This window comes from Babylonia areolata, chromosome 19 (assembly GCF_041734735.1).
Source record: "Babylonia areolata isolate BAREFJ2019XMU chromosome 19, ASM4173473v1, whole genome shotgun sequence".
NCBI classification, from domain to species: Eukaryota; Metazoa; Mollusca; class Gastropoda; order Neogastropoda; family Buccinidae; genus Babylonia; species Babylonia areolata.
The window spans coordinates 24399662-24462564 of NC_134894.1; the positions used below are offsets into that span (position 1 = coordinate 24399662).

Here is a 62903-nt window from a genome sequence, read left to right on the forward strand (position 1 = left end):
AATGAACATGTTTTCAGGCATTTTATTTTTCGGCTTAGTGAATACATGTATTTTGGACCCTGACAAACTGAATGCTTTTAGCTCAATGATGTAATGTATGAACTGCATGCAGAATTGCTATATATAGATATACAGAATAATGGACAAGTGTGTCTGTGTGTGTCCATAGGCCCTGGACAAGAAAAACGAGAACCTGAAGTTAAGATATGCTGATGAGTCTATACCTGTCCCCAGGCCACACTGGTAAGCACTTATCATTCTGCACCAATAACCTATTTCACTGTATGGGACATAATGTATCAAAGACCAGTCATTGGGATGAGTTGATTAACCAAGTTCCCATGTCTAGCTTGCACTTTGCACATGTAAAAGAACCTTCAGCAACAAAAGGGTTGTCCCTGGCAAATTCTGTAGAAAAACCCTATTTGATAGGAAAACAAGTACACTAGCAGGCAGAAAAAAAAGACAAAAAAAAAAAAAAGGGATGATGCTGTGCTGTTGTGATGTGCTCTCGCTGTTGAGAGCAGGCCAAATTACACATCTGTTGAGACAGAGTAAAACAAAACAATACAATACAATACAGTACAAACAATACAATAAAATACAATACAGTCCTATCCAGTCCAGTGCTATGTAATGCAATACAATATTTGTACAATAATTACATAGTCGCAAAGACATATTGAATGATCATCCCCATTGGAGAGGTTACCGCCACCATCACATTCTTTCTGCAACAGACTGCTTAAACCTGCTGATTCCAGGGACTTTGATGCTAACTAACCATAGGGATGGAGGCAAGAAGAAAAAAACAAGTAGAACTGTATTGTATTGTATTGTATTGTATTGCTCGTCAGAACAGATTTCTGTGTGTGTAATTCCAGCTGTTAAAGAGTGCGTTGTTCCAGTTAAGAGCACCCTTTTTTTCTTGTCTTCCTTCATGTGCATTTGCTTTTCTAACCCTATGGAAAGTGGAATTTTCTTCAGAATTTGGTCAGTGACAAATCTTTTGTCGCTGTGGGTTGTTTCACATTCGCTAAGTGCATGCTACACATTGGACCTCGGTTTATTATTTCATCCAAATTACTGATGTCCAGAACACCACTCAAGTTCTAGGGGAGGGGGAGAAAATACTGTGAAGTGTGGGATTTAATCCTGTACGCTCAGATTCTCTTGCTTCCTAGGTGGATGTGTTACCACTCGGCCACCACTCCACCATGAGAGCAGAGCTTGTAGGGCCACGGAATTTTAGATAGTTTTTCCTGTATTTATGGTGATGGATGAATTAAAATGAGGATGCTGCTGCTGATGTGGAGATCCAGTTACATGTTTTGGACTACATGAGTGGGCTGTAGTACCTTTCTACCTACCTTCCTTTTGTAATATATTCCGACATCAGCCAGGCCTGAGAGATATAGAGCAGACATGTGCAGTGTTGGTCAGGAGATTTGAGAACACCGTCAGACACATCATTCAAGTGGATGGCACACAACCATGTGTTTCCAGTCTTCCCATTTGAACCCATACAAAACACAGCTCTGGGGCTGAAAAAATCATACAGTGATAAGCTTCTGATGGGGTTCAAACCCATTTACACCCAGCTGACAGCTGTTTACCACTTCACCATGACAGCTAATTAATTGGTAATTATATAATTTCAGAAAATGAAACAAAGTGAACTTAAAAACAATAACAATAAAACAAACAAACAAAGAATAAAATGAAGTAAGATCAGAACATATTAAATTTACCAAAGTTTTATAGTTGAGATAAAACCAGCAAATGGAAACACTTAACTCACTCCATGCCAAGAGTTTTTGCCCTTGCCAATCCCTGAAAACCCAGGGTTTGTATAGGATGGGGAAAAAATTGTAAAAAAAACAAATAAACACCCAGACAATTGATATTTAGTATATGTATGCAAGGAATGTTGTTCCATATGTGTGCAAAAAATCAAAGTATTTACTCACCATCTTGATGTTGATCGCGGTATCCATATTTTGTGTATTTTTTAGCATTTTTGCACCCATCAGAAAGGTACACCAACATGTTCCACATCACATTCTAACACTATTTGAGGAACTGAAGACCTAGTGCATGCAATGAAGTATGAACAGGTGGTGAAAAAAGTTGAAATTCACACATACAAAAAAAAATATTGTCTCTACATAATGAAAATCAAAGAACAAAGAAAAAAACTCAACCGGCTGGGTGTTGACTGGCCAGTCAGCTGACAAACCTGGTATGCCAGTGAAGGGATGTGCAAGAGGGAAAAAGGAAAAATTGTCAGTCCAATCACTGGTGAAAACACTTGCAAAATCGTCCGTTTCCTCAGTGGTTTCGTCGTCTGTGTCTGTCTCATCTGCTGGCACATGTTCCTCACTTTCCTCTCCATTGTAAACACTCTCTTCAGTGGCTGAATCTATTTCTAGTTCATCGGGATCTGGTTCAAATTCACTGTCCGAAGAATCAACATTATCTCCTTCGACATCAGAGCCTTCAGTTTGGATCATTTCCAAAGCATCTTCGACGCTGAGTAACATTTCACCTCTCCGACCGTGTCGAACACTTCGCCGTGACGCCATCTTGTCAAACAACTTACAAAGCTGACAGGGGGCACGCTTTGTTATCAACTGCGGTTGAGCTTATCGCGACACACACGCAGCGTGTGTGAATGAAAAGCTGACCAGAGGTGACGTAAGATATCACATCTGCTTTTGATTTTCGCATCCGACGCGTCACTCCGACAGCACGACTTTTTAAAATCCAAGTCCGCATATGCGGACATTGGCATCCAACGCTTTCTCCGACGATGTCCGCATATGCGGACAATGGCAGCGAGTGAGTTAAAATGATTGATAACTGACGCACACAAAAAGAAATTCAATCAAATAAAATAAAACCGTAACATACTAATATACACACAGTGTTGCCGTCAGGAAAAGAACACACACAAAAAAAAAAAAAGAGAAAAGAAAATTTAGCAATGTAGCAAAAAAAGTTATACAGTTTCTCTTGCATCTGTGCAGGGGAGGCTATCGCATGATTCCAGATTCCTTTGAGTTTTGGTACGGGCATCGGAACAGACTGCATGATCGTCTGAGGTTCCGGAGACCCCAGAAGGGAGAGGTCATCAACAGGGACCTTACAATGGAGGCAGAGGATGGCTGGCTTCTGGAAAGACTTGCACCTTGAGTTATGTAAAAAAACAACAAGATAAACTCTTTGGTTTACACAAAGGATACGCAAACATAACTCAGTTTTTGTTTTTTTGCAGCATGTTTCTCTGGTAATGTTTTCTTTTTTCCAATATTGTCTGGTAGCTTTGAGTTGTGATCGAACTAGGACTTTTTGTCGTGCTTATAGGAGGTACCACTACTTCATGATAATAGAACAAAAGACTTTGTCATGCTGGTAGGAAACAATACTACAACATTTTTTTCAAAGTGTAACTTTATATCACGCTCACAGAAAATGCCACCACTGCATTATAAGCAGTCTCTCTTTCAGCTATGAAAATGTGTTTTTAAAAATGTATTTATTATCTTGGATGTGGTCAGTATTTCTCTGTCCTTCCACGTCATCCCCGTCTCAGAAAAAAAGTTTCTGCGAAGTACCAATCTTTGCCAAATGTTTCTGATTTTGACAGAAGATTTAATTTGCTTCTGTATATTTGTTGAAGAGAATCACACTCAGTATTAGATATAAGTGGACTGGGTTAGCAGCTGAATCTGAAAAGAACAAAAATGCAATTTCATAAAGACCAACTTACTATTATTCATGCTGTACAATACAGTACAGCACAGTACAAAAGAGTATCTTGCAATACAATACAATTAGAATACAACACAATACAAGACACAGGATATTGTTTGGTGTTGTTCCGTGAGGTGTGTTGATGTTGTCCCACAGTTTCAACAGACCCAGAAATATCAGTTTACCTTGGAAGGTAGGAATCAGCTTGTTAGATGCTGTAACAATAAGCTTTTGCACAGAGCCAATGTACTGCTTGTAATGCAACACCATTTGTGATGAGTCCCAAATCATCTTGCAGTCTGGTGGCATTGCAAACAACTGTTTGAGATAATAATTATGAGACTAGGTTATTCTTTTCCTTATTGTTTATTTCCATTATAACTGGCAAGACTTTGTCTGAGATTCCATTTGCTTCTGGAGTATGTAATGAACCGTACTGCACCCACATATGTTTGTGGTTTACTTTCTATCTATACCCCTAGACCTTTATGCAACAATTCCTTGAAGAAAGAAAAGGTCAGGTCAGAGCTCTTTCTCCTATCTTGGTCTGGTAGTATGGAACAACTGCCTTTCTCAGGTCTGGTAGTATGGAACAGCTGCCTTTCTCAGGCCTGGTAGTGTGGAACAGCTGCCTTTCTCAGGTCTGGTAGTATGGAACAGCTGCCTTTCTCAGGTCTGGTAGTATAGAACAGCTGCCTTTCTCAGGTCTGGTAGTATAGAACAGCTGCCTTTCTCAGGTCTGGTAGTATAGAACAGCTGCCTTTCTCAGGCCTGGTAGTGTGGAACAGCTGCCTTTCTCAGGTCTGGTAGTATAGAACAGCTGCCTTTCTCAGGTCTGGTAGTGTGGAACAGCTGCCTTTCTCAGGTCTGGTAGTATAGAACAACTGCCTTTCTCAGGTCTGGTAGTATGGAACAGCTGCCTTTCTCAGGTCTGGTAGTATAGAACAGCTGCCTTTCTCAGGTCTGGTAGTATAGAACAGCTGCCTTTCTCAGGCCTGGTAGTATAGAACAGCTGCCTTTCTCAGGTCTGGTAGTATAGAACAGCTGCCTTTCTCAGGTCTGGTAGTATGGAACAGCTGCCTTTCTAAGGCCTGGTAGTATAGAACAGCTGCCTTTCTCAGGTCTGGTAGTATAGAACAGCTGCCTTTCTCAGGTCTGGTAGTGTGGAACAGCTGCCTTTCTCAGGTCTGGTAGTGTGGAGCAGCTGCCTTTCTCAGGTCTGGTAGTGTGGATCAGCTGCCTTTCTCAGGTCTGGTAGTGTGGAACAGCTGCCTTTCTCAGGTCTGGTAGTATGGAACAGCTGCCTTTCTCAGGTCTGGTAGTGTGGAACAACTGCCTTTCTCAGGTCTGGTAGTATGGAACAGCTGCCTTTCTCAGGTCTGGTAGTATGGAACAGCTGCCTTTCTCAGGTCTGGTAGTGTGGAACAACTGCCTTTCTCAGGTCTGGTAGTGTGGAACAGCTGCCTTTCTCAGGTCTGGTAGTATAGAACAGCTGCCTTTCTCAGGTCTGGTAGTATAGAACAACTGCCTTTCTCAGGTCTGGTAGTATGGAACAGCTGCCTTTCTCAGGCCTGGTAGTATAGAACAACTGCCTTTCTCAGGTCTGGTAGTATAGAACAGCTGCCTTTCTCAGGTCTGGTAGTATGGAACAGCTGCCTTTCTCAGGTCTGGTAGTATAGAACAGCTGCCTTTCTCAGGTCTGGTAGTATGGAACAGCTGCCTTTCTCAGGTCTGGTAGTATAGAACAGCTGCCTTTCTCAGGTCTGGTAGTATAGAACAACTGCCTTTCTCAGGTCTGGTAGTATGGAACAGCTGCCTTTCTCAGGTCTGGTAGTGTGGAACAGCTGCCTTTCTCAGGTCTGGTAGTGTGGAACAGCTGCCTTTCTCAGGTCTGGTAGTGTGGAACAGCTGCCTTTCTCAGGTCTGGTAGTATAGAACAGCTGCCTTTCTCAGGTCTGGTAGTATGGAACAGCTGCCTTTCTCAGGTCTGGTAGTGTGGAGTAGTGTGGAACAGCTGCCTTTCTCAGGTCTGGTAGTATAGAACAGCTGCCTTTCTCAGGTCTGGTAGTGTGGAACAGCTGCCTTTCTCAGGTCTGGTAGTATGGAACAGCTGCCTTTCTCAGGTCTGGTAGTATAGAACAGCTGCCTTTCTCAGGTCTGGTAGTATGGAACAGCTGCCTTTCTCAGGTCTGGTAGTATAGAACAGCTGCCTTTCCCAGGTCTGGTAGTATAGAACAGCTGCCTTTCTCAGTTTGTCTTGGAGTGTTCTCCAGCTGACCCTAAAAAGTCTCTCAAAACATTCCTCTCCATTCTGCCTGCAATCTTATTGACTAATGTGCTTCCTGAACTGCGTGTGTGTGTTTGCATGTTTGTTTGTGCACACACTTTTGTGTGTGTGTTTGATCACACAGGAGGAAGGTGACAGAAAGGCTAAGACTCTCGTCTGCCAATACAGACCAAATGTGTTTGTGGGGGTGTGGGTTTGAATCCCACTCTTGCCCTTTCTCCCAAGTTTGACTGAAAAATCAGACTATGTGTACAGTCATTCGGATGAGGTGATAAACCAAGTGCAGAACGCTCTTGGCACGCTGAAAAAAGAGCCCATAGCAAAAAAAAAAAGTGTTGTGTACTGTCAAAATTTTGTTAAAGAAGTCCACTTTGATAGTTACACATATACATACGCATGCACACAAAGCCTGACCAAGTGTGTTGGGTTATGCTGCTGTCAGGTGTCTGCTGTGCAGATGTGGTGTAGCGTATGTGGATTTGTCTGAACACAGTGATGCCACCTTGATGAACTTAAAACAGCACACACTTGCTGGTTTATGGTGTACTTGATAAATGTGTATTTATGTATGGATAACTTTTTTTTTGGTTATTGTCAGTGCCTCAAGCTTCCTGTGTGGGGACTGTGAAGTGCAGTCTGCATTATTATTGTTATTATATTGGTCAAGATTGTGCTGCAGACTTGATCAAAGTTGATGATGATAAATTGGTTGAAATGCATCAGCGACAACATCATGAAGACCAGTATTCAGGTAGATAAATCAGGGTGGGTCAGCCCAGTGACTAGTGTCTAAATCATTAAGCAGCATTCCACCACTCTGAACCATTATTGTATTGTGTTGTGTTGTGTTGTATTATTGTATAACTCTTTTTTGTCATAGCAGATTTCTCTGTTAGAAATTTGAGCTGCTCTCACTGAGAGTACCACCCATTTTTGGTTATTTTTTCCTGCCTGCAATTTTTATTTGTTTTTCCTATCGAAGTGGATTTTCCTACAGAATTTTGTCAGGGACAACCCTTTTGTTGCCGTGGATTCTTTTACGTGCGCTTAGTGCATGTTGCACATGGGATCTCAGTTTATCATCTCATCCAAGTGACTAGCGTTCAGACCACCACTCAAGGTCTAGTAGAGGGGGAGAAAATACTGGCGACTATGGGATTCAAAACAGTGCCCTCAGATTCTCTCACTTCCTATGCAGACGCGTTACCTCCAGGCCAACACTCCACTCCACCAAAGCTGAGGCTGGACATGTGTACATTATTGGATATAAAAAACTGTTTTGTATTATCAATAATGGATTTTTAATGATGCTTTCCTGGAATGCTTGTGATAACGTTACTTACCAGTTGGTGGTGAGCATGATTCTTGAAGCATCTTGTTCATCTCCCTGGGATTCATCAGACGTTAAATGAAATTGTTATATATGGCCTGTTAGATTTTATTTATGGCAAATGATGGTGCATACTGATGCTGTGGCATAGACTTCAAGTGTGCTCAATAAGGTTTACAGTTATATCTTGTGTTGTTACTGTTTTGATACATTACAAAAAAAATCTGATGTCTCTTGTGTCACTTGTTAAAATGATACATGACCTTTGTGAAGGTCATTTATTCTTAGTGCCTTAATCACCTTCCAAAATACCCAGTTATCACAAAGACTTACTTTGTGTGTATAACTAGGTGCCATGTGATTTAGAGGTCAGTATCTTATGTTTTTCCAGGATTGTTGCTGCAAGTAAAAGGCAGTTTTTGGATTGTTGCTGTGTATGAAAAAGTTTCAGGGTTGTTGCTGAAAGTGAAATGCATATTCTTGATTCTTGCCATATTTGAAAGACAGCTGAAAGTGAAAGGCCGTTAATGGATTGTAGCTGTGCATGAAAGGCAGTTAATGGATTGTTGCTTGCAGTGAAAGGCAGTTTATGGATTGTTGCTTACTGTGAAAAACTGGATTTGTTGCTATATATGAAAGAGTAAATGGCTTGTTGGTGAAAATAAAAGGCAGTTTATGGAATGTTACTGAAAGTGAAAGGCTGTTTCTTAATTGCTGCTCAAAGTGAAAGGCAGTTTTTGTATTGCTGTTTATGAAAGAACTTATGAAAGGCAGTTATAGATTGTTGCTGTTTATGAAAGACAGTTCTGGATTGTTGCTGTATATCTTTCAACAGTCAGTTAGCAAGCTGGTGGAAAGCATTGAGTTTATTTTTAATTTTTATTTTTTTGTATTTTTATTTCTTTTTATCACAACAGATTTTTCTGTATGAAATTCGGGCTGCTCTCCCCAGGGAGAGCATGTCGCTATACTACAGCGCCACCCTTTTTTTTTCTTTTTTTTTCCCCTGTGTGCAGTATTTTTTATTTGTTTTTCCTATCGAAATGGATTTTTCTACAGAATTTTGCCAGGAACAACCCTTTTGTTGCCGTGGGTTCTTTTACATGCGCTAAGTGCATGCTGCACACAGGACATCGGTTTATTGTCTCATCCGAATGACTAGCGTCCAGACCACCACTCAAGGTCTATTGGAGGGGGAGAAAATATCAGCGGCTGAGCCGTGATTCGAACCAGCGCGCTCAGATTCTCTCGCTTCCTAGGCGGACGCGTTACCTCTAGGCCATCACTCCATGTGGCCTTAGATATTTGACTGCTAGTTCACAATCTGTGAAAGCTGCTGTGGGAGAGTCAGTTTGGTGTTGGTCTTCTGATTCAGTGTTCACCAGTGATCAGGATTCAAAGTCCCATTTCAGCATGGTGGTGTGTACTTCAGAAAGATGCTTTATTATTTTCCCTCACTCCATGCAGGTGTCAATGAGTACCATACATCAGTTGGGGGAAGGTTCAAACAGCAGAAGGAAAGGACTGGGCCCCACCTTCCTATGCTGAGCTGTAGACGGTGGATGTGAATTCACTGCCCTGATGGCTGTAAAAGGATGTGGGATCTTTAACTCAACACCATTTTTTACTTGACTGTTGATACATCATTTATTATGTCTGTCCCATCCTCACAGTTCAGTATATGAACTAAGGGGAGATCTGAGCATAATGTGGTGATATTCAGGGAGATTTGTATGGTAACCAGCAGTCTGTATAATCATTTGTGGAAGTTATATACCATTCTGCAGTGGGAAAATTATTCTCTTTTTTTTTGGTAATATGACATTCCTCCTCTGCTGTACATGCCATTACACAAACACCAACTTCTTTCTTTCTTCTCTGTCAGTCCCCCTTCCACACTTTATGTATACATGCAAGTGTAATGTACTGAGTGTGCTGAATGAGTGAATACATTCTTCAAATCACAGTGAACTGACAATGAATGAGAAGATGACGTGAGCCATTGTCATGTAAGAGTGTTTCCAGAACTGTTTATTGCAAGCTAATGGAAATTGTTTAGCTGTATTGTGCCATAAGTCTTTTTTGGGGAATTTTATTTATATGGTTATTGCTGTATTTCACTTAATTTTGAATATTTGGAATTTAACAGACTGTATGTGTGCAAGTATCAGACTTAATGTATCTCAGAAATGGGAAATTGTGGACTGGACATTTCTGGTTTTGTTCAGGTGTATATTGTGCCATAAGTCTTGTTTGAGAATTTCATTTATATGGTTATTGCAGTATTTCATTTGATTTTGAATATTTTGAATTTAACAGATTGTATGTGTGCAAGTATCAGACATGTATCCTGGGAACAGGAAATTGTGGACTGGACATTTCTGGCTTCATGTGCTGGATTTTTTTGCATGTTCAGCCTTTTTTGTTGTGCAACTTGCTTGACAGTCTTTTCAGAGCTACACAGACTAGCAATGTTTTATGTACCGTAAGTAGTTTCAGACATTCTTTACTGCTGAATAGTCAGGTGTTTTGGGTTTGTTTGTTTTTTTTCCAGTTGATTCATTGTTTGAAGTTTTTTTGCTTGCTTATTTTTTGTAACCCAGTAAAGTTTACTAATTACACATGTCTGAGTGTTTATTTACATATATGTGGTGTATGTGAGAGATAGAGTAAGCAAGTGAAAGAATAATGTTTATGATAATAAACAAAATCCCATAAGAAACAAAACATGCAAAATTAATAGCAATGAAACAAAAGGATTTATACCATGTCCACACGTGTGTGTGTGTGTGTGTGTGTGTGTGTGTGTGTGTGCATGCATGTGTGATTGTGCAGAAGTTCTTGTGTTGATATGCACATATATGTATTCTAAATTCTACTGTATTTGTGTGTGATTTTCGATTATGTTTGTACCTTTTTATGTACTATCCCCCCCCCCAGCCCCCCAATATTCCTTTTATGACCCCTGTACACTTAGTAATAAAATATATATTCTATTCTATGATCATGGTAAATTAATGGTGATTAACGAAGGAAATTATTACCATGTCTGCATGATCATGTAAAACAAATATAATAACAAGAACAGCATCAACCATGTCCACATGATCATGGTATATCAATGGCAATTAAACAGCATTTATTACCATGTCTGCATGATCATGGCTACTCATTATAAAAAACAAGAACAACATCTACTATGTCCACATGATCACAGCAAAACAATAGAAAAGCAAGAAACAGCATCAACCATGTCCACATGATCATGGTCAGTGAAATTTGAAGCAAAACTTCTTCTTCGTTCATGGGCTGCAACTCCCACGTTCACTCGTATGTACACGAGTGGGCTTTTACGTGCATGACTGTTTTTACCCCGCCATGTAGGCAGCCATACTCCGTTTTCGGGGGTAATGAAGCAAAACAACATCTGCTTTATTTTTAGTACAAGACATTCATTGTAATGTTATTGTACAGCAGGTGGACATGCTTGATGAAAAGGTGGAGACAGTATCTTCAGCACATAGGATTAAAGAAACAAGTATGTATACAATATTTTGTGCGCTTTTGTGCTTCTGAGTTTCAAATGTTTGCAGTTACTTGAATGAGGAGAGTGAAAAAGAAAGAAAAGCAACACTACCATGTGTATTTTGGATGCTGCATTGTAAGACTGGTATTTCCTTTCAACCTTTTCATACTTCAGCACTGATACGGACCATGCATAACTTCAGCTTGATGTTTGTACTTTAGAACTGGTATGATCAGCTCAGCTGTACTGATTAATAGTCAACATTTTAAGGAAGTGCAAACAAGAAAATATCACATAAAGTGATGCATACGTAATGATTTTTACCTTATGTCGGAAAAAAACCACATTGAAAATATCTAAAAGGATGATAATTTTTTTAACATTAATGGAGCACATTATCCCCAGTCATCTTGAATCAAGCCTATGTTTTTGATAACCATTTGCTGTCTTGTAAGTCTACAGTCTTTCCTGAACATGAAAATATCCCAAATGTTTATGTAGATGCAATACTTCTTGAGTTTAGTCATTTTAGTAACGCTACTGTCAAAACTGCAGAATCGGACATGCAGAAATCAGGCATTTTCCGAGAATTTATGACACAGGCATTCAGCCAATAATGTCAACAGCCGACAGAAAAAAAAACTGCGGTTTTCTGTGTACTATGCAGATCATGTATATGAAAAGTTTTGACTATGATGCCACTATTAGTGGCAATTCTACACAGGTTCCAAAATGTCATTTTTTCGGATTCGTTATTTCGACTTCGACTTTTTTTTTGGTTATTGTTGTTGTTGTTGTTGCTGTTGTTGGTGACAATTCAAAACTCAATGTCTCAAAAACTATTTGAGATATTGCTTCGAAATCTGGTGTGACTTATTAGTTTATTGCACTCTTTCAGGCATGCAAATACGAGGCTTCTGCTATTGAATTTGAAAATTTGGCCGGGCCTATACCTATCAAGTTATATATACTGCCTGTGCCAACTAGGTCACTGTTAGTATTAACCCCTTTCATATTGTTTGAAAGTGATCTTGAAGTGAGTGGACGGGGCACACGCAGGCATGATAGTTGAAGGACGTGTGTTTCAGCTTTTGTGTTGACAAGTTTTCAGCTTAATAATTACCCCATGTCGCTTTTTTAAGCCTTTACTCTGCCCTCTGTTTACCATGAAGAAGCTCTTACAGCAAAAATTTGGTACAAATGAAACTTTTTTACACAAACTGTCACTCTGTCTCTCTCTGCACACACACACACACACACACACACACACACACACACACTGTAACACACACTAATGATATATCTCTGTGTTTATATATATATATATATATATATATATATCATAGATTGTATTCTCTGTCTCTCTCTAAGAGAGAGAGAGACAAGACAAGACAAGACAAATTCTTTATTTTCGAGGACAATAGATAAGCACTGGCGCACTTTTCTGATCCAGTCCCTGCCCTGAAACAGGGTCTACACTACACAATACTACAGTATATAATTATGTCATTGCATGCACTACACAATGCTACTTAAAGCCATAGAATGCAAATACTATACTACATAAAGGCATAAGCATGGTAAAAATAACACACACGCACACACACACACACACACTCACACAGAGGCACAAGCATGGTATTAATAATGGACATAGGAAAACCCCAAAAACAAACAAATAAAAATAACAACTACAACAACAACAACATGTTGTTATGCTTCCTTTGGCAATTTTCAAAGCCCGCGTTAAATTTAAATGTTCGAGAGAGAGAGAGAGAGAGTTGGTAGGCCTGAATGATCCAGTCGAAGCGACCAGCTCAACGTGTGCATTATACTGATAATAATTATGTTGTACAATCGTCAAATGTAGCTCTTCGTCTGTTTTTGAACCCCGAAGCTTTCTCCGCCTGGTTGCACCAGGAAAAGTTCGACGACTCCTTCTTTCCAACGTTTATATTATCATCTTTTTTCCACCAAAGGTTGAAATAGCACGGGTGCCTGAGGGTAAATGAAAACGGGAAAGTCAAATTGCGAACGATGGGTCTGTATGGGTAGGCCAACACATGGACAATTAAAAGAGAATGAGGTCTTTAAGTCCTTTGACATAACATGTTTTTGGAAGATCCCACCTGACCATACAGACTGTTGCATTGTTGGTTTTGATCACACACGCGTGCTCACACGCGGCACTGTACGCGCGCGCGCGCGCACACACACACACACACACACCCTACATTACACAGAAACACACCCTTTTGAGAGCACTCAGTAATTATGTAGCATTGTTCGCAAATAGACTCACGTCAGTTTCCTATGGTCTGAATTGCAAACTGGCGAAAATTTTGGAAGTTCCTGTCAAAACTGACGTTCTGATCTGTCACCAACATGCTTTCGTAAATTCTCCCAGCACTGGAAATGCACAATTCATTCAGCGTGTCAAAGTCCTACTATGCTTCCTACCCTATTTTAGGATTTTGAGAGTACGTTTGTGAACCTGGTCGGCAGCGGTGCACGAAGAGAAGAAAGAGCGCGGAAATAGACGGAAATAGCTGATGTTTGACTGGTTCTTGGAAATGGATTTTCATTTGAGGTGTCAGAACGAGGTTGAAGCAAACGTTGAATTGTGAAATGTGTGTGGTGACGAGAGAGTTTTGAGTGTGACTCTCTCTCTCTCTCTCTCTCTCTGTGACTGTGTGTGTGTGTGTGTGTGTGTGTGTGTGTGTGTGACTGTGTGGTGTGTATGTGTGTGTGCGCGCGCGCGCGTGTGTGTGTGTGTGTGTGTGTGTGTGTGTGAGAGAGAGAGAGAGAGAGTGTGTACTGATGTGTGTGTCAGTGTGTGTGTGTGTGAAACAGAATAACAAAGACACGCGAAAGGTAAATGATTCTCTCTCTCTCTCTCTCTCTCTCTCTCTCTCTGTGTGTGTGTGTGTGTGTGTGTCTCTCTCTCTCTCTCTCACAGAGAGAGAGAGAGAGAGAGAGAGAGAGAGAATCATTTACCTTTCGCGTGCCTTTGTTATTCTGTTTCATTTTATGTTAACCCAAAGCGCTCAGAGCCCTGTTTAGAGAATAGGAGCTATATAAGTTCACATTAAAACAACACACACACACACACACACACGCACGCACACACACACACACACACACACACACACACACACACACACGCGCGCGCGCGCGCATACAATCGAGCCATTGGACTTTGTTACGGGGCCATACCAACATAGTTTTCAAGTCTTAACTGATGGCAGCAGATCGTTATGTGGCTCACTATGCTGCTTGGCGCACTTCATTATTTATGATAGTCAAGTACAAACGCAAACGACATATTTCCTCCCACAAAAATAATGATAAAACTGGGCCTTCTTACTTTTACTTTCGGTTTCACCAAGTGTCATGGGGGGGATGTCCCATCACTGGCCTTAACTCTGAGGGTAAAGGAAGGCGGGCAAGTCTTCACCAATGAGAGTTTAGCGTCTTGGTTCTCAGTTGTAAACAACTATCTACCCAACTACGAGTTCTCTGCAAAAAGTGACAGATTGCTGCAAAGATTTAGTGAAAGACAACATTTGCATTGTGTCTAGCCGTGGAGCGTGCTTGTGCAGTGTGTATGACACGGTGCTAGTATCTGTTGAAGTTTGCTAGAAGTACGGCATAGGTTAATTTAGCAAATATGGAGGTTGGCAGCGAAAACCCGATTCAAGATGGCGAGATGGCTGAAGATATGAATGGGGACGATTCGGTGGGTGATGTTGACGGCGGCACTGGCACGGACAGTGTGGGTGACAGACCAATGCGAAAAGCAAAGCGACTTTTGACGAGGCAGTCTTCAGGAGGCGACGGTTCCAACACTAGTAGCGCTCAACTGAACAAAAAGATTCCTTTTAACAAAAACAGTCGCAAATCACGGGATGGGAGAGGAAGAGGGTTGCCAAAGAAAGGTCAGCACACTAATTATATTGTAAATATTCGTGGTTTTATATGCTTGAAAGGTATTTAATACTCTCCTAAATTGCATTGCACAATACATTGTCTGATTTTGCAGGGAACATTTAATGCGTTGGATGCATTGTTACAATATGTGCAACGTTATCTCATTCGCGCTCCGGGGACCACGTGTCCATGTTACCGCCATATTGATGTTCCTCTGCTTTCATTTTCAGTGCAATCGAAAAATGCAAAAATTTAATTAAAAAAAATTCTGTCACAGAACTTTATTAAGGTTTTGATATGTGAATATGTGTGTTGAGGTACATCAAAGACAAATTGTAAAATGTACATGGTGTTAAAAACGGGGAGTCGAGAGCAGTCACGCATGTGCACGAATAGAAACACAATTTGCCAAACACCAAAACAAAATGCTGGAGTCATAGCACAGACTCGTACTGGAGGCTTTTTAACCAGAAGTGATCAGTTGATTCCCTTTAATTGGAATATTTGATAAATAGAACTTTCAAGTGATCGTGTCATGCTCATTACAAAGGAAAGCTGGTATATATATATATTTTATGGTGGAAAGACAAAAAGTGGGTAAAGCACTGGACATGTATTTAAAAACAGAGAGTACTGGGTTCAGTTTTGGTGTCAGAGCCTTGCCGGTTAAGGGTGATTTTTCAGGTTTCATGGCTCAACAGAAAAGTCAATCTGCTGGTGCCTGAACCCCCTTTGAGAATTTACACATGCAGAAAAAAGTATCATGCATATTGAAGATTATCATATCTACATCAGTTCAGATATGATGGGTTAAGCCTAAGGAAACACAGAACTTTATTTATACCCAGCATGCACCAGCCACTGTAAGAATCAGCAGCATGTTGTTGGCGGTGGTAATGTGAAGAAAAAAAGATTCCTTCACACTTTGACATCAATTCAGAATTAAATTATAACATTTAACATATAAACAGGCTTCTGTATTAGTACATATTTTTCCGCAGTGGTTGATACATCCTCTATGTATATCATTGCATGGAAAAAAAAAAAGACAAAAAACTTCAAAAATGAAACTATTCAGTATTATTTATTTGGAAGAAAATCTACTGCAGAGGATGCCCCCCAAAGTCTCATCACTCAGCTGTTACCTTCATGACATCTCAGAGTGAACATTTCCCTGTGTAGACTGAGCTGCGAGCAGGTGGCTGGGCTTATGTCCCCCAAAGTCTCATCACTCAGCTGTCAGTTTCATCTTAGAGTTAACATTTCCCAGTATAGACTGTGCAGTTGGCTGGGCTGTTTTTAAGCAATGATAATAATGATAATAATAATAGTATCTGCTTCAGAGTCCAGTTGCTGGAAAAAGTGTTGTGTTAATTCTCACCAGCTGTCAACTTATTTGAAAATATGAAGACTGCTAGTCTGCTAATCTTGCATTGACTAGAAATGTTGTCATTTTCATTTGCTGCATTGGCCACTGTCAGTGTTTTCCCTCATTTCCTGCTATTCAGTCAGTGATACACAACTGGCCAAAACATACACAATTTATGTATGTGCATGTAAATTGTAATTATAAATAATTCAGAAGGGGGAAAATAAAACCGATCAGTTTCTTATTCTCAAGCACATCAAAGGAGAGCTGTAACAAAAGCATTTGACATTGTAGACTAAGTCCAAAAGTAGAGCAGCTAATACTCGCTTGTCAGTTTTAAAATCTAGTTTGTCATCATGGATTTATTATTTTTGTTTGTTTCAAACTGAATTAATCAGAGAATTTTGATAGCCACATCATCCCCCCATCCCTCACACACACACACACACACACACACACACACACACACACACACACACACACACACACACACACACACACACACACACACACACACACACACACACACACAGAGGAAACACACACACACACAGAGGAAACACACACACACACACACACACACACACACACACACACACACACTCTCACACACTGGAGACTTACAGCAGCACAAGTGCAGTGGTATGTATAAATTTAACTGTAATTTTTGATCACACACACACACACACACACACACAGATATGTTGTGTTGATGGAGAGCTGGGGGTGGCCCAGGTGGTGGTGGTGGAAAAGGAACGTGGGGAAAACCAGGAGAAGAGCTGGATGCAGATGGAAATGCCATGGATTCACATGATCCCAACTATGACTCCGATTCACAGGTTAGTAGACTGGTGAGATGTCTTGGGCATGCCTCACTTTGGTCATTTGTTAATGCTACAATGTTAGTTCATTAGAACATATTGAGCTCCAAACTTTACAATATGGATATATATATATATATATATATATATATATATATATATATATATATATATATATATATATATGATCATTTTTTTCACTTGCTAGCATGATAACTATTCCATAAAATATAGACATGTCTCTGTAATCACCAGTATCATTCTAAAATCAAAATCATATGGTCCTTCGGTTATTTTGGAAGACCTTAAAGTAAACAAAGTCAGAAATTGTTCAGAGATACTTAATACAATTTTTGAATTTGAATGAGCCAAGACAGTTTCATTTTTACTGCTATTTTGATAAGTGATGGACTTTTTATCTAAGTTAAGTATTGTCTGCATGGATTAATTAGCATCAAAGCATATCTCCCTTTTGATGCTTACCCTCTGTTGTTGGTTTTTTTGTTGTGATAAAAAAGTAAATGATATTCAAAGGTTTGTTTTGGACATTTTTACAGTGCTGTGAATAGTGATCTTCATTGTAAGAAATTGCACAGGAGAAATAATTTAGTTTGGTTTTGATTTTTGTATTAAAAACTTTTTTTTACACCCTTTTTAATGAAAAAACCCCAACATCTTTCTATCATCTGTGTTGTTTCCAGTCCATTCACCTCAAATTTTCATTGATATTCTCTCCATGTGTGTCTCTCTGTTACGGTTTTTAATTACACATATATCACCGATTTTGGGGCGATGAAATAGGTTATACTAAGTAATTAACTTATGATTTAAACCAAATTCTTAAAGTTACTGATCAGATTGGAATGGTGAATACTAGTCATGTCTCGAATTGTGGTAATAAATGATGGAGATGAATGCTTGCTTTAATTTTAGTTTACTTATCTCTGTTCCGGAGTTCAAGACTACAGACTGTGTATTTTGTGATGTTTTGTCTTCATTATAGTTTCTGAGACGTGCTAGTGCCATGTGTGTTTCAGGATGAAAACATCGCCTTTGAACAGATCTGTCCTGAGATGACAACGGAGGACTTTGAGAAGTTCTTTGAACCTATGATAATGGAGTACTTTGAGCATGGCGACACTAAAGATGTCCTTGTGAGTTGGTAATTGTGTGTGTGTGTGTGTGTGTGTGTGTGTGCAGGTGTGTGTGGCTTTGCACTCTGAAGCTTTATTATTCAGGCTTCTTGTCAGCTGAATATGTAGATTTTTGATTCCCTGTTGGTTGAGATATTTGATTGACTAATGCCTGTCCACACACAAACACAGACTGTACATAACAAACATAGAGAATGTACACATAGATCCACCATAGGCATGCGTATGCACACACACAAACATGCATGCATGCATGTACACACAATTTTAGTCATGTTACAACTTTTTCTAGGAGGAGTAGAAAACAGATATTTTTATTTTATGTTTCAGCCATGTGAATGCACATTCGTTTGTGAATGTATGAATGTATCCATATGTATGTGGATATGCACAAGTTTACGGAATGTGGCCCATTTTTATACTTATTTTATTTAATCCATTTGCCATCTTTCAGTTTTGTTATATATGTTGATATGCATATTGCTGTGTTTTGTTATTTATGTCATTGCATTTTACTGTATAACTTTATACATATACCTATGGCAGGCTTTCAAAGCCTGACAGGGTCTATCTGCTCACCCTTACATTAAAATTTTTTTAAATTCAGTTTTAAGCAGATGTGTAGAATATACTTGGATCATTCCACACGCTTTAGCGCCTCATTGAAACTGTGCAGGAGGAGCTGAGTGACGTGAACATTGAGCACCTGAAGCGCAGGATGGTGGAGTTTCTTATCAGCAAGGCTCTGGACCACAAGGACCACCACCGGGAGCTGACGTCTGTGCTGATCTCTGACCTGTATGGCAAGGTGCTCAACACCGATCACCTGATGGAGGGCTTTGATGACGTCCTCACACGCCTGTCAGACCTGGTCATTGATACCCCTGATGCATCCACGGTAAGAAACAGATGAGAGTTCAGTTTAGTTCAGTTACTCTAAGAGGCGTCACTGCTTTCAGACAAATCCATGTATGCTACACAACATCTGCTAAGCAGATGTCTGACCAGCAGTGTAACCAATGTGCTAAGACAGGGACCAAGATGAAACAAAGTTTTTTAAAAAAGGAATTTTTCATGAGAGTAGTGGAGTGAACACAACTGGGTTTTTAAAAAAATATCCAGCCAGACAAAAGAAAAACACACAACAAACAAACAGTAACATGAACATAAACAAAATGAGAGTAGTGTGCGTGTGCACGTCTGTACAGGTGTAACTACAGGTTCTTGCATAATTTGAAGAAAATGTCGGAAGATATTTCAAAATGCAGTTTATTCATATGGATAAACCAAAGAAATCTGTTGAGTCAGCTTCACCTGCAGGAATTTTGGTGTGAAGTTACCTTCACTTACTGAAAACGAATAAAATATTCATATCACAAAATAATATGATTGTGCATGTTGTTGCACATGCGTTGTGTGTAATTAGAGGAGATTTTCAGGTGATTAGCAGTGTACAATATATTTTTGTCACTAGATCATAACTATTTCAAAAACAAAAACGTTAAAGATAAACTCATGCTTCTATTTATTTTGATAGTTTTTTTTCTTTAGATTGCTAAATGACATAATTTCTGATGAAAAACGCTATCAAGTTAAAGTTTATTCATTTCTGGACTAAAAAAAACCCAACCCATTTATTTTCATGGTTAGTGCTTGATTTTACCACAGACATGGTTAATTTGAGAACTGGCATGTTTCAGTGTTCAACGCTGTTTCCAAATTTGGATCATATGTCATGTATTATGTTTTTGGTGGCATTATTTAACATTTTGAATTGTGGATTTGTGTTCCGTTTTGTTTGTATTCTTTTTTTAAAAAGTGTTTTTAGTTCTCTGTTTTAATTTAGATTGTTTATGGATGCATGTCTATATTTCTAACAGGTGGTTGGGAAGTTCATTGCTAGAGCTGTTGCTGATGACTGCTTGCCACCCAAGTATGTTGTGAGGCACAAAGCTGAAGACGTCAGTTGTCCTCACACCAAGTGAGTGTTTCTGCTACAGCTCATATCATTAGTAGTTTGGTTAGAGATTGGAGTACCGTAAAGTTCGGTCTATTGAGGGCACTGGTATGTAAGCCGCACCCACTAAATTTTGGAAAAAATTGAACTTTATACATACATAAGCCGCACTGGCTTATAAGCCACACTTATTTCTGGTACTGGAACACATACTGATACTACAGAAAAGCTGTCAATACTGTAGGTTATGAAATAAACACAAGCGGGAACAACACAAAGAAAAGCAAGTGAAAATACTGCTAGTGCCACAAAAAAACAAAACAAAACAAAACAAAAAAAACCACAACGAAAATAAGATCCATAATTTAGGGATAGTCACATTTATTCAACGTCATCCTGCTCACTGAATCCACTGAAATCTTCGTCTTCAGTGTCCGAGTTGAAGAGAACCAGCACAGCTCCCTCCGCCATCTTGTCACTGACTTCAGCCTCGCTTTCACTTCATGAACATGAAGGTGGAGGTCACTGCTGGTTCGTGGCTTGCACTATTGACTGCTAGGTCGATCACCTTCAATTTGAAGGCTGCATCATAGGCATAACATCACGTTTTCGGCATGATGAGGGTGTACACTTGAGCAGAGTAGAACTGAATGCTGATCTGAAGGCTTTAATGTGTGTGGATTTGATTTATAAAACGTGAACAGTTAGCACACTATCCTGAAGCTCATCCAAAAATTCATGGACAGAAATCATGATTTTTGGTGAGTTGAAGGGCAGTTAAGAATAGACGAGAACGTGACACTCTTGGGATCGTTAAAATCCTCAAATTAGCCACATAGGTTGAAGCTGGAGTAAAACGTCGCGACTTATGGACCGAATTTTACAGTAATATAATCCTGTCTTCATCGAAGTCAGATACCTTTTAATGTTTGTCTTCATGTGCTTGCGAGTATACAGGGGGCACTCTCATTTTTTGTCACCCACCTCTTTCTCATCACACACACACAGATGCATGGACACACACATGCAGAGGCTGGATGGAGGGACAGACTGACTGACACATACACACCCTACATACATGAGTGCACAATGAAATAGACAAAACACACCAGCATATTTTTTATTTTATTTTATCCCCCTGTCTTTTACTCTTATTTGTTCTGTTTGTAGCAAGTAGTACTTTTACAGGTAACTTTCAATAACACTGCATCTTTTACTCGCATATTGATTATTCATTTTCTATTTTCAGTATAGGTAAGATCAAGTCTACATCATAGTATCAGTGGGTTGGCAAATAAAAAGTAAAAGCGTTAAAAGAAAATAGTTAAGAAAGAGGATGATATCATTATATGTAAGTGTTGAAAGTTGCACACCCAGAACCCCAGTATTGACAAGCTGCGTTGGAATGGTGTGTGCAGAAAAGCAGCAGAGCAGGCGGATGTATTGCTGAACCAGAAGCACGGCATTGTCAGACTGGACAATATCTGGGGCACTGGGGGCGGCATCCGTCCCGTCAAACAGCTCATTAAAAAGGTGAGAGTAACACAGTTTTTCAGGTTGTATGGTAACTTAACACTTTGTACCCCCCGTTCTGATTTATCCAAAAGACATGAATGCTATAGCAAGATGTCTTTATATATGCTTCCCTTGGAAAGAGTATGGATATTGCTGTACTGCAGTAGCCATGTTCAGTTTCGCTTTCTCAGTCAGCTATATGATCAGTCGTTGCTCTCAGCTTATTGGCTTTAGCCTCCATGTTTTGGCTGTATCTTTTCAGTGGGACTGAACATGTTTTCAATGACATTGTGTGTGTTTTGTGTATGAAGTAAGGCTTCAACATGTCACTCAGCTGTTGTAGGACTGGTCCACAGAAACTATGATGCAGCTGCACTGATGTGATACAAAGTGTTAAATTACAGTAGTGAGTATGCGCCCTCATGTTTTTGACTCACTTGTGTACACTTGTGCTGGATTCTCACCCGAGTTTCCTGAGTTCCATCCCCAGTTCCGATGAAATGATCATTAGATGGGAGAGAGGTGAGTACTGGGTGGGGTGGGGAGTGGTGCGTCTGGGTGATTATTCATTCTTTTTGTTGTTTGTGTGCTGTTTGTATTTGTTCTTAATCTGCATGCCTTAACATATGGTTGTGCATGTATTTAATTATGTATATATGTTTGTGTGTGTGTGTGTGTGTGTGTGTGTGTGTGTGCAGGCAAGTGTGTGTTAGACCTCTTTGTGTGTATATTGGTGGGGATGAGATTTGGGGGGTGGGTGTACTTACAGATGGGTTTGTGTGCGTGCCATTGTGCTTTTTATATATTGGGCATTGTTTAACTTTTTGTGTTAGTTTTACTACTTCTACTAATAATAGTGGCAGTAATGATGTGTTCAGATTGTGCTCCTGCTGAAAGAGTACCTGTCCTCCAGTGACATCAAGGAGGCCACACTGTGCCTGACACAGCTCAATGTGCCCCACTTCCACCATGAAGTGGTCTATGAGGTAATGCGGTCAGCATGGGACTCTGTGTGTGTGTGTGTGTCTGTTTGTGTGTGTGAAAGTGAATCCAGATTTCAGAGTCACTTTCAAAATTAAGATAATTTATTTTGATGTATGCAGATATTTGATGTTGTTGCTGGAGTATTTTTTCCAATACAGTATTTCTTCATGCACTTTTTACTTTCTTCTCTCTTGCAATCTCTACATTTGTTTCCTGTCTCACACAGAATAAAATGTAAGATTTGCACTGTGTGTCAGAATTCCACAACTCTACCCCATCCTATTTATTTATTTCTTATTGACAGCTTGCTGTAGCACGTATTCTTGAAGCTCTGTGCGCTCCTATCTGTGACTGCCCCCTCCTGTACACTCCGCGTCACTCTGTACAATCAGCAACAAATCCACTCCGTTTCTGCGTTCCTAGATTCAAACACTCCACAGGTGGCTGCTCTTTCCCTGTCTGTGGACCTTACAATCAGATTTATCTGTCTCATCTGCTTCATAAAATCCTGCACAGCTTTTTCATCTTGTGCCCAAGACCTATCATTCCAAAATAGCTCCTCCTTGCCCTTCCATGTTTGTACCCATATTTTCTTTAGCTTTCTGTCTGCATGTGTTGGTAAGTTTTCTTTCATCTTTTTGTTTCAGAGGTATGGTTGTGTGTAAAAGTTTTATTTTGTTTCTGCTCAAGATAAGCGCTATATGAGTACATAATTTTTATGATTATGAGTATGTAATTTGCCCCCAGGCCACAGTGATAGTGCTGGAGGATTCCCATGAGCGAGCTGCTGAGATGATGGCCAAGTTCCTCAAGTCCTTGGCTGATGCTGTCATCATCACTCCTGAGCAGTTCAAACAGGTACTGACATTGGCTTTGACACTCCAGTGTGTGCATTATCATTGTATTGCAGTGTATTTTATTACACAGCCATTTTACTGTCTCAATGGATTTTATTTTTCAGAATTTTATTTTGCCATAGGTTCTTTTTACATGCGTAAAGTGATTGCTGCACAGGGGACCTTGGTCTATTATCTCATCCGACTGACTAGCACCCAGACCATCAGTCAAGGTCCAGTGGCAGGGGTGGGGTGGGACGGGGGGTAAAAATCCTGATCAATATTTGGGACTCGGGTCCATGGACACTCTCTTGCTAATTGGGTGTAGTAGCAATAGCTACGCCTCTGCTGTGGGAGTCTGCATGCATGTTCTGAAGTGTGTGTGTGTGTGCATATGTGTACACCTCATACAGTTTTTGTGCACGTTTAGGATTATACCATAGTCTTTGAATAACTTCTTTTGAAGTCCAAGACATTCCCCGGTGTGTTTTCTTGAGTGTATGTTGTATGTTGCAAATGTGCAAAATGGTGGAATGAATAGGGAATTTTATTCTGGAATATCAGAAATGTATGGAAAAGCTAAAATTTCAGTTGGTGATGAATAAAATGGATGCACACTTAGATACTTTGAGGCAGAGGATGAGTTTACCTGATTTTTGCCCGTTCTTGTGTGTAGTCCCAGTCTTCCCATTTAAGCCCATAGCACACTCAACTCTGGCTAGGAGTTGGCTGCGGGTCGAAAAACCCGCCTCCGCTTGGATTCGAACCTGCGTCCTCCCAGTTGTCAGTCTGCGACGCTAACCACTTCGTCACGGCGGCTGGTATATATCTAATCTTTCAGTGACTCTAATGTCTTAACTTTCATTCTGACCTTCATCATATAATTGCTACACTCACTAGTGAATGGCAAGGGTGATATTTGAACAATAAGCATAATGCACAGAGCAGCAAGTCTGCTCTTGAAACTGTCTAGTGTTTGTGCATTCACAACGGAAAAGTATTTTTTCTCAGCGATTCCAGTTAGTGTATGATGCACTGGAATTGCACTAGAGTGTGTTGCTGCACTAATTCACTCCACTGTTACGTTGTTGTTTTTTTGTTCACAGGGATTCCAGCGTGTGTATGACAGCATGCCAGACCTGTGTCTGGACGTGCCCAATGCCTACCAGCTGCTGGAGTCGTTTGCTGCCCTGTGCCACAAGGAAGGCTTCTTGTCGGACGCCATGCTCAAAGACATACCTCAGAGGTGAGCAATGGGGTGGGCATGTAACTGTGTTCCTCTTCACATTCTTTAACCTTAAGCATGCCTACGGCGACGAGAGTCTGTGTGTGTGTGTGTGTGTGTATGTGTGTTTGTATATTCCCACCACCCTGTTTACACAGTTCTTACGCAGAAGAAGAGGAAAAAAATAGAAAACACCTTGACTGGTTTAGCTGACAATATAAAGCTTGGTGGTTTTATCAGTCCTGCAGCCAGCAGCGATGGTAGTTGCCAAGCTTCAAGGTGTTCAAATTTCCCACTGATATTAATTAATTTCTGACAGCCTTGACACCCAATTAGTCATGCCTTTGGTTTCAGAATGAGGATTCAGCCATTTGCTTTTTATTGTGATAGATTTTGTTGGAGTTTTTTCAAGTTCTAAAGAAATTTTTGGGGTGAATTTCGGACGCGGGTCAAGATATTGCATCCGCAGTTGGAGATTTTAGCATTCTTCCTCAATGATGAATCTGGCGATATTTTAAAAGTTTTTTTGCCAGAATATCTGTGACAAATGGAAGATGATGGTGAAGTGAATGTGTGGGTGTCAGACTTTTCAGCAATGTTGACAAAAACTGTGCTCAGTGGATATGACGGGTGTGCCATTATGATAGTCGAAGGGTCAGAGTGTTGGTTTTTCTCCTGAGTTTTCTACATTCAGTCCTGGGGTTCAGAAGTGTCTTGTCTGTGTACCAAGACTGTGCTTCAAGAATAAGGCAGAAAAAGAACATATGCACCTCTCAGCTCAAACTATCAAGTGAACACTGACTGTTGTTTATTACTTTATTTTTTACCACCAACAGACGAAACTGTATAGCATGTAATCTGTTTCTGCATGATTTTCAGTGTTTGTCCTAATCATATACATCGTCAATGCTGATGTTGAAATGTTAATGGAATATGCAGATAGTGTCATGCTCAAAGCCAGTTATGGAAAATAATCTGAATTAGTCTGGCTGTAGAGGAAACAGTACGATGATGTTTTATTTTTATTTTTATTTTTTTAAGTTTTTGATTTAGCTTTTTGAAAATTTGTTTTCAGCATGAAGTAAAAAATAAAGAAGAAGCATTGCTTCCTGTGTAAGCCAAAGTCATATGTGTGCTTATGTCATCTGCATTGCAGACATTTGATTGTTATTTGTTGCTTCTGTGTGTGTGTTTATATCGCTTTATGTGTGGGTGGTGCTCACAACCGAAGTGTAGATTTTGCATTAACTATTTGCTTGCTTATTTGTGTGTGCCTTGTGTATTTTTTTTTTTTTTAAGGTTTCTTGACATTTATTCTATTCTGTTCTACCCATCTTATAAAATAATTTCAAGTGCATGAGTGGGTGTATTTCGGTATTATAGTGATATCTATATGGGTATTTATGTGATATTTTCCCTTTTGTCTTTTACATTGTTTGGTTATGGAAACACGCACTTAGGTGAAGTGGCCCCTGGGTGCAAACTTGTCTCTAATTTGAGGACTACAAAAACTAGGCAGTATATTCTGACCTTTATTTGGAAACTGTATTTAAACTGTATCTTTGTAAATTGTGTGCTTTGGAAAAATAAATTTAAGAAAAGGTAAAAAATAACAATAAAAACAACACTCTCACCCAATGCGAGAGGTGCACACATAATTTCATTTAACCATACAGTCAGTGTGCTTAAAAGTGTTGATGCTGTGCAGGGGCCGTAAGAGGTTCGTGTCGGAAGGCGACGGAGGGCAGGTGAAGGCCACATCATCCTAAGGAATGGTGCTGCAAGACACAAGACAGTGTGATGGGTGGAGTGGCCATCGGCCTGAGTCAGGACGACGACAGCTTTGCCATGATCTCCATTCCTGTTGGGACGATCCAACTGTCCACATGTGTATGGAGCCTAGGAATGCGTAGTATTTATGTACTGTGCTGTGGCGTCAGTTGTGTGTGTAACAAAGACCAGAAGAAAAGAGGTGGAAAGTTTTTCTTCAGTCTTTCAATTTTTTGGTGGGCATTACGGCTGGTTTGTCTCAGCACGAAGCATTCAGCCTCATAGCATGATGTGAATGTGAAAACTGAATTGTAGTGGTGGTTTTCATTTTTTATTTTCATGTACTTGTGTGGTTGTTGTGTTTGTTTGCTTGATATTTTTTGTTTTGTTTGTTTCATGAACTGAAACAGCCTTATGTCTGAAAGGAAATATCAAACTTTACCACACAAAACTTTTTTGCCACACCAAACTGCCACATTTTATTTTCTGTGATTTTAAAGTTTTTGTTTTTTTGAAAATCTTTTTAAAAACTGTACTTCCATCAGTATAAAGAGAACTCCCAGCCCACTGCCTCCCCTCGCCCCCTTTCCAGCTTCTTGTTTTGATTATCCAGCATGCAGATGTATGATAAAAAGAGAAAAAAGTATGGATTTTGTCAGACAAATGCATTCTGTGTGCACATTTCTGGCCCAGCTGTGATTAGTTCCCTTACCAGTTGTATCAGTGCTATGGTAAAAAGAAAGGAATATCGCATAAGTATGGGTTTTTTTTTTCATATGTTAACATTATGAATGAAAATCCTCTTGCTTTGTTGGGAAAATCTGCGTCAGTAAAAACACTGGCGCCAAGACAGTGTATATGAAACAGGTTAACAATCGGCCCTGGACCTTGAGAGTGAAAGTTAGGTCATTAATCCTCAGTCGTCTCATAGGAAAGGATGCAACAGGGACAGAGAGCAGGATCAAATGTAAATTTATGTTATTATGAAGAAAGCTTTTGTTTTTCCTTCATTTTAAAGAGAAAGTACAAAAGTTGAGTTCATTTGAAAGCACAAATTAAAGCAGTGAGATGGGCAGTTTGAGAATTGAAAAAAAAGTTTTTAGATACACGGAGGAGCCCCAGTGAACACTGATTGAAAAGGAGGGCGAGGAAATAATTTGGATGACAGGGCTGTGGGATGGTTGGGGATGGGTTGTTCATTGAAAATCATTTCTGTTGCTTGCTGTAAATGAAAGTTTGGTATAGTTTGTGGTGAAGGGTCTTTGGTCTCCCTTTGTGCTTATAGCACAAATGTGTATATGGGTTATCTGGTTTTAGGTCTGTTGGGTTTTGGGTTGAAACAAAGCTGAAGATGATTTTACGTCTTCATTACCTTTTCAATGACTATGTGATGTGCATTTGGCTGTGTTGTTGTTTCATTTTCTTTAGGAATTAAGGTTCTTTATGTTTCATTTAAACTCCAGTTTTTAGTTTTTGAAATCTTGACTGAGTTTGTACAAATCATTTGTGAGAGCGGAAAATGCACACTGCCAAAATTCTGTATCACCGAAACTGGTTTAGTGAGAATGTTTGTGAGAGAAAGTCAGTGAAAAGTGTTTTTATTTTCTTCTTAAACCTGTATGTTTTTGCCTTTGTACATTTAACCTTTCCCGTACGTCGCTTAAAATTTTGCGCGCCGTACATCGTGGGTGTACAGACACCCATGCTTTCTATGAAGGAAAGACTCCTTGCCTTACGTTGTTGGTGCACAGCTACCCATGGTCTCTGTGTAGGAACTAATCCGTTGCAGTACGTTGTGGGTGTACAGCAACCCATGGTCTCTGTGTAGGAACTTATCCGTTGCAGTACGTTGTGGGTGTACAGCAACCCATGGTCTCTGTGTAGGAACTAATCCGTTGCAGTACGTAGTGGGTGTACAGCTACCCATGGTTTCTGTATAGGAACTTACCCTTCCCGTACGTCATGGGTGTACAGCAACCCATGTTGTCTGTATAGGAACTTACCCTTCCCGTACGTCGTTGGTGTGCAGCAACCCATGGTGTCTGTATAGGAACTTACCCTTCCCGTATGTCGTGGGTGCACAGTAACCCATAGCCACACTCTTTTCGTCTGCCCCTGCGACTGATAATTATTAAAGGCCCATTTCAGTCTGATCTGTTCTGTACGTGTTGATGGCAGCTGTCTTGTGCCAAACATTATGTATTACTTAGATCTGACTGAGTCAGTTCTCAGTCATTCAGATGGAATCTAGCATGCTTTGAATTAAAAACAACAAAGCAAATGCGCTTTATATCAACAACGAACAAACAGTGATTCACTTCTGCCCTTTGGAGCGTACCGATGTTCTCATGGCCCAGCAACACACACACTGATATATACGAGTGTACATGGGCACCCCTACCCGACACACACACATGCCGCCTGTGCACATATGCACACACACACACACACACAAACACGCAGGCAATCTCTGTCCCTGTCTAGCCACACTGTTGAACGAAAAACCGCAACATTTGACAAATGCTCTCTGTGTGTATGTGTGTGATGAAATTATGCCAGCTGATGATGCAGTGATACATTTGGTGGCTGCAGCTTGTAGATGTTACTTAGATCAGGGATCTTTTGGTGAAGTACAAAAGATGCATCTCCATTACGAAGAGAAATTTTTTTTTTTTTTTTTTGGTTTTGTATCAGATTTTAGGCTTACAGGAAACACTGTTTTTTTCTTCTTTGTGTGTTTATGTATACCCCCCCCCCCCTTTTTTTTTCATGGGCAGGTCTCCTTTGTTTCTGATTGGAATAAGAATTAACATTTCTATATCAACTAGATTCGGATCAATGAATTTCAGACATACAATGATAATAATCTAGTACTCAAAACAGGCTTTTCCAACTGGATGAAAATAGCCGGTACCAATTGGTTCTGATGAGTTTCAGTTACAAGAAAAACAATTCATTCAAAATTGTATTTAAATTAGTTCTTATATCTAGTACAATGAATATCCATTTTGGAGTTCAGTTTCAGAGTAAAACCGCAGACTTGAACAAGGATATGATACAACAGATGAAAAGGCCTGATCTCGGTGGCACCAAATCCGAATGGTGGGCAAGGAGCATTTTCACACCAGCGCCTCTCTCTCTCTCGCTCTCCCTCTCTCTAGCGGGCACGAGTGACATCACATAAACAACGCATGGCGTGCAAGGCTTGTTGTTTGCAAGTATGGATGGCACCACACCCACGATGTACGGTGTGCAAAATTTATTCTTTGAGAGTATGGGTGTGCACACACCCAAGACATACTGGGACGTTTATTGTATATTTCTTTGTTGTTTATGGATAAAACAAAATAATTTTCGGTTGATATGTAGTATGATACATTACAAAGTAAGTCATGAAATTTAATGGAAGTGGCTTCAAAATTATTTGAGTTACAGTCCAAAAACCATGTGTGTGGGTGTGAGTACACCCATAACGTACGGGAAAGGTTAATAAGACTCTCAGCGCCATTTGACTGTTAACCTGTTTGCAAACTGTTTATCTTTGTGCAGCTCAGATATGTCACAATGTTGTCTGCTCAAATGTTTTTTCTCAGTGTATTTTCCACCTATGCTGAAAGTGCAATGCAGAAAGTTCATGACATTTTTCTTCTTTTCCCCAGTGTTTGTTTAGTGGCTTGTTTGAAAAAATTGCTTTAAAAAAAGGACAGAAAAAAGGTGTAATGATATGTTATTGACTGAAATTAGTTAAGCTGCAAAGAGATTTGAGCTAGGTCATGCAGGAAACTTGGTCAGTTGCTAAGAGATTTATTCAAGGTCACAAGTGATCTCTGTGTGTGTTTGTGTGTAGACCCTTCCCTTCTTTCATCTTGGCTATACTGCCGGTTTTTTTTTTTTTTTGCTGCCCTGTTTCAGTGGCATTACTCCCATGCCACTCATTCAGAGTCCCCCATACACTGCCACACTCGGATTCATCTGCACAGTCTCAGTGCACAGGGAGCCATTGATTTCAGGTCACCAGGCCACTCATCTGAGGAGACCCTGCACTGCTGCTGAGCCTTTTCAGTGGTGTTAGTGGTACCTGTTCTGACTTTACAAAAACATACACAGGACATCACCAACTACTCAACTGATGGCAATAATTGCTTAGCTGTGGAGACTGTCACCAGGTCCCTCTATTGACAATCCTTGAATCTGCTGACTGTGAAGACTTTGATAGGACTCATCCCAAGCATGGACGTAGAGGGGGATTGAAACTGAGGTCACCATGAGAGCAGGCCATGAATGGCTACAGAACTGGGGACCCTTTATTTTTTTTTCTATATTGATAATGAATCTGGACGATGACACTGCCATTCTTCTTCCTTTCACAAACCCCAAATCCCCTCCTCTGTGTCAGACATTTCTGATGGTGTGTGTATTTTTCACATTTGACATTGTTCAGCGATTGTTCTATTCGTAGCACACAGTTTTTATGTGTGGTTATTTCACAAGAATTTATAGAAAAAACCCCCAAATGGACCAATAAAAAAAAAAGAGAATGAAAAGGTGCCATAGTTATTGAGCAAACTTCTGTACTCTTTTTGCTTTTAGTAAGTGGTTAATGTTTCAGTGCTTTGTTTTTCCTAGAATTTCTGGTCAGTTCATTTTTGCATGTTTCTCTTCATAGTCTCGGTGACTTCATGCATTAAGAAAATGCAAAATATCATTGTCATAGTTTGTGAAAAATCTGGAATGCTTCTCTGCAGCTGTGTTTTGAATTGGATGTAAAGCAGCATTTTACAAATTCATATATTATCTTGTTTTTGAGTAGAGCACAACTCCAGTATGAGTGGTGTTGCATTATTTGAAGTGCATGTTCACAAATCTATTTGAAGCCTTTGGTATACAGCATGTTTGTATAGAGTTATTGAATTGATGTCATGATTGTTTCAATGTCATCAGACAGAAAAAACGTCTGTGACATGTCTTGAAGATTTCGACACAGATCTGTATTATATTCATTTGATGAATGATTATTATTATTTTTTTTTTCAATGATTTCTTTGTCATTTCTTTTTACAATACCTAATAGTACAGCTTTGTGCAGACATTTTGGTATTTTGTAACCTTTTTTTTTCATCTCTTTTGAATATCAGTACTTAAAAGATAACATTACCCTTTAGTTTTTCACTGTCAGCAGCATCTCAGATCTCCAGTGCAGAATGAAAGATACTGTCCAGACATTTCAAAAATTTAAAAAGGAAAAAAAAAAAAGAAGAAAGAATGAAAAGAAAGGATAGTGGTGTAAATGAAGCCTTTTTTGGTAGCAAGTCTTAGCATTGTTCGTGGGTAAATTGAGTTTGATTTTAAATCATTTGAGTGAGTACATGGCTCAGATTTGTTACAACATATGTTTGATTTTCATTTGAAAATCCTTTATTCAAGAAAATGATTTTCCCCCTTAAGAAACAGGAGAGGGTTGTTTGGCTGTGTGAACAGTAATGTGATCAGATATTGCTTTTTGCAGTTTTAATATTGAGAGGGGGTTTAGCCTGTGTGTTTATGGAAGGAGATCTTTCGACATTGATCAAGTGATAGAGAAAAAAAACACCACCAGAAAAATCAGCAGAACGTTTTACCTGTGGAAGCCTGTGTTTTTCTGTGTGCAAGCTTCCATTCTCTTTGCTAAACTTTCCTCAGACCTACCTTTGATGTCTGAAGGTGTTCCGAGGAAAGTGAAAGTTTGCACATTTACAGATCAGGGACATTCTTTGCTATTAGCTGATTGCAGACTCGTGGGAGGGGGTTGGGAGGGAGCACATTCTTGTTTTTTATGTTCAAGGGGGATGGAGGGGGAGGATGACATAATTCATGCTTTTAAAAAGTACAAGACCTGTTCACAGGAAAACAAGTTTAACTTGCTTTTGATTACAGTGACTTGGAAGCATACTTGTTGTGTGTTACATGTATTCATTTCCTTTCCTGAAGTGAGAGTTGTGTGTTTCATCGTTGCGATGCTCTATGCATCATTATTTGTATTGCAGCTATGTAAGGTCAAAAGATCTTTATGATGTTGTATGTGGTAAAGTGTATTATTAGTTGATGAGATCTGTGCTTCTGAGAGGTCAGTGGCATAAGTTTGCGTGATAATTTGTGGACATCAGGGTCACATGTTTTGTGGTCATTTGAATGTGGCATTTTTCTCAGCCTGTATCATGATCAGATTTAATAATAATACTTTTTTATTTTTAAATAGTGTTATAATACAAGCATAAGGAAGCTCTAAGCGCTTTACAATCTAGTACCAAAAGTGAAACAAGAAAGCATATTAAAAGTAGTAGAGACAAAAAACAGAATCATTAACATTATAAAAACACAATGCATAAAACTCACAAAGTGACATACTCTCAATACTGCAACTGTTACACTCCAACACTCACACACACATGATTAAATGGCTGGGATAACAGGAGACTGTAAATCTCGAGGTGTTTTATAAGCTGGCCAAGCATGATACATTGTATAACTTAAGACAGAAATGGGAGGTTTGATACTGGTCTATGTTTTTTCAGGTTTTCGGGATCAAGACTAGCTTTCTTCAAAAGGGGACACATCAAAGCATGCTTGAAGGATTGTAGGACAACACCTGATGTCAAAGATATATTCACGATATTGGTTATAGTGTGTTAGTAATTCTTCTAAACATTGGTAAAATACAGAATGTGGGACAGGATTGAGACTGCATGATTTCTTTAGCATCTTGAGGATGACATCTTTGACCTGTTCCTTGGTATTTGTCTGGAATGTATTGAACTGTGTCCAATCAAAAAGTATCAGATTCGCCAAAATCAGCAGGAGAATCTAAACTACCTCTAATCATCTCTATTTTAGTAGTGAAATAATCAGTAAACTTATCAGCTAGATTTTCAGAAAGTATATTGCTTGGCAGAACAGTTCGGACATCCTTCCCCATCATCTGATTGGCAAGGCAAAGCGAAATGGAACTCTGGAGGAATCAGCAACAGTAATTCTGTCGCACATGTATTTCTTTTTCGCACTGTGGATCACTGAAAATTTCCAGACCAAACTGTCGCCATTTTCACTCAGCGGAGCGATGCTGCTGTTTTGCCATCTTGATTTCCAGAGATATCCAGGGTGCACAAACACGATCAAACACAACATGCATTGTGAGAGGGGCATGCTTATCAAGCAGTTCCTGGAGGGAAGTGTTGTAGAATGTGATCAGGTCACTGGTACACAGACTGGTGGCAAATACTTCAAAAACATAAGCTTTTAAAGATTAACATTTCAAGATCTGTAATTGCGTGAGTTAACATTTTTTTCTTTACAGGCTTTATGAGATTAAGATTAAACTATATCACAGAGTGGTCAGAGATGAGTTTGTCAACAAGAAGAAGATCTGTCACACTGTTCTCGTGTAGCGTATATGGATTTGTCCGAACGCAGTGACGCCTCCTTGAGCTACTGAAACTGAAACTGTTCTCACTGTTTGTTATGACCCAGTCTTCTCACTGTTTGTTATGACCCAGTCTAATGTATGATCGTGATGGTAGGTGGCAGCCTTAACAAGCTGTTGTAAACAGTGGTTTTCAAGTAATTTTTTAAGAGAAGCAACGTTTGTATCAGAAGTTGAATCAAAATGAAAATTAAAATCACCAACAATAAAAATGTTATCATGTGAGATAAAACAATCCAGCAAATCACAAAATTCATTGATAAACATTTTGTTGGAAAGTTGTTCTTTGGTGGTGGTCTATTGACTGTGAGGAATGTAACATACTGGTTCTCATAGCACAGTCAAGTTACACACACTTCAAAGGACTTAAAATCAAGGTCTTGAGTAGAAACTTGTATGCTGCAAGCTAAACTGTCCCTAAACATAACAGCAAGTCCACCATCAACACCAGTCTCTGGGAACAGATTTCAAAGTAAAAGCAGGAGGGGTCACATTAACTCTTTCCGGACGAAGGAATGCTCACGCATTCCTACACAAAACGTATTCGGTTTCGGACGAAGGAATGGAATAGCATTCTCCGAAAGTAAAATTCCATCATGCGCTGTAACATGATTTTGTGATTAGCTAAGCAGAGTGCACTATTCTGGGTCACTCCACAATCGAACAGTATGATTGGTTAGTCTGGGATGTGTGGCCTGTCTCGCACACACGCTGACAAAGTCACTGACCGGTCGTCTGCTCGCGTGCCAGCCTGTTAGCAAAGCGGCCTCTTCTCAGAATGTTGTGAAGCGAACAAGGCAGTGACGGCAATGTTTTAGGGTTGCCGAAGTACTTGAAATGCTACAAACTGAAGGGTCGGACATTGAAGAGGTGGATGATGACGAAGAAGAAAGCGAATTTTTATGCAGAAAGTGAGCATGGGTATGGTGATTCGGGGTGAAAAATTGGCAGTATTTTCTACATATGGCAAAACTGTAAAAATAAGATGAGAAATTTGATTTTTTTTTTATATGTAATAACTCAACACGTAATAAACCAGTTCTGAAAGTTTCATTTTCTTACACAGTATTTTGTATTTTTTGTAATTTTTTTCCAAACCCTTACAAATGGGCCGTCTGTGGGGAAAAGCAAGGGAGAAAATTTGTCGTCCCGAGTGAGTTAATATCACATTCATCACTGGTAGGTCTAAGCCATGTCTCGGTTAAAAAACATTAGATCATAGTTTCCTTTGATGATCATTTGAAGAAAAGCTGCGATATGCATTCACCTGGTTTCTGTATCTGTCGGGTTCAGCTTGAGTTTTTGAGTGATATGTGTTTGTATGTCTGTTATTTACTGCAGTCTTTTCAGGAAACACCCTGGAGAGCTGCTTTGATTTTAAATTTTATGTGTGAAAACTGGTTTGAGAGTGTAGAATGATACACCAAAAATGTACACAAATTGTGAACTATCCCAACTCATGTCCTGTGAAAATCATTTCAAGTGTGTAATTTCCTAGTAGAACCAGAAATTAGAATTGTGGCAATATGTAATTGTATTTGCATGTGTATAAACAGACACAGACTTTCAGACACAAGGAATGCATCAGTTCACATGGGTACCTACACACACTCAAGGGTCAGTACATTAGTATTGCTGTAGCAAAAGATGGAACACAGAAGAGAAACCACCACACAGAGTATTTTGAATGTACACATACTCCCGAAAACGCAGTATGGCTGCTTACATGGTGGGGTAAAAACAGTCATACATGTAAATGCCCATTCATGTACCTACAAGTGAACATGGGAGTTGCAGCACACGAACGAAGAAGAAGAATGCACACAGCCTGTGCCAACACAGGAGCAGCTGTGTCTTGAACAGTCTCACAAAACAGCTGCATGTTCTTACTGCCTAAAGACTGACAGATGTCACACGACTGCTGTAGTGTAAATGAGCAGAACTGGAAGACGGTGTTTGGGGCTGTGCAGAAATCTGGTGTTCGTAGAGCCCTCACTATCATTTTAAAGAGACCGGTTAACAAGGTTGGCATTTTGAAAAGAGACTGTTTGTAAATGAGTATGGCGCAGGACCTGATTAACCTTCTGTGATCAGCTGGGCTATAAGTCAAATGACTGCTGTAGGACTGTGCTGAAAAGAGTATTCGTAAAGCCCTTATCAGGATTTGGAAAAGAGACACGTCGCATGGGCTGTTAAAGAAATGAGTGTTAATGAAACCCTTACTGAATTTTTATGATACTGGTTACCAAGGTGTTTGGTATAGGGCTGTGCAGAAATTTTATTTTTATTTTTATTTAACAGCAGATGTAGGATAACATAGATCACTCCACATCGTTTGACACCTCCATGAAAGTGAAACTGATTGTTCTTAAAGCCCTTAGTCAGTTTTTGGTTTTTTGATTCAGAAAAGAGACCTGTTAAAGTGTTTGCCATTGGATATGCATTAATGATTGAATGTATGAACATCCTGGTGTGTGCTTTGAATGTAAAGGAAGTTTGGTTTTACATCCCTTTTTCTAACCTCTGTCAGGTGTTTAAATCAATTTTTTCCTGTGTGCAGTTGAGTGGACTTGAGCCCTTTTTTTGTCGCTGTGGTGGAAATGCATAATGGTCGACCACAAAAAGTGTTACAATGCAAGGATAGCTCCTTTCTTTTGAAATCTTTGTCATTGTTTCTGTTTTGGTTTACTTTACTGATATACTTATCATTGGTGTATGGTATGAAGTGCACTGAATAAATTTGAAATTCAACCTTCAGTTGTTTTTTTTTTTACTGGTGGATTTTGGTCTGACTTCAAATGGTAAACCTGTTCATGATGTTCACAGTTAACAAAAACAAAATTAAAATAGTAATGAACAAATCTGCCCATTACTCATGGCATTCTGACAGCCATGCACAATCAAGCAATACACATATGCACATCAAGAGGCAGCTGCGCACACACACTCTGACACAACTGCATGCTTACACACATGCACACATGCATGTACACATGCATGAATTGTAAATACTTAACCAAAACCACTAATACCTGTGGAATATTTAGCCACTTTCACAGTTTTTGATATCACTTAATTGACAGACAGCAAGACATAGTTGAAGTATGGAACACATATCAGGAACTGAACCTGAAACCATGCCATAACATCACCACTGCCGCGTGCTGCTTCATGTTGGGAAAATGACTGCCACAAAATGGAGCCTGCTGCCAAACAGACCCACTATGAAACGCTAAGCGTATTGTCCTCTGGAGAGTGCCTGACCACAATCTGGTGCCACCCATTTCTTATACTGTTTGGGTGAGTACGTGCTGGGAGGGAGGTTGATTTATCATTACAACTATATGCACAAATTCATCCATCACATGGATTCAAACCAGTTACAGAATATTTGTTTATGCACAGACTTTGAGAAGGCTTTTGGTTTCAGTATTCTGTTAAATCTTTGGACACACAAAGATTTGTGAATGCCATGTAGATGAACCAGCCTTTTATAGGAACACTGTGTTGTTACAGCGGATGGTTAGTGGTCAGTGAAGAATAACGCTTTACCAGTTTGTGAGGTTGAAAGCAGGGCAGCCTAATACCGCCATATTTCTTTCTTAAAATACAAGTACTTCAGATCCAGGAGCAATAAGCAGTACAGTGACCTAAGATCTTCATGAAACATGATCGGTTTTTTCAGATCGGATTGCATACTTCTCAACAGAAAGTCTTGTTATGAAGTTAAGGTTCATGTACTTTAGTTGAAAGTGTTTCTCACACTTATCCAAGCAGAGATCTGCATTTAAAGTTTAAATCAGACACTATCAAGTAAATGTGTGTGTGTGTGTGTGTGTGTGTGTGTGGATGAATGTGTGTGCGTGTGTGTGTGCTTGTAATTGTGCATGTATGTGCAGGTGTGCGTGTGCGTGCGTGCGTGCGTGAATCTGTGGGTGGGTGAGTGTGACAGCTGAGTGTGACAGTTTACCCCCTCTCCTCTGTCTTCCACAACCCACTGACATCCAAAGGAATGGCGTTGTCCTCTGTCGTTCTGTCTTCAGGTTCAGCCAGTCCGTACAGCTTCCGGCAACACGGGAATATCAACCTGGGATCCACCTCCCCTGCCTCCTCCTTACAGCCTGATCACACACACACACACACACACAAACACACACACACGCAGGCACGCGCGCACACACACGTACGCACACACACGTGCGTGTGCAAGCACCGATTTTTTAATGGTCAAGTTGAAAGTGGCTATTACACGTCATACAGCAAAGAAATAAAATCTGTTCGATATCAGTTATAAAAACAACAAGAACACACAACAGTAACAACAACAACAACACACACACTACAACAACAAAAATCCTGATGGACAGATAACTTGCTTGATTTGGTGCTGCTTTACCATTGTGATCGCTAGTTTACCTATATCATGGGTATATTGCTAGTTTACCTATATCGTGGGTATACTAAAACAAAGACAATAAGAATAATGATGGTGAAAATAAATAAACACATGAAAAATGATGGTAATAGATAATTCTAAAGCACCAAGTCCAGAAAACTGCTCCGAGTACTTAACAAAACACATGATATACATAACATATCAATGTTACATGTACACACTGAACACACCAAAATGCGCTTAGCACACTGTACACACACATGAACATAATGCATACATACATACAAGCAAACGTTAAACCGTTAAACCATCTATCTATCTCTCTCTGTGTGTGTGTGTGTTGGCTGTGAGGGAGTCTGCACCATGTCTGTAGGGCTTGGAAAAAAAAAAAAAAAAAAAAAAAGAGGAGAAGAAAAAAGACGAGGAAAATCATTGGAAGCGAGTAGTGTATGATACAGAGAGCACAAATGACACACGACCTACATGTCTCTGAGTGTGTGTGTGTGTGTGTGTGTGTGTGTGTGTGTGTGTGTGTGTGTGTGTGTGTGTGTGTGCGTGCCTGAAATCTTATTGAATGACACAAGAAACGAATGATGAGCGCCCAACGGAAGCCGTCAACTGGCTCTACCCAGGTAAGCAGCCTGTTGTACAAATGACTCCGTGTTTGTAAAGCGCTTAGAGCTTGGTCTCCGACCGAGGATAGGCGCTATGTAAGTATCCATGTCAATCCAAAAAAGAAAACCAAACCCCTACCTGTGATGAGGCTGATGACGATGCCAGACAAGACAGTGGCCGAGAAACCGATGGCAGAAAACCACAGGTAGGAGATGTCCCACAGGCTGAAGCCGGAGCGACTGCAATGAGAAAGAATGCCCTGTCGTTGTGAGGTCATCTTCCTGGAGGTTTTCACGTGTGTGGTTTCACTTCGGAACGGGCATGCGCGTGCATGGAAGCACATACATACGCACCCGCCAATAAAGATATGCATTTACGTTTGCGCACACACGCACAAACACACATACACACAACCACAAATATCCACACACACTCACACACACACGTTACCCCTCTCACCCTACACGCACACACACGCACTTACATGCACACATATCAATATATGTACATGACCACGCGCGCACGCGCGCACACACACACAACCACAAACAAACAAACACACACACCTCCCCTGCACGCACACGCGTGTACTCGCGCACCCACTCACACACATACATGTACGAACACAACCACACACACACACACACACGCACGCACAGGCGTACTCCCCCTCTCTCCACACACACATATCGACCTGTGAAGTGGGGAGTCAGAGGTAGCGTTGAGGTCCAACGGTACCACAGTCACGTTCCACACAGAGGGCTGTGTCCAGGAGGTGTTGGTGACGTCACAGCGGTCCACAGGTCCGGGGGGCAGGGAGGGGGTGGGGGCTCCGTACAGTGTGGACCCTAAAGCCACGGTCAGACTGACCGCACTGCCCACCACAACTCCCCCCGTCGCTCCCTGAAAATACAGATATTTCACGGATTTGATAAAAACTGCGCGAAACAGCACCGATATATATATATATATATATATATCTAAAACACGTGTCACAACAACTCATTAGATAAGGTCAGAGGTTCTCCTTTGCTACTGGTACCCATGTAACCAAGTACTACCCTATGTGGGGAGCAACCCCCCTTGCCCCCCCACACCCCCATTCCCCCCGCCCTCCCCCCGAAAAAAACAACAAAAAAACCCGATCTGGAAAGGGTCCGCCAGATTTCATTTGCCCAAGACATGAAGACATGCCGCATAAAGATGAACCCCCACGCCCCCAACCCCACCCCTCTCCCCCCCCCCCCCCCAAAAAAAAAAAATCCTTCAATGAGCTGCCGAGGGGGAGAGACGGAGGGGAATCAGAGAAAAAAAATCAACAAAAAACGACGAACTTACTTCATAATCTTCTTTTTGATGCTGAGTCATGAAAGACGAAAATTGCCAGGATATAAAGAGACAGACATATCACATTCAGGAAGATAACTATATGTATATATATATATATATATATGTTTATAACTGCCATGAAACACAGAGTCTGACATATCACCCACATGTAGGTAGGTACCCACATATGTGTTGCACCTGGGGAAGCCAGCGGACAGGAAGAAGACTCCCAGAACAGGACTCCCAAAGGCTCCTTGTACACTGGTGGTTATCTGTGGAAATCACGGGGATAAACAAATACTGAGCAAATACGTGTAAAACCATGGCTACATACAAGTACCCCCCCACCCCGACACAAACACATACCTGAGTGTGTGTGGGCTCGTGGTTTGTTCTCTTGACCTATCTGGATTAGATTATGGAAATGCTCTTCTTGCCGGCTGACAAACTTCAGAAAGTTCAAAACTCTGCAGCACGACTCACACTCAAGGCTAGGAAACGTCAACACATCACCTCCCCCCTCCCTCCCAAGCACGAATACAATACAAACTCTCAGCCGTCTATCTTTCAGATCTACTTTCTGTCTATTCACCATCCAGACAAATCCGTTCTTCAAATGACATGCGCACACTGTCTATTCCAAGAATTCACACAAAAACTTATGGTGAACGTTCCTTTTCTTTTGTTGCACCAAAACAATGGAATTCACTGCCCTCACACATTCATCACACCCCAACACCCGCATTCAAGAGAGCACTCAAAACGAATCTTATCAATTTGTATTTTTCTAAGGAAAGCTTTTCCATCTGTATTTGCTTGTGTGTGAATTGATCGCTAGATTTGCTCTTGGAGTTGATTTGCATGCATTTGTGATCATTTTTAGTGTGCTTCTGTGAGGCCTGGTTCCTGGTGCATGTTTCTGACTTGGGTAAATGTGATATGTTCTTATCTTGTTGTGATTTGGGGCTAAGTGATGTGAGACTAGGATATTGCCTGTGATGATTTTACATTATATGTATGTATGTGTATATGTGTGTGTATGTATATATACATATATATGTGTATGCATATATATACATATGCGCGCGCGCGCGCGTGTGTGTATGTAGTATGTATGTATGAATGTATGTATATGTTTGTATGTATATATATCTGTGTATATATAGATATATAGATATATTATGTGTGTGTGTATGTGTATGCATATATATATATATATATATATATATATATATATATATATATATGTGTGTGTGTGTGTGTGTGTGTCACTTAGTTTGAAGTAAGTAGATTTTAGCCATCGTGACGTGAGATAGTCTGAAATATGTATTTTAGCAAATGTGATGTGAGACTATGTCTATTTCGTGATGTGAGACAGTCTGAAATATGTATTTTAGCAAATGTGATGTGAGACTATGTCTATTTATTTATTCTATTTTATTTTATTTCATTTTTATTCCACTTTACCTTTTATACATATTTTTTTATGTCACTTAGTCTTATTATTATTATACCCTCTCTGTCTGTGGCCAACACACTGACTGACATAAGTTTACAGTTGGGCCAACAGCAAAGTGAGAGCTGTATTTTCAATGGCTTCTCCATTGAATGGGAAATTATTTACAGTTTATTCTTTCGTGAAGGTTTATGATTCTCAATCTAGGAAGCAAAATTGTACTGCACTGGCTCTCAGTGCTGCAGCCTTGGGGGCTAGTTTGCCTTTGGGAACCATCCCAACGCTGACTGTCCTAAAACCCTCTTGGCCGAGAGAGTGGGGATGTAACTTGGCCAAGACATTCTCCACCGTTATCAAATTCTAGCCACAGATAGTCGGGACATCAGTTTCCTTCTCTGCCGTTCTGATGGTCATAGTCGAACACGACCAACTGTCATACTTACATGAATGGTCATGCCCGTCAAAGTAGCAGTGTGTAGCAAGATACTATGAAGTACTTATTTTATTTTATTTTTTTCATTTTATTCTATTTTACTTACCACGTGTAGGCTACAACGCTACAAAATGATAGAAGCAGGAACGTGATAGCGCCGTGTGTTCGTGCCTTAGTTCAGTGAAACATGACATTTGTGGACATAAGTATACATGTGAAAGAATTGTGTGACAGGAATCAGTCGATCCATAAAGCTTCGAAAAAAATGCAGAACCAGCTACTCTTAAAAACGAGTCTATGGTTTATTGCGATTTCTGGAACTTAGGTCTCTCTCTCTCTCTTTCTCTATTGTTTTGTTTGTTTGTTTGCACCGAAACAGTACGCTGTTTTCTTATCTCCCACACTCAAAAGTGTAAAAAGGACCGAACGTCTGTAAATATTTGCATCACTGAATTCAATATTTGCATCATTGAATCTTTGATCGTGTACACTGATAGGCTAGATGATAAATGTTTTAACGTTTTGGTATCCTGTCAAAATGATTGTTCATATAGATACACAACATACACGTGACGGAATATTGCGTATCAACTGACAATCAAAATGATTGTTGATATGGAAACACAGCATACACGTAACTGAATACTGCGCTTGTGTTACCAACAATGTCCGATTTTCCACTCATACAACCAAGTTTTAGAAATAAAGATTAAAGTTTCCATCGCTTATTACGGTCACCGGGGCAGTCAGTTCATATCCACTGTGTCTAGGGCTCGGCACTGGAAGGCGGGGCCCATACTCTCCTTTCAGGAAGACAGTTACCCATTCACACCCAGGCAGAGTGTGGAAAATCGGAGGAAACGCCTTTCCCACGGACACGACACCATGCTGAAACTGGGCATCGAACCCGGGTCAGTGGTGGATACTGAAACAGCAGTCTGCAGATTCGGTTATGCGTTGGACGGGCGCAATAGCCGAGTGGTTAAAGCGTTGGACTTTCAATCTGAGGGGCCCGGGCTCAAATCTCGGTAACGGTGCCTGGTGGGTTAAGGGTGGAGATTTTTCCGATCTCTCATGTCAACAGACGTGCAGACCTGCTTGTGTCTGAACCCCCTTCGTGTGTATACGCAAGCAGGAGATCAAACACGCACGTTAAAGATCCTGTAAACCATGTCAGCGTTTGGTGGGTTATGGAAACAAGAACACATCCAGCATGCACAACCCCGATAACGGCGTATGGTTGCCTACATGGCGGGGTAAAAAAAAACACCCCAAAGCCGGTCATACACGTAAATGCCCCCACTCGTGTACATACGAGTGAACGTGGTAGTTGCAGCCCTTGAACGAAGAAGAAGGTTATGTGTTGGGTATCTGACCCAGTGTTCACCAGTTTCCACGGAAGGAACGCTGACTAAAATGGAAAACAAAGCAAAACAAGACAAACCAACACACACACACACACACACACAAGTATATATAGAAATTATGTAAGCTGTAATGCGCTGTTGTGTGTATTATTCCATATGAGGCGCTTAGAACACATATTTGCGACATATAAGTACAAATCATCATCATCATCATTATTATTATTATTGTTCTTGTTGTTATTATCATTATTGACAATATTATTATCAAAGTCAAACCAAGACAAAACAATTATACAAAACACTCTGGAGGCTACCAATTTAAAGACGAACCAAAATATAATAAACAAACAAAACGCACCTGTGTTACAGGGCCCGCTAGGTTCTTCATCAGGTAAGCCAGACCCAGGCTGAGCAATCCGTAAACAACAACTGTACGTGACGAAGACAACAAACACATGAGTCAGAACATTCATCATGTCTGTCCGTCTGCCTCTCTCTCTCTTATCTCTCACACATGCGTTACGAAAAGGGCTGTTGACAAAAGTTATCAAGGTCATTCACTATCAGTGTCAGTTTGTCTCTCCCTTTCTGTCTCTCTGACGCATACACACGTACACACACACACACACGCACACACGGGTGCGTGCGTGCACACACACACACACACACACACGCACACTCACACACACATATATAAAACCTGTGAGTTTGGCTATTAGAGTAACAGTGGTGTCTCTCATCCCTCTCAGAGGTCTGGCCAACACGTCCTCCACAGTGTTGGCTGCCAGGGCGTTGATCCCCGAGGACACAGTACTGCACACCCAAGCGACCAACACAGGTTTCAGAAGAATCCCATACATTCCCCTCTCCTTCCTTCACTGGCTAGAAATCATCAGTTGATAACAAACAACAAAGATCTGTTTTACAATTGTTCGTTGCCAATTCCTTCGTTTACATAGTCGGAATGTGTCACTTGATTCTGAGAATAAACGATAAATAGCAAACGATCCAGAACTGAGCCTTGAGGGAATCAAAATTCGAGATCAGAACATGCACTATGAGTTGACATCTCCCATTCAAACTGGGTCCAACTTGACATGCAAAGATAAACCAGTGTAACTTTTGTTGAGATGATGGTTCCTCATAGGGAATGGGGGATCGAAAAACCGTCAAATGCGGTCTTCAAGTCGAGAGATGAAAACCACCAATGATGAAAAGTTGTCAGGAGTATGACAAAATGGTGCAACCAGTCAGACGCTTGTTATCAGTTTGTTTTGGTATTCGTTTACGTATCTGCCGATAGGTTGAGTGACGTACAGGTTGAAGGATTGGCTGATTTTTTTCCATTTAAAGAAGGCATGTTATCAAATGCTTTCTCGCAGTCACGCGCCTATTCATGCCCAACGAACTCCACACTTTTCCACATTTTTACAAGAAAGTGCGAGGAAGAAGAGACTTTTCCTTGCCACGATTTCTTGCAATCACAGGAAAGCACAATGCGTCATCATAGGCTTCCTCGAAATGTGTGCGAAAGCGTGAGATGTCTCCATTTTTATTTCTTAAATATGAAACCCCCCTCCTTTGTCATTGCGGTTGCTGTCTTGTCTTTTTCGAGAAAAAGCGCAATCCTTAGAGAAAAATCAAATAGAAAGAGAGAATGGGAGAGAGAGAGAGAGAGAGAGAGAGAGAGAGAGAGAGAGAGAGAGAGAGGGGAGAAGGAGAGAGAGAGAGAGAGAGAGTGAGAGAGAGAAGACAAGATGAGACAAGACAAGACAAGACAAGACAAGACAAACTTCTTCACTTCAAGGATAACAGATAAGCACTGGTGTGTTTTCTTACATCCAGTCCTAGCCCTGAGCAGAGAGAGAGAAAAAGAGAGACAGAGACAGAGACAGACAGAGAGAGTGAGATAGAGAGAGACAGAGGAGGGGACGGGGCGAAAATGACAATCATGATGATAACGATGATGGAATTAGTGATGAGGTCGAAAGGTGATGAAACACTGACACTGACACAATCACATATTCATTGCAAACCACTGACAAAGGACCGGCACTGACCTGAGGGCCCCACTGAACAGCATGGACATGTACAGGCCCGCCATGCCCGGCATGTCTCTCAGCACGTGCAGCATGAAGTAAGGCGCCACCTGGGGCCGTATTTAAGACAAAATTTATTTTGCCTTCAGGCAAGTTATCTTTGACATGGATGGGACCTGCAGGTACAGTTTACCTTGAAGGATAAGTTATCTTCGTATTCAAGACACACGCAGTTCGCTCAGACAGCTAACCCATCGTCTTTTAAAAAAAAAAAAATCCCAACAATTCCAGTCTGCACATGCTCTCAGTTTCACTTCTCGTTGCACCACAGCTCGGAACATTGTCGAGAGAGTTTGCAAAACACGTGCTATCCGTAAAGCACGCCTGTTTTCCCTTTTTAAAAAAAAGAAAGAAAAATGCTGCAAAACGATCTGCCATATTTACCTGTTTCGTGGACAGTCACCCTTGGCAGGTAGAAAGGGTAAATTGCCTTTGGGTTTGTAGACCCACGGGTAGACTCTTGTGTTCATAAACACTGGATATTGCTTACCCTCGGGCAGTTTGCCTTGCCTCAGGCAGATTACCCGCAGGTACACATTTACCCTCAGGCACGATGTTCTCTTGAATACGGCACCTGAAAGTCACGTCACTGTGTCGTCATACATTGAAGGTTTCTCCGTGACCAGCCATCCCGTACAGCGCTACAGGGGCCGTATTCATGGGGACTGACTTAGGAACGTCGGGCATAAAGCAAAACGTGAAGGTCTGACAACGTATGACTGGACTTCTCACAATTTGTTCTTGGCAACGCCTTCGTTCTTATTTAGAAAGGGATTTTCCCGAATAAGTTCCCATATGTGCATACTCGTCAGCTGCTGCGCGGAGTGAAATTTACGCCTGGTGTGTTCAGCTTGGAGTTCATTGGTTTATTGTGTCTGGAGGGCATCACTGACACGTGTGATTGTGGGGCATGGTTGTTATGTTTTGTAGCACCAGTGTGTGTGTGTGTGTGTGTGTGTGTGTGTGTGTGTGTGTGTTTTAGTCTGTGTGTGTGTGTGTGTGTGTGTGTGTGTGTGTGTTTTAGTCTGCGTGTTGACTCGGACTTCGTCAAAGTCTTCCACCATGAATACCAACTTTCGATGGATTGTTTCGGAGAACACGTTTAGTCCAGACGTTTCCGTTTACACCTGCCCCATGAATACAACCCCCGGACACGACACGATACAGTATGTGTGGGCACATGACATGATACACGACATGACCCGACGACATACAATGCAGTCTGATGCTGTTTACCACACCACAACACAATACACCACACCACTTCACTTCGCACCACACCAAATCAGGCTACAAAATGCCTCGCCACGCTACACAACAACATACCAAACCACGCCACAATACACTACACCACAACACAGCACAGCACAGCACATTAGGCCACATGACACAAAGCCACACCACAACACACCACACCAAATCAGGCTACAAAATGCCTCGCCACGCTACTCAACAACACACCAAACCACGCCACAATACACTACGCCACAACACACCACAGGACAGCACAGCACAGCACAGCACACCACATCAGGCCACAACACACCAAGCCACGCCAAACACACCACGCGACAATAAACAATGCGACAACACACCACACCTTGACACGCAATATCATACCACGTGACAGCACACCACAACACACCACACCACGCCACAACACAACAAACCACGCCACAGCACACCACACCACAACACACCAAGCCACAACGCATTACACAACACCAAACACAACACACCATGCCACAACACCATACTACGCCACAACACACCACACCACACCAAGACACGCCACATCAGAGGACCTGATTCTTGTTGTGGATGAAGCCAGCAGCATAGGGATCGCAGCCCGTGGTGACGAAGTAAGCATAGAGCAGCACTCCCATCAGGCACAGCGTCCCACCGCACAGCACGTGCAGCGGAATGTTCCACAGATAACACCTGTGCACATAAACAGTTCAATCAGAGAATGATCAACTTGATGTATGGTACGATGAATATGATATGATATGATACATGCTATCATATGTGAAATGGTGTGATGCATAATGTGATATTTAATATACCATATACTGTAATATGATTATATGATATGGTGTAATGATGTGGCATGATATAACATGACATGACATGATATATAATATGCTTTGAAAAAATAGGAAAAAAGAAAGAAACAAATGCATGTGTGAGTGGAGAAGTAACATAAAAACAATCAATCAATTTATCAAACAAATGAATGAAGAAAAGGACAAATGATTAATAAAATAAATGACATAAAGTAAATCAAAAAAGTGTGTGTGTATCTGTCTGCCTTTTTGTAATATAGTGTGTGTGTGTAATGTGTGCCGGCGGTGTGCGTGTGTGTGTGTGTGTGTGAGTGTGTGTATTTGTGTGTGTGTGTGCGCGCACGTACGTATAACACCTGACCTTATGGCATGCTGAAGGGAGGGCAGGGAACAGATTCGTTGCACGGAAGACTGACTGACATGGGAGATCATCCATATACTGCACATGCCGATGATGGTGCTCCACAGAGAGTGGCGGGCCTTCACATCCACTCTGTTCCACACACACACACACACACACACACACAGAGAAAACTGAACTGAACTGAATATATTTTTTTCTGATGGTAATAGGGCAAAGAATACAACGCATTTTTCATCCATCCCTCAAAAGGATAAAGAAAAGGAGAGATTAAAACAGCATGTACATAACAGATAGTGGGCATTCATAATCATGTATTAGCTTTTACACTACATAATCATGCAATAGAAAATGAGAAGAGACGTTTCTTATGGTAGGCCCTCCAGGCCTGATCAGCGCATTGGATTTATGCGATGGTCAGACATTTGCTCCTTTTTTTGTTCAACAGCAGATGTGGTGTAGCATATATTGATCATTCGACATGCTTTGACACCTCCTTGAAAACACTTCTTGGCGCTGATTTCCATGACATCTCTTGTCCATGTTTTATCCTTTCTTCCAGCAAGCTTGGCCTGCCAGGCCATCGATTTCATCTGCGAATGTTCTTCCTCCAATGCTGACTGTGCTGACACGATCTTCAAGTGCATCAGTCATGATGCATTCTGGGAATATGTTGAACAATGTAGGAGACAGAAGGCAGCCCTGACGAACTCCAACCAAAGTGTGGAACCACTTTCCAATTGCACCCTGTGTGAGTACCGCACTGGTTGCTTTTGGAGTATAGTTGCTGATGGTGTTGATTAGCCTTTGCCCTTTGTTAAACTTCTTCATTGTGTGTTCTTCATTGACACTGTCAAACGCCTTCTTGAAGACTACGATGACTCGGTAGAACTCCCTCTGGTGTTGGAAGTGTTTTTGTCTTTCTCAAAGGATACGCAGATTAAAGATCGGTTTAACGGTTTTTCTGCCTCTGCGGGATCCGGCCCATTCTTTTGCAGTAACGGTATACGCATCACATAGTAAGTTCTAAATGCACCGGCTTCTCATACTTAATTGACTGGCTATTGGTTGAAAATATTCTTTTGATAGATGGTGAAACTGTTAAAATCATCAATAGAAAAACACACTACGCTTTGTACTGTGCCATATTTTACTCACTCGCCAAAGACAAGTCGCCCACCATCATCTGCGATGTTGACCATTTGGGAGAAGCCACCAACACGGAGGAGGCCCTGCAGTAAAGGGGAATGAATGATGAGGACGAGGGTGGGCAAGTATGTGGATAGTCGTGACACTAAGGCCGTCACCAACATCACCATTGGTTAAGTCGTGGTAAAAAAGTAGTCATGTACGCTACTTTAGACAACCATTTCCAACAGAACCCTGGATTTTCCATAGTTCCTGGAATCACATTTTTGACAGACATCTATAGAATCATTGATTTAGTTATGTTTATAACCTTTTTATTGTAAAAAAACACCCACAACACCTGAAATGATGGAAAAGAAGAAATCTGACTTCCTCTGGACAGATTTGTTTTGTTTTAAAGATAAATTTGCTGTCAACAGAGAAAGTTTTTCCAGAGGAAATGAATTTGCTAAAATTTACCATGAACACACACACACACACACACACATGTACAGTGGGGGCAATAATATAAAGTGGCCCAGCTGCACATCTCTCTTTCCGTCTGTCTGTTATCTTTCTTAGCCTCTCTCCACTAATCTCTCTCTCTCCTGCCCCCCATCTCTCTCTGTGTGTAGCAGATCGCATAGTACATGTATATGTTTATCTGTTGGTGGGTAAATTTTTTAAAAATTTTTTTTTATCTCTTTGTTAGGAGTCCAGAAAGCGGATCTGGGAGAGTCCATGGGGATGACAAGAAATCTTCACAGTGACGACAAGTGATTGAAATGACGTCAAATCAAACAGTGACCTAATTATAACAGATAACACGTTGCCTAACTTGTGGTAACATTTTCACAGAGGGTAACTGTGAATTTTTGTTCATTGTCCCTTATTTGAAAAAGGAACACTGTTTCACACAGGGGCAGCTTGAAGACAAAACCACAGAAGCTGGTCCACTGCCGTCCTAGGAGGAAAGACTGGACAGAGCCAGCCAAGACCAAGACTTTGTGCAACTAGACTCCTGTCAAGGGCAGGTCACCCATCAATCGGGTATCATGTGTCTGTTTGTCTGTCCATTGGTGATATGCCAACACCCAAGATGTCGTGAACAGAATTCGTCGTGAGATGTACCGTTTCATTGTAGGGGTTGTTAGCGCTTTTTATTTCATCTTTTAAAATTTTTTAAATATTTTTTTTATATACATTCCTTATTTGCAGTTTAGTGAGAGTGTGCATTTTTATTGCGTCTTGCTTATGGAAGGCTGTTTGAGCTCTATTTGATAATAAGTGCTGCATATCTGATTACTATTATCATTATTATTATCAGTATTACTATTAGATTGAGTTAAAAGCAGAAAAAAAGAATGAGGGCGGAACTGCCAAGCAGAGCGAGTTTACTACAGGATATACCTTGATGAGTCCAGCCATGATGCCAATGAAGATGATGACAGTCTGGAAGACGTCTGTCCACATCACGCTTCGGATGCCCCCCTGGTCACACACACACACACACATGCAGTTTATGAGGACTGAATAGAGGAAAACTAGTCTCTGGACATGATGTTTTAATTAGAGTAGGACGGCGAATGCATTCATCAATATAAAGAATTATGACGAGTTTTCAATACAGGCATGCAGGACAGCTAAAACATTGCTCTTTGCAACTCCTGAGTTTCTCTCTCTTTGATACACACACTCGATCAATATACCACTGTCTGTAATTTATATACTTCTGTGTTCGTTATACATGTCGCAGTTGTATTTGGATCCGCTTCAGCAGGGGCTGTGGCCTATACTGTATAGCGCTTACTCACAATGGCAGTGTAGATGGTACAGACGCTGCTTATCAGAACCAGCGATACCCACAGAGACAGCCCCGCAACTGCACACATTTCAAACACACCCTCATGTTTGGAAACAAAGACTACATGGCCTGCACCAGAGATATTCGGCTGTCTGTCCGTCCGTCCATCCATCTGTTCGGTAGTCAGTCTCCGTGTCTCCTTTTCTCTCTTTCCCCTCCTGCACCCACTCTATCTGTCTTTATGTGTGGCCGTGCTCCGAGTGGTTCTAATAGGGTACGGCACAAAAGACTTAACTAAATATGATTAATTGAAGGATAGGATAGACAAGATCCCACGCACAGGCCAGGAACATATAGAGGCCAGTCACAAATGGGGTTTTCTATTGGTTTATTTACAATAGTTATAAACTAAAGGAGAAGACTAAGAAGAAGTAATGAGAAGAAGACAAGAACTAAGAGAAGAGATAATGAGAAGAAGACAACTAGGAGAAGAAGTAATGGAGAAGAAGACAGTGCCTGGAATGACACAAACAAATGTCATTTGGGATACGCAACAACATAATGCATATGTGTGAAGACCAAACGCTGACATCAAATGACATTTCTGATACATTTAAATAGCGCAGTTAAAGTGATTGAAGCGATGCCGACTTGGTGAAAGTACACTGACAGTATAGATTTGATAAAGCTTATACTGTGTCAAAGTGACTCAAATGAATCAGTTTATCATGTTGCACTATACTGGAGTAAGCCGTATAGGAGAGAGCATGATAACTAAATTACAGTTAACAGACTGATACATGCCAGGTGGCTTTAACCAATAACTGGTATTAATCCAACACTATCTTGTAATCACAACAGCAGAATACTACACACATCTTAGAGTACTGAGAATCAGTGAAACACTGTAACCATCAGTGATAGCAAATGAGAAAGAACGCATCATATGCACCCACTAGAATATTCTAGAACAAACTATTAGTGTCCAGAGACGTCACTGACTGTGACGTTAAGAATCAAATGGAACACTGCTCCATGCAGATGACGACATGGCAATTATTTAGATCAATCATAGCCGAGCTGTGACTGACATGTCAAAGCAATAACTGAACAAAGAATTAACTGAACAAAGCAATAACTGAACATACTCATATGAACACAAGTACTGTGTTGAATAATACAATTTACAAATCAACACATTCTACACACTAGTACTTACAGCAATACGTAGCGAGGTGTCAGCCGTTGTGGGGGCACACACCACACAACACACTGCTCGACGCAGCAAGAGAGAGAGAGAGAGAGAGAGAGAGAGCAGGTCAGATGACTGACCAGGTATGAAATGACCACTCATCGCGTCTATTGGAGTTTAACGACCTATTGGCGTCTACACCCTTAAGGTCAAGTTTGTTCGGTTGGAGTTGTTTTGACCACTCATCACTCACTGTGCCAATTTATGCAAGTTTAGCGGACCGAGAATCCGATGACAATTGTGTTTGTTTAAAGGTGTTCAGTGACAGATTTCTAAATGATTCCTGAACCGATTTACGTCGGATAAGTTGCAAAAGAAAGAGCTCAACACCTACTTTATAATGAGTATAAAATGAAGTGTTGGTTATTTAAGATAAATTTATAATCTTAATTTAAGTCACCTGAACAGGGTCAGTTTTAACGAGCTTGTCACTGAAAATTACAAACTGCGTTAAATCAGTGTAACGTAGGCAAACATAAGTGGAATAGATTTAAAGATGGAATTGCGACAATTCTGCCAGTATATAATACTTGTAGTTTACTGATCTGACAAAAGAGGTATTAATTAATTACGGTGGAACAGAAACACAAGTTTGCTCTCAGCCAATGACGTACCGCGACGCGACACTGGTCGAGCTGTCAGCAGGTGGTCTGGCGAGGAGGACAAAATGATGTAAGCGGAGTGACGTCACACATTCTGTGCGCGGGTTAGGAGGGAAAACTGTCGTCTGCTAATACAGCGTGTGCGTGAGGCAAGCTAATACAGCTTGTGCGTGAGGCAAATATTGGAGCAAGCATAGCACTTGGTCACATATGAATACACAAAAATGTTTGTATGCGTGCGCTCGGGTGTGTTCTGCAGTTAATTTAAAAACAAATAATAAAAATAAAACAGCAGAAAATGGCAGAAGTAGCAGAAGCCTTGTAAACGTTGCAGTAGTAGTCGTGGTGGTGATATCGTCAATGATTGATACAGTGATTATGTTTACAACAGTAATTACAGAGGTGTAGCAGCAGCAACAGCAGCCGCAGCAGTTGTAGCTACAGCAGTAGCAGTTTTACTGCATCATCATCATCATTTTCAGCAGCAGCAATAGCAACAGTAGTAATAGTACAACCACCAGCACCAGTATCAGAGGTGGCGGCGGCGGAGGTGGAAATGGTATTTTCTTAGTAATTTTTGCTATGGTCATCGTTACTCTTGACATCATACTGTAAAGATTGTTGTTCGTTCTGATATGATTTGACTTGGCCTTATGTTTGATTCTCACAACCATTCATATCATAGTTTGAGATAACTTTGTTTTGTCAGCTATAGATTTATGAAATGTGAAAACGAGTACTCTTTTAGCAAGTAAAACAAAGACTTGTAACTTTCCCACCATCACTCACCCGCTTGCAGAACCAGAGCAGGAGAGTACAAAGCGATTCCCATGTACACGGTCTGGACATAGAATAACATGAAATAAAAAGTGCGGAAAATTTATGAAATGTTAATCATAAGTAATATGTTTGCACATTTGCATTTTTTCTGATTAAAGACATGAGAAATATGTACATCTAACCAAATTCCTGAAAGGCCGATATGTTTGTGTAGCATAATGTGGAACCAGTCGAACCACTTCATTGGCACAGTTCATAGAGTCATGAAATGAGTTTATGATTTGTTGTTTCTTTTTTTCCCTTATTAAAAAAAAATGTTTGTTTATATCATTTCTGAATGATTTGTCATTTCTTACAGCTTGGCATGAAATATAGCTGCAATAATCATGAGTTTCTGTTTTACAAATCAATAAATCAATCAATCAAATTATATATATCTATGTATCTATCTATATGTGCTGTGCTGTTCTGTGTTGTGTGTGTATTCAAATGGGAGCAGTAATTTCGGAGCATTGTGTATCTACTGCCTCCGTTATTACTTCCTCTCTGATACCTGTGTGTACGTTGTAACTGTCCTGCTCTGCAAACTTTCGGAGTCCCATCTTTTGACATGTTTATAAAACTGGGTCATGTTGCCTGAGCGATCTCACCAGCTCTAAGCTTGTCTGGCTTTAAAAGAACTGTATGAATTGAGCGTTGATTTAGTGAAGGAAAACACTCAAAGCAAAGCAAACTTAGTTCTGCTAAGATGGTTCATGCAGCCCAGCTCAGATCAAGAGCACATATACACAGTCGACAGAGAAGGTGAAGAATAGTACTCCTGCACTGCCTATAATTATGTAGGCAGCCTGTGGTGCAAATTACCCCGTGATTGTAAAGCACTCAGAGATTGGTGTCTGTCCGAGGAGGATAGGCGCTGTATAACTATCCACACCAATCAATCACACCTACCGTCCGCAGCATCCCGATTACAGTGATGAGGTTTTTCAGCCCAGCAGATCGGAACCTCAACTGTAGGTAGTGGTAAACACTGGTAAGACGCAGAGGGTACAACAGGGGCACTATTGTAAAGATGGCCAGGACGTAGGAGAGACAGATGCCCACACTGATGAAGAAGACCATGGTACCCGTGTTGTACGTGTCAGAGGGCGTGCCCAGCAGACGGATGGCCGACTGGAAGGTGACGAAGAGCGACAGGCACACTGGGACCACGCCCATCCGACGGCTTCCCACAAGGTACTCTTCCTGGTCACATGTTATTATCATAATGATGATGATGATCATTATTATTATTATTATTGTTGCTATTATTATTGTTGTTGTTATTTAAAAAGTCTATTTCTATTTTCATTTTTGATATCAATGCTTATAGAACACCTTTCTTCGGTAAAAAGCGCTTTACGAACACAGTCATTTGCACAACAGGATGCCTACCTGGTAGATTCGACTGAGAGCTGGCATTTTGCGCTCATATTTCGTTTCCTGTGTCATTCAGTCAGGCTGCAATCGTGCGCGCACATGCACATGCATATCAGAGTGGATTTTACTTCTTTTCCTTCTTCCTTAATGGTGGTCCTGACGCTAGTCATTCGGGCGAAACTATTTACCTACACTACCCGCACTAAGCGCACGATAAAGATCCCACGGCATCAAAAGGTTTGTCCATAGCAAGCATGAGAAAAGAAAAAAACCAAAAAAAAACAACCGTGGCGTTGCACTGTGGCAAAGCTGTTTTCCTGAGGTCAGCCAAAATTTCACAAAAAGAAAACTGTCTTGATAAAGATTGATACAATACAATACAACAGAACAATAGCATAATAAAGGCAAATCTTGACCTTTGAAGACTTCATAAAGGTGGAGGCCAAAAAAGTAAATACAATCCTTAGAACAGGGAGTACTGACGTTTTGGATGATGATGAACGTCGAAAGTTTCTCAAGCTTTTGATTTTTTTTTATATCCGGTCTAGTTGGAAATTATCCCTCTCTACGGGCCCAGTCAAACTTGATAAAGAATGTTTATATGAAATATCACCCCAAGTACATAATCATTTACAAATTTTGGAAGGAGAAATATCCACGTTTTTTTGCCTTTCACAGGTACAAATCTACGTATCATAAATCACTTCTCTAGAATGTACAGCTTCTTTCTGTTACAGGAGGAAGGTGGCAGAATGGTTACTAAGACGTTTATCTGCCAATACAGTGTCCGTGAGGATCTGGGTTCGAATCCCGATCTGTCCATTACTCACTAGTTTGACTGGAAATCAAACTGAGCGTCTTGTCATTTAGATGACACGATAAACCGAGGTCCCGTGTGCAGCACGCACTTAGCACACTGAAACCCCCCCCCCCATAGAAACGTGTGTTATCCTTTTGCAAAATTCTGTAGAAGAAAACCACTTTGATAATTACACAAATATACAGGCATGCACTCAAGGCCGGTCTAATCGAATCAAGCGGTTGAATAATTAACAGAATTTCAAAACTGATTCCTATGTGATTGAAACAAGTTAGTTTGGGACATGCAATGATTAACCTCTCTCTCTCTCTCTCTCAACTTCAACTTTCATTTCTCTCCCACCTCTCTTTCAAAGACCAAAATGGGACCCAACATGGAGAGAGAGAGAGAGAGAGAGAGAGAGAGAGAGAGAGAGAGAGTTAACTGACACTTTGAAGTCATTGACCATGAGATGCTTATGACATATGTGAGTGCATCATCATATCTATGCTGCATAGCAAAACATTATAAAGAAATGAATACTGTAAGAGCAGAGAAAAAGAGCTGGAGAGAGAGACAGAGACAAAGACAGAGAGAGGGACAGAGACTGACCCTGGTTTTCTGTCCTCTGCACAGAGCGAAGAACAGACCAATACCAAGGGCCACAATCAAACACACCACTGTCACCACGTAGTCCGCCCAGTGCAGACGAGTTTCTTCCCCTGCCATGGTCGATGTTTCCTGAAAGCAAATGAAACCGAACCGAATTGAATCGAATAAACTGAACTGAAACCAAACGAACTCAATCAAATAATTATAATTCAGCTCTGTGTATTCTTACATGACTCATACAATTATGGTTTATAACGCATACCGATCAGAAAAGTCCACCGAAAATTGATTAAAAAAGAAAAAAAAAAGAAAAAGAAAGAAGACCCCCCCCTCCTCCCCCCCAAAAAAAAGCAACAACAAAAAACCACGAGCTGAAAAAACACTAAAAAAAAATCCAGCACCTTTGAAACAACCGTTCAGCCTAAAAAGCTATGCAAGCGGAATATTAAAAGAAAATGAGTTTATATATATTCATATAATTATTACTGTTCACACACACACACATATCAGGGTCTGTCATGCTTCGCCTTGTACATATATATATATATATTCATTACTATTCACACACGCACACACACACACACACACACATATCAGGGTCTGTCATGCTTCGCCTTGTGCCATTTCAATCTACCTGGCTTCTGCTTTTCTCTGGTGATAGTTTTGGTACATTTGTCACAAGATCTGTTATCTCGCAGTTGTTTCTGGATCGCTACTTGGGATGTAAATCCTTCTGTTAAAACGTGTCACTTCAGATTTGATTTGATTTCTTGACATTTTATAAAAACTTGTCAAAGGCGAGCTAAAGCAGACGTGCACCCTCCCCCCCCCCCAGTGCCCCACTACAGACGCCACTACACCAACAAGCCCACACAGAAATAGATTTTTACAACGCATTTAATGTACGTAATTATGTATTTATATGAACGTATATTGAAAAAAAAAAATTAGAAGGAACAACAACAGAAGTAACTCTTATTTCCGTCAACAAGGACACTGATGGGTGTGGCCACACAGTCAATTATCAATTAAACACATCAAGTTTACTCGGGGGCACATCATCTCAACCGTGACCCCACTCCCACCAACATCTAAACGCAGATAGCCAACATTAAACACAGGTAAGCATCATTTCAGTCCAACACTTTTCTCTCTCACTCTCCACAAGTGAGTATCATGTGTATGTGCAAGTATGTGAGTGTATGTGAATATGAAGTTGACCAAGTTTCAATTATTATCACACACACACGCACACACACACTAATAAATAAAAATATAGTTTACTGAAGCACAAATGTCAAGAGCGAAATCAGACCAGGAGTCCCCAGGAGGAGAAGAAAAAAACAAAACAAAACAACCGAAGCACTGAATTATCTTTCCCTTTTGAACATGGGAATATCACTGTCCAAAAGGTGAAACCCTTGAAGACGCTCCGAACTGAGCATCAGTAGAAACGTTGGCGGACCCGTCGCCAGTACCAGGAGGCGGGTGGCCGTCTAAAATAACGTGAGCTGGAGACCAGCGCAAGATCCAACGCCACGAAGACGAACACTGGACAGAGCCTCTTGATTTGAAGAGCGTCCTGGAAAACTTTGAACAGAAAAAAAAGCAAAAAAAAGCAACCACTGGCCTAGGCACAGCGAGTTGTATGAAAAAACAACTGAAGGTGCCTAACATAGAAACGAAGATACACCGAATGCTGATATTCCCATCTGGCGGACACTTGATCGTCAACAGAGGGAAACAGAACGAAAAACAAACCACAAACAACCAAACTGCAGCAGCCAAACGACCTTCTCCAACGACACTGTCCCCGAGATCTGTTAGACACCTACGTCATTATACAAATACCGTCATACACTAAACCTTTAAGAAAAACGTCACACATAAATTGTGTCACACAAACATTGTTACACAACCATGGCACGCCTCTGGCCCAACCACCAGCTACAAAGAGAAACATGCATGATAAAAAGCCTGTGCAAAAACAACGGTAACACACCCGCCTCTAATAATCCAACGGTCCAGTTGCATCCGCCAGCTTCGCCTGCCGAAAAGGGGACGATATGTATTCGAACCCCCATCTGAACAAAAATATATAACAAAATACTGCAACCACTAGGTCGTCCGTAACACAACTGTTTGAAACCAAAATATCGAAAAAAACAACTGGAACCAAAATGACGACAAATGAAATAAAAACATACCACCCAAGAAGGTTGATTTAAACAGCAGTTCTTCGCTTTGGCTTTGCCCAAAGTCACATACTGTATCACCGTCAGTCAGTTATAAAATGCTGAACAGAGCGTATTTCTTTCTACTTCAGACACTGCTCACGTGCCATTTACAGGTGTGTGTGTGTGTGTGTGTGTGTGTGTGTGTGTGTGTGTGTGCGCGCGCGCGCGATTCATGGATTGTATCGCTGGAAATAGGAGGGGGAGAAATATAGAAATACAAAGACAAAGTGATAAAGATGTCGACAGGCATGACTCTGCAAATTTGCCAAAATATACTTGGCAAAAAAAGTTAAGGGCCGCTATGATGTCAGGGGTATGTTCTTCAAATAGTAAAGAGAAACTTATGGAAAACAAACATATTTAGGAAAAAAATCTAAAATGTCGGCATGTTGGGTATTGCAATGAATAGACAGTGTTTTTAGTGCATATACTTGTTAATTAACTACTGAGCACTAAGTGAATGGAAACTTATGCCTACAGTCTCCACCCTCTACCCTCTCCACACGCACCATTCACCAGTAGTTGGGGCAAAGCCTGAAGCATGTTGACTACCATGCATACAGCCCACATCGGAATCAACAAAGTAACTGTCGATGCTTTATACAGCAATGCTTGAATCTCAGAATGGATTTTGAGCTGAACTGCAAAACATTACTAAGAACATACATGACCAAAACCAGTACAAACTAAGTTCTTTTACAGTGTGGTATAACGTGACGAACCCCTCCACCTCCGCCACCCCCCCCCCCCCCCGCCGCCCCCCGGCCCCTCCACACCCCAATCCAAAAACACTCATGTGCGGAAATGGCTCGTGCCCAAACTCACCCTCCAAGGAGTTGTTTTACAACAAGCTAAACTCACTTCAGACATTTTCCAGAATCACTCTCCACCCATGTACGAGATACAGTTGTTGACGATTGGGGATGGATGATGGGGTGAATTCGGGTATAAGGTTAAAACATATCCTCATTCTCATCCTTGTATTAGCTGTATTTTTTTTATGAGGAGGGAGTGGATTTGGGAATATTTTGGTGTGCTGCCGAGAGTGGATTAGGATGGAGATGGGTGGGGCGAGTTTAGACAAAAGACCCAAATCACTCCCCAACCATTTAGTGAACATGTTATCAAATTAAACACAATAACTCGTAGACATCAAGGCTGGCTCGATGAGAACGACGAGGAGAAACAGGTACTGCTGTCAGAGAACCACCAGCTGTTCGGAGCGCACCCAAAGGATTCCAAAGCGCAAGCCTCAGCCGGTGCAAGACGGAAAGTGCAGAGGAAAATCCGTGAGATCCAGGATGCCTGGTTCAGCTATAAGGCCATGAAATCCAGGGCTACACAAACAGTCACGACACCAAGCGTTTCGACGACGCTTTGAAGGCTGTGTATGGACTTCAGTCCTCTGGCTCAACTCCTCTCCTCAGTGTAGATGGGACTCAGCTGCTGCCAGAGAAGATGCAGATTTTTGAGAGGTAGACTGAACACTTCAACTAGCTTGTCGCGAGAGGAAAGATTACGTTTTTGACCTTTTGTTCATTTTTCTGTTCCGTGTGCCTGTGTGCAGATATTTTTTGTGTAGTTTATAAACTTCGAAGGCCTGTTGTAGTTTTGTGTGTGTCCTTCAGGTTTTGCCAGCTGTATACCGTGTTAATTGATTCAGCTGGAATCAGGGCAGCTGCTGCTGAAATTTCAAACTTGTTTTTTGAAGTCAGACCCGAAGAGAGCTATCAAAAGACAGCATCCCTCTGGATGTTCAGTTTGTGGCAATATGTATTGCCCATTTTTGTTTGTTAACACTTGTGTGTTGAAGTCGGGCTTTCTGACAGACCAGGGTGCACCAGGGAAGCAAGTTGTGGGTCCGCTGGGACACTACAGCCCAACAATTCCCTTTCGTCCCACCAATTGTTCCCCTTTCCCCCGTAGAACTGCGTCCCATGGCCCTTCTTTAACACCGCCCTTTCATTTATCTTCTCAATGTCATACTTCATCGCAGTCATCGTCCTTCGGCTTCATATTGTGTGGTACTTCATCCCTTCAGCTCTTCTGCCATGCCCTTCGACGTGCCGCTCACCGTCAGCGGTCAGGGGTAGGTGGGAGAGGTCAAGATTTGTGTTGGATTCCTCCCTTTCTTTTCTTCATGCTCCAGCTTCAGAGGGAGGGAAGAAAGGAAATCCATTATCGTTCATTATAGTAGTCATCACCCTGGATCCAAGCGTGTGTGTGATATTATGTGAATGTAGTGGAGAATGTGTGCATGCAGGTGTGAGCTTTGAGTGCATGAATGTTGTATGTCATAGTTTATAGCAGTATATTTTCATTGTTTCAGGTTTTTTTTTATTGTCACGTGCTTGTATTTGTAATAGTTTGTATGGGGAATAAAACTAAACCTCCCTTTCCGAGTTCCTGATTCCTTCTGCATGAGAAGGTACCAGTAGGTCCCGTCCCAGAAGGGCGCGACACAGATCCCCACCTTCCTACCGCCATCACTGATGAGGCCATTACTCGCTTTCATCACATGGAGATCAGTCAGGATATTGACAACCTTTCCACAGGAAAGAAAACCAGAAAAGCCATTCGAGCAACTTTCCTATAGCAAAGCGCCAAGATCAGACGCAATCCCTGCTGAAGTCTATAAAGCAGGAGGTCTATTCATGATGTAGAAGCTGTCTGAGCTTTTCCAATCCAAGTGGAAAGAAGGAAGTGTCATGAAAGAGTTGAAATATACCAGGATGGTCCACATCAACATGAGGAAAGGCCACCATCAGTCTTACAGCAATCACGGAGGCATCTCCCTCCTGTCAATAGCTGGGAAGAAGTTGGCTCGCGTCCTGCTCAGTCACCTTCTCCAACACCTTGAGCAAGGTCTCCTCCCAGAAAACCAGTGTGGCTTCCAACGCTAGTCAGGAAGCTTAAAACCGAAGTCACAGATTTTTCCTTCAGCTTTTTTCTGTGGATAGCAATCGTAATATTTCAGCCTATCACATTAAATGGTTGTATTTTGTACGTAATATCTTGTAATATTTACGAGCTTTTAAAATTTGTTAAATTCCGTGGCATGAGATGGGGCGTGATAGATATGCCTACCACTTTATATGCTATGGTTTTAACATAATTTTATGATGCAAGTGTAATATTAAATATTTTTGACACAAGATCGAAGAGCAGACATCCACCAGCTCGCACCCCCCCCCCCCCCCCCCCCCCAAGCCCCCACCACCAACACGTGTTCTGTGTGTATACTGTATAGCTACTGTGTGTACTGTACGTTGAGCTACGATGATAATTTTTTTCACACATGGCGGCTATATTTCTCACAATACCCTCTGTCTTAGATGTAGGCTTTGTGACGTCCTCGATGTTTGATTGGTCACACATGTGTCTGTTGAGTATTTTGGAAGCTACACTTTGTCGTGGACTTCCGTTCTGCTGTTGATGACAAAAATAGTGCATTGGTTTGTTGCAACAGCCAAGTGGTTAAAACGTTGGACTTTCAGTGTGTGTGTGTGTGTGTGTGTGTGTGTGTGTGTGTGTGTGTGTGTGTGTGTGTGTGTGTGTGTGTGTGTGTGTGTGTGTGTGTGTGTGTGTGTGTCTGTATCTGTGTGTGTGTGTCTGTGTGTATGCGTTCAGGACAGAGCACAGAGCAGATAATGGGTTCCACACTTCAGTTGCACTAGTCAGCTTACCAATGCCTAAGCGCCAAGGTTAAGTACAAGCTTAGCACCATCATCAGATGGTGTGTGTGTGTGTGTGTGTGTGTGTGTGTGTGTGTGTGTGTGTGTGTGTGTGTGTGTGTGTGTGTGTGTGTGTGTTTGTCTGTCTGTCTCTGTCTCACGTGCCTCTATGCCTGTGTGTGTGTGTGTGTGTGTGTGTGTGTGTGTGTGTGTGTGTGTGTGTGTGTGTCTGTCTGTCTGTCTCTGTGTGTGTGTCTGTATCTCTGTGTGTGTGTCTGTGTGTATGCGTTCAGGACAGAGCACAGAGCAGATAATGGGTTCCACTCTTCAGTTGCACTAGTCAGCTTACCAATGCCTAAGCGCCAAGGTTAAGTACAAGCTTAGCACCATCATCAGATGGTGTGTGTGTGTGTGTGTGTGTGTGTGTGTGTGTGTGTGTGTGTGTGTGTGTGTGTGTGTGTGTCTGTCTGTCTGTCTGTGGACAACAAAACAGTTGTTTTTTTAAAAAAAAGTTTAGGGCCTAGCTTGTGAGCATTTGTATCAGTGTGTGTGTGTGTG

General features: G+C 41.0%; 3 protein-coding genes across 3 annotated transcripts in view; 2 read left to right on the forward strand and 1 right to left on the reverse strand.

Annotated features, from left to right (window-relative positions):
* The window catches only part of LOC143294248 (pyridoxine-5'-phosphate oxidase-like), a 12590-nt gene extending 7949 nt beyond the window's left edge, over nucleotides 1–4641 (forward strand). The window contains exons 6-7 of the mRNA XM_076605681.1: nucleotides 170–243; nucleotides 3030–4641. Of these exons, the coding sequence (XP_076461796.1) occupies nucleotides 170–243; nucleotides 3030–3195 (240 nt within the window). The 3' untranslated portion in view covers nucleotides 3196–4641. The remainder of the gene's footprint in view (nucleotides 1–169; nucleotides 244–3029) is intronic.
* A 9708-nt stretch (nucleotides 4642–14349) lies between these two features.
* Nucleotides 14350–36667, forward strand: LOC143293560 (programmed cell death protein 4-like). Its single transcript, XM_076604527.1, has 10 exons — nucleotides 14350–14837; nucleotides 16934–17037; nucleotides 18057–18173; nucleotides 18850–19071; nucleotides 20054–20154; nucleotides 21549–21663; nucleotides 22524–22631; nucleotides 23377–23487; nucleotides 24572–24711; nucleotides 26399–36667. Exons 1-10 carry the CDS (start codon nucleotides 14570–14572, stop codon nucleotides 26457–26459), a joined length of 1347 nt encoding a protein of 448 aa, XP_076460642.1. The 5' UTR covers nucleotides 14350–14569; the 3' UTR covers nucleotides 26460–36667.
* A 130-nt stretch (nucleotides 36668–36797) lies between these two features.
* LOC143294130 (sodium-coupled monocarboxylate transporter 2-like) lies at nucleotides 36798–56551 on the reverse strand. Its single transcript, XM_076605560.1, has 14 exons — nucleotides 56435–56551; nucleotides 54556–54849; nucleotides 53614–53665; nucleotides 50981–51048; nucleotides 50577–50657; nucleotides 49197–49270; nucleotides 47417–47552; nucleotides 45573–45661; nucleotides 44213–44325; nucleotides 43871–43941; nucleotides 40442–40528; nucleotides 39622–39830; nucleotides 39066–39235; nucleotides 36798–38037 (listed from the first exon to the last, which is right to left on the reverse strand). The coding sequence occupies exons 1-14, from the start codon at nucleotides 56549–56551 to the stop codon at nucleotides 37883–37885; spliced, it is 1716 nt and encodes a 571-aa protein (XP_076461675.1). The 3' UTR covers nucleotides 36798–37882.
* Between the last annotated feature and the right edge of the window lie 6352 nt (nucleotides 56552–62903).

What these genes read in the sequence shown, in the direction of transcription:
- LOC143293560 (XM_076604527.1), top strand. Translation starts at nt 14,570, where the DNA reads ATGGAGGTTGGCAGCGAAAACCCGATTCAAGATGGCGAGATGGCTGAA. An exon ending in ACTATGACTCCGATTCACAG is followed by an intron (nt 17,038 to 18,056) that starts GTTAGTAGACTG and finishes TGTGTGTTTCAG; the next exon opens with GATGAAAACATCGCCTTTGA. An exon ending in GTCAGTTGTCCTCACACCAA is followed by an intron (nt 20,155 to 21,548) that starts GTGAGTGTTTCT and finishes TGGTGTGTGCAG; the next exon opens with AAAAGCAGCAGAGCAGGCGG.
- LOC143294130 (XM_076605560.1), bottom strand. Translation starts at nt 56,551, where the DNA reads ATGGCAGGGGAAGAAACTCGTCTGCACTGGGCGGACTACGTGGTGACA. An exon ending in TGCTCTGGTTCTGCAAGCGG is followed by an intron (nt 51,049 to 53,613) that starts GTGAGTGATGGT and finishes AAATGTGTGCAG; the next exon opens with TTGCGGGGCTGTCTCTGTGG. An exon ending in GTACCATCTACACTGCCATT is followed by an intron (nt 50,658 to 50,980) that starts GTGAGTAAGCGC and finishes GTGTGTGACCAG; the next exon opens with GGGGGCATCCGAAGCGTGAT.